This window comes from Tasmannia lanceolata, unplaced genomic scaffold (genome assembly GCF_043159265.1).
Source record: "Tasmannia lanceolata isolate RefF3 unplaced genomic scaffold, GAP_Taslan_0.1 ptg000007l, whole genome shotgun sequence".
NCBI lineage: Eukaryota > Viridiplantae > Streptophyta > Magnoliopsida > Canellales > Winteraceae > Tasmannia > Tasmannia lanceolata.
Window position 1 is genome coordinate 1,881,185 of NW_027518684.1, and position 58,898 is coordinate 1,940,082.

The window sequence follows — 58,898 nt, forward strand, 5'->3', positions numbered from 1 at the left end:
TGGTATTAATCCATTTGTAAAGAAAATTTGTGCTTTCTCTAAATATAGAACAGAACATGGGAATTTGTTTTCAAGGCTTTGTATGTTCTCAGGTATTGGAAAAGTGGCAATTGCTCTTAATGTGGATTTTAGATAAGAGTTCAGAACCGAGCACTTCCTCCCATAGTTTTGGTAAATTGAAACTTCTGAGCTTCAAGTTTTAGAAAGACCTCCAAAACCTATGAAAAGCCTTGTCATATCTTCTTTAAAGATTTGGAAAATTTAAGAGAGTAAATTCAGGCATTTCATTGTGCCCGGGAGTTTATGTGAAGTTTGGAAACAATCCCAGGATTAATACTCCTGTGTTGCCATTTGATGAATTGTGCTAAACTGCCATTGGTCTTCTAGGGTTACTCTAAGAATCCTTACTATTCTAAAAGTGTAAACCAACAGAAGTTCGTCAACCAACTTTTGCATTAATTCCCTGCCCTTGTTTTGTAAATCTTCCTCATATGTCCCGATCTTTGTAGGGCAATTTCACCATTTTTGTTGTTGCTTTGCCTGGGAAGCCACGTGCGAAAACTTGCGGCATGTAAGCCACGTGTTATCATGGTCTGTTGTTTCCCTGTGCTTGCTCTTGGTTTCTCTGTCATCCAATACGTGTCTATAATTTTAATCTATATCTCGCCAACTGTCTAGCATGCGTATTTTAGTCTGCCTTCAATATCATCGTTTCATTTCATTATTTCAAAATGTCATTCCTCTTTACTTTCTCCCTTCTGGGTTTCTCCTATATCATGGGTTCGGCAATTTTCCCACATATTTTTCCAGGTATGCTCTCTCTCTCTCTCTCTGTCTAGGATTTTTTCCTTTTCAATCCCTCCCTCTCGCTCAATCTCTCTCCCTCTCTGTCTCGGTCTCTCTGTCTCTCTTTCTCTCTTGGTCTCTCTCCCTCTCTAGGGTTTTTTTGGTTTCAAAATAGATGCTTTGAAATCCCTTTTGTCTTTCTTCCATCAAAACATGTAATGATGTTTTATTACACCTGAATCTGTTTAACTTGTAGCACAGGATATCATCTATAATTCTTTTTCATTATGTATTTACTTTCTTTTGCTGCATAATATTTATAGCGTTGGTTTTTTTTAGATTTTTTAGAAGTTGGGTAAAAAAAGAAATTGCTTTGGTTTTTGAATTTTCATTCCAGATGTATACGGGTTGGTGGGTTTTTGATATATTTGGCTCCTTTATTTGAGTACTTGAGCTCTGTTCTTTCTTGGATGGAATCAGTAAGGAAAAGATTGGGTTTCTTTCAACAGTTTTAAAATTAAAATTGCAAGGGAAATTACTTTAGTTTTTGAAATTTCAATCCAATATATACAAAGTGGGCATCCAATATATTTTGTTCTTTTAGGAAAATGATATATTCTTTTTTTCCCCTCTTGTTGCAAGAACTTTCTTGAATTTGTTTTAACGGTTGTATAAGGTGAATTGTATAGAAAATTATAGTTCCTCTCTTTTTTTCCTCTGTTTCAGCAATATAAAAGATGATTAGACCCCAGTTCTTCATCTGAGTCAAAAGAATACTCATCAGCAGATGCTACTTTCCTTTCCATCTATGTCTTCTTTCTTCCATGAAACATATGAGATGTAAATTGAAAAGGCTACAATTTGATATTACCACCCTTTATCCTATCATCAAAGCCAATGCAATATGCAACCCCGTTATCTTTTCTATTAATCTTTCTTTTCCATGGGTTTCAACTTTCGACCTTTTTTCCCTTCTAATTATAAGATGTAGATATCGTACGAAATTAGGCATGTTCGGAAGTTTTGTAGCTACACTCAGTTGTGGGATGATATAGGCATTCATGCAATTCTATGATGTGCAACATCTTTGTTTTCGATTCTCATGAGAAACTTTCAACGTGTTTTTGTTCCGACAGTTATCATTCTTTTATTAATGAGGCTTTACAGATGTTAAGCACTCAAGCAAAACAATCATTTTCCTCTTAAGGTTTAATATATTTAGGCGACTTAATGTTTATAGACATGTTGAATGAACCTCTTTCAGATATTAGATTCTCTTCTTATTTAAGGTTAATGTTTAATGAACATCTTTTAGGTTTTGGATTCTCTTATTTCATCTTTTTATTTGTGCGGTTAAGATGATCGGGATCAACTTGGGATTGCATAGATAAAGAATCATGCATATGCAATTCTCCCATATAACTCAAACTTTCAAATCTGATTTATTGATTCTATGTACAGATTTCAATTGATGAAAGAATGTACTGACCAAATGAGTTTTAGGCCTACACATTTTCCTGCACTATGTATCCATATTACTGAGCAGATTTCTTTGTAGGAAAAATCTCTCTGACACTAAAAGTATGTTACCTTACGTACTTAAATATCTACCAAGTGTTATGGTAATTTTGGTTGGATTATTATCACAGGTAATGTGAAAGGTTGCTCGTCGTTGCGGGGCTCCCTTTTCTAACCCTTAACACAGCCCTCTTTCTCCCTCGCCGGTTTGAATGTCCCCATGTATCAACATATTGAAATGGTTTTGGGTGACTGATTTATCATCTAAGAAAATTCAAAATTGGTTTTTACTTTTATATTTTGTGGCATTTGATATCCGAATTTTTGCTTTATTTATTTTGAATTTAGAGATAATATAGCAATAAATCTACTAGGTGATTAATTGATTTTTGTATAATTCGTATCACTCACATAATGGGCTTTAGGTGGGGTTATTATCAACACCAGTTCGCATGTGTTATTCTTTTGTTTCTCAATATATTTTGTGCCACCTTTGATGAGATGAGAACGGTGAGTATTAGATGCTTAGTGCTTCAGTGCTTATATATTACTTTGTCATGTATAAAATTATTGAATTCTAAAACTAAAAATATGACATACTTCAACATTTAGTATTTAGTTCTGAATGTTTCATTTATTTCTGCAGATAACGTGATGCACTGAAGATAATGTGATCCACTGCTACAAAGTTTATTGCTGGATATAGTGAGGTCATGGTAGGTGTTCTTGCTGTATAAGGCGAGAGGTTTGCAACTTTTACTTTACCTTTGTGGTTTATACCGTAGAGAGTCAATTTCTTTTTCAGAATATATGGACTCTTCATAATGTTCTTCCTCTTGAGTAAACTGAAGCATAATACATGCTTTAAAAGGGAGGAGGTACTTGTGTAGAGCTTAAGCAAGACCCAAAGCCAGTCCCATTTCATCTCAATTGATTCTCATACTAGCGATGGGATCATACAAATGAACAGTGATCTTAAAACCATGCATATGGAGCAATGGTAACTGAAAACCTGTTCATGGTCTCTTACCCTATAATTGCAAATGCCATTGATATATTTCAAAGTTACCAAAAAATCATTAATTGATTCTGCATATTTTTCTATTTTTCTATATGTTCATTTTACCTTCCAAAATATGGCATCTGTGGAGAGCCTCTGCAATTTTTGCTTCAAATACTCTTAATTTCCACAACCATTCTTCATCCGCCTGATAACGTATCAATTATCATTTGCCAAATGCAAATGTTCTTGATTTCACCTAATTTCAAGTTTTAGGAACAACTTTGGTTTTTTCCCAGCGAATTACGGTCGGGTAGTTTTAGATTTTCTTTTTTTTTTTTTTAAGAATTTTATATCTTAAATTCAACAACATTAGTTTTTTAGCGTAAGTGTTGCATGATTTTCTTTTCTGGAGATGGAAGCTAATCGCAATCCTTGGTCTTTTCCTCATCTACTTTTAGGGATCCATCTATTACCATTGAAATGTACTTTGTCTTTCAGCCCATCTTTAAAGTCTCATGTTACTCATATCACAATGCAAGTTCATACCATAAGTTTTACTAAATGCAACTAAGGCAAGGCTTAGTTATAGCTCCCATCCTAACTCTGCCTGTTAACGAAGTATGATTCACTATTTATAGTGATGCTTCAAAGAAAGAACTCGGTTGTGTATTGATGCAGAACGAGAAGGTTATAGCCACGCCTCCCGTCAATTGAGGCCGTATGAAGAAAATTATCGAACTCATGATTTGGAGTTAGATAATTTGGCAACTTTGATCACATCTCAGAAAAATATTTTAGAAGATCTGGGAAGAGCAGGAATTGAGATTTGTGGGCAGAGTTTTGGGGTTCAGATTGCTGAACTTCAACTTCAACCCGATTTGGAGTTAGATAATTTGGCAACTTTGATCACGTCTCAGAAAAATATTTTAGAAGATCTGGGAAGAGCAGAAATTGAGATTCGTGGGCAGAGTTTTGGGATCCAGATTGCTGCACTTCAACTTCAATCCACATTGCGAGAGGATTAGAATTGCTCAAGAGTCCATCTTGAGTTGTGTAAGATCAGAATAAACTAGATGAGGGAATGGAATCCGAATTTTGTGTTCACGGAGATTTGGCCCCTACTGTTCCCTGCGCTTTCTAGGTGAAGTTTGAAACCACCAATTGGAAAAGCCACCAGGATGGCCTGATGTGGAAAATACTTTCCATCAAGATGTGTAAAATACTTTCCATCAAGATGTGTTTGGTTACCAAGAAATGTATATGTGGAAAATACTTTCCATCAATCTGTGTTTGGTTACCAAGAAATGTATCTGATCCACTGATTCAGATGCACTATATTTTGTTGGCGAAAGATTGTCAAAGGCGTGCTCATGAAGTGGGTTTTAATGATGAGTAGGGGTTGGCATTGAAGGAAGAGGGAACTTTCAAAAGAAATGGCTCAACCGATTTGACGAAGGCTACATGGGGGCATTTCCATTAGTGTGTTGCCTATTGCATGTGAGAAAGGGAATTTACTAATGATGATGGCATATCACTTTTTTTAATAGCTCTAATGCATCTTTCTATCATTTGCTTCTTTTTCCGTCTTGTGAACAACAAGCTCTGAAGTTAAGAGGGAGAGGTATTCTAACCCCAGAAATGAGTAGGGATTGGCATTGAAGGAAGAGGGAACTTTCAAACGAAATTGCTTACAACCTCTAACTCCTGTGAAGTTAGAGGGAGAGGTGTTCTAAACCCAGAAATGAGTAGGGGTCGGCATTGAAGGAAGAGGGAACCTGCAAAAGAAATGGCTTACAACTTGTAACTGCTCTCTTTTTTGTTGATGTATTTCAACTATTTTATTAATACATTTCAAATGTTGTTGGTTTAAAGAGAAGGTTTTTTTGCTTGTAGTTGATGATACTTGCTTGTACTTGATGAGAGTGTTCATTAAGTGTAACCAATGATCTGCCCCCAACTCTCATGCTTACAGTAATATTCTTCTGTGCACTTTTCAGGCAGTAACTTCAGTGGTTACTCTAATGGTGTGATAGAAATGAAGTTGTACTTCTCTAAGCAGGGTTAGTGTAAAGACACATTTTGTCTCATGAATGGCCGGTAAACGTTGGAAATTTCTTTCTTTTTAACTTTTGATGTTTCTTTTCCTTATTGAATTCCTTACAGCCCATATGTTTTTCACAACTGCTAAGTATTTTTGTGGCGGTATACATCACACCAACACATTATTTTCGTGGGACACAATTATATAGAGGATATTGGTTTCATTTCCTCTATCGGGACCGGTTTAAGAAATGCCATTTTTTGTGAATGACCATCATTGTATTTGTAAAATTAGAATTGATTCTTCCTGGGTCTACAACAAAGGTTTTTTGAGAAAAATTATGTTTTAAAACAAAGCTGTAACATCCCTATAATCAGGTCCTACGAAGAGTGATCCTTGTGAATGGTCATCATATTGAGTTGTCAAAGTTTACACGACATAAAGCTCTTCTATTTTGGTCTGCCTCCAATAAATCTTTTATATTTTCACTTTAATGGAATTGCATTCCTCAGATATCTCCTTCTAGATTGTGTGGAAATAAAGGGTTTTGCAGAATCATTTTCTTTTTATGAGATGAGACTTTTTAAGAGACTTGTGAGACATCATGTTTAGGTTAATTGCATTATATCAGCATGATTGGAGCGATTAAAATTGTGGGCTCTACCATGAAGATGAAATAGCACATAAATAACACTCATCTGATGATCCAGACCAAACTAATCAGGGACATGAAGTGGGCAAAATATCTTTTATTGTATTTGGCTTCCCTCTTAATTATTATGGGCCATTGTCTGAGCCTATGAGGTAACTCAAGCATTACATGCTTGATGCTTGAGAAAGAAAGCCCACGTAGAGCATTGGATTCCAGGCGGATCCTAGTTCTATTAGGAATTTTTTCATTAAGACACACAGAAGTTGAATAGGATGGGTTTTTTTTCCTTCTTCAACATGGCTTTAGTTCGTCATCTTGGTTGGTTGGAATTTGATTTGGATGATGTTTTAATGGTAGCATGACTTCTCATTCATCTTTTGTGGCTTTTCATTTGGGGAAGTTTGCATGTTTTCTGAAAAATGATGAATAGCAGTTTGTCATGTAAAATACCTTAGTCCCACGTGCAACGCACTTTTACTAGTAAGTAATAGAAACAAAAGATTTAATCTTTGCCTCTCTTACCCATTCTTGCATGGGAGGAGAATATTGTATAGAAACAATATCTCTACACGATTGGTAATTCCAATCTATACAAGGAATACTTCACAATATGGGGGAGTCACATATTTGGAAAGATTACATATTTGCATGGGTGGAGAATTTGGTAGGATTTGACAAATTTGATTTCCACTATAAATGGAAATAGCTATAGGGGGAGGTGCTGCCGTCAATCAATTTATCACCTTGACTGACGCCATCCGTTTCCTTAACATGCCCCCGCAAATGAAACAACGGAGAAACCGATGTGAGCTTGTTCCATAGCAATAAGAATTGTTGCATGCTAAGCGGTTTGGTCAGCGTATCATCGAGTTGATCCGAGCTAGAAATGAAACGGGCATCAAGTTCACGTTTGCTGACCTTATCTTGTACAAAGTGAAAGTCAATCTCAACATGTTTGGTACACGCATGGAAGACCGGATTTGCGGAGAGGTGGATGGCACCAATATTGTCACACCATAGGATTGAGAGAGAGAGAGAGAGTATCCAACAAATTTCAACGGCAGTATTGGCAAGGGCTTTATGCTCGGATTGTGTGCTGGAGCGGGCGACCGTTTGTTCCTTGCGAGAGCTCCATGAAATGATACTCAAGCCAAGGTAAACACAATAGCCACAGTAGACTTACGATCATCAAGGCTCCCTCCCTAGTCGGCATCAGATAATGTTGTAAAAGCTAATGAATGGGATGGAAGGAGAAGAATCTCCATGTGAAGAGTGTCCTTGAGGTACAGTAGGTAGGGCGTTGAAGGAATTGGCAAACTTTATTAACAGGGAAGCGGATGTCTGGACGGGTGAGGAGATAATTTATAGGATACAACATGTGTACATTGTGGTCCATAAGATGAGCGGTTTGGATCATCCTATAAATTGGGCCCTACTGTCCTTCCCCAAAAATGTTGGAGCACATAGAATCTCTTTTACCGGGAAGGAAGTAGAGAGTAGGGGTGCAACTCCGGTCGGGTTGGGTCAAGTTGAGGCCAAACCTAACCCAGCCCAAGATAGCATTCCCTCAACCCTAACCTAACTTGAGTCTCAGGTTGAGGATGGTCAACCCTAAATTAACCCGCCTCTAAATCTCTCAACCCAAACCCAAACCCAACTCGTCTAACCTGAAATTGGGTCTAGCTGAGTTCGGGTTCACCTGGGGCAAACAGAAAAATACAATAACTCACAGAAATTCAAGAAAAAATTAGAGGAGAGGGGTCGGGTTGCCCGGGTGTCTCAACCCCAGCCCAACCCAACCTGAGGAAATGCCAACCCAACCCGAGCCAAAATCAGGTTAATGAGAGAGAGAGAGAGTAGAGAAAACTTGCTGAAGAAGTATTTCCAATTCAGGTCTGTAATTCCCATATGATGTGCCTTAAAACCTACGGCCTCTCTCGCTCCTTAAACCCTCCCAAACCGATTCAAAGTGTAGAAAAAGGAGAGAAAATGGCTGCTGTGATCTCCTCCCTCCTTGGCTCCTCTTTCCTCTCTACTCTCTCACCCAGACCACGCCTTTATTCATCCTTATTCTCTTCATCTTCTACTACTCTTTCGACAAAAATCTCCCAAACCCCTTCAAAACCCTCTTCATTGTTTCCGTTATCCTTTGCTAAAAATGTCAAAGCCGGAGCCCGCCTCAATCGTATTGTTGTTAATGCACACAATCTGAAATTAGAGTCCTTCGATATCGATGATAAGGTAAGAAAAACCCATCAAATTCTCTCTCTCTCTCTCTCTCTCTCTCTCTCTCTCTCTCTGTGTTTGCCTTTCCTGTAATTTTTGTGTTTTCCTTCTTCTTATTCCCTGATTATAAGTTTTTTTTCTAGTTTTCTTCTCTCCTTGTACTGCTAGCAAATATCATCTCTCTTTAAATTTTCCATGTTGTGTGTGGGTTTGTGCCATGATTTTTTTTTAGTTAGAGAGTTAATCCCTTGTTTGTTTTGGATTTTATGAACCGATTGTGTGAAAATTAAGATGATGTTCGTTTAAGCTTATGGCAAGCGATTGTGAGTCCAAAATCCAATTATTGGACTCAAAATTAAATGCCAAAAACTGGGTTTGGACGCAGAATCGGATTATAATCTTAACCCTGTTTGTTTTAGATTGTGACAACCGATTGTTGACCCCAACCCGATTATTGGACTCAATTGTGACAATTGCTGACCCTAAACTGATTTTTGGACTCAAAATTATTAATTTTGAGTCCTATAATCGGTTTGGGGCAAACAATCGGTTATCACAATCTAAAACAAAGGAGGGCTACGAGCAGGGACTAATAGATTTCTATTGATCTTGATTGTGAGTACAAAACTGATTATTGGACTAAGTTATGTTTAGTCCCTGTTCGTTTGAGATTGTGACCACCGATTGTGTGGCCCCCAACTGATTATTGGAGTCAGAATTAATGTAATTTTGACTCCAATAATCGGCTGGGGGCTCACAATCGGTTGTCACAATCTGAAACGAACAGGGCCTACTTGTTCCTTTCAAATTGTGACAACCGATTGTGTGTCGACAACCTATTATTGGACTCAAAATTACATTTAAATTTGTGCCTGATAATAGGTTTAGGGCTAACAATCGGTTGTCACAATCTCAAACGAACCGGGTCAATTTAGAGTCTAATAATCAATTTTGGACTTCAATCTATTCTCAAAACCCAAAACAAAACAAACAGGGCTTGTTGGCACCCGGGTGAAACCCACCCTTAAAAGCTAACCGCTAACGGGAAGGTACCAAGAGATAGGGAGATGCGTATCTTCTTAGAAGCGTTCTGTTCGGTCCCTCACCCGAGGGACCTCACTGCACTAACCTTTCCTACATATTAGTTGAGGCCTTATAAGCCTCTCTTTCACTTTTTGAGGGATTTTCTCCATCCTAGAGGCTAAGCTGGAGTTCCCACTTGTTGGGACCTAGGTACTAACTCACCCTTAGAAGTTAGCCATTAAAGAGGCTGGTGTCCAAGCACTTGTAAGCTTATCTGCACCTCTTTCACTTCTTAGATGTGTGATCTTTGTTTTCGCGTGGAACTCTCAATTAGAGCTAACAGAGACTTAACTCGCCTAGAAAACAAAACCCAAGTGTCAAATTTTGATATTCTCTTGTGATTTCTCCTATTTTTCTGTGTAGGACTTGGACTTTGTTTATCCAGGGGAGCTCCCCCCGTTCGAGATCATCGATAATATCAACGAACAGTCAATTGTCACTTTAAAGCGAGAGTTAATGTGTGAGACTATCGAAGTTGAGGTTCTGAAGTATTATCTTTTTGAGAAAGAAGTAAAGGAGAGTTGGAGTCAGCTGAATATTCCTCTGCTTGTAAAATTCACAAGACATCACGGGAGGTCTTTGGAATTCTATTGCGTTGCCTCTTCTACAAATATCACCGTGCATAGAATGCGAGTACTGCCTTCTGATCATGTTATTAGAATAAAAAAGGAGCCTTTTGTTGTGGGCCCCAAATTTTCGTAAGTTTTTCCTTCCTTTTAATTTCAATTGTTTGATTTGCTTGACTTGTGTACAAAAAATGGAAGTGGGAACTTTAGTTTTTTGGAAATAAATATAAAGCAAAACAAACGGGTATTGAGCTGGAAATTTCATTTTATTCAAGAAAACTGGGCATCAATCAACTGAATAGGGGGGGTTTAGAAAATTAATGTGGGCCATTTAAATGGGTTTAGGTTTCAGTGAAGATTTTAACTTTGGAGATATCAATGTCACAGAAAAAAGATTGTGGGTTTTTTTTTGTTGTGTGTTTAAATAAACGACAGGCATTCTCTTTATCATTATAACACACACAAAAAGAATAGTAAGGATGTCCATCTGACAGTGGTGCTTTTTCGTAGGGTTGCAAGTTTGCAACTCCGGGCGAGCTGGTCAGGTTTTCCAAAACCCTACCCTACCTGAGAAATTATTTCGGGTTGGGTAGGGTAGGGTTGAGTGTTTTACGAGAAAACTCAGGATTTATATACCCGACCCTGCCTTAGATAGTTTCTCGGACTGGATTTTTCATGTGCAACTTAGGATAGTGACTAATTTCAAAATTATACAATGCAGTAGAAAATAATTTACAATGTTATTCGAGAGATTACATGCTTCTTTTTTTCTTTCAACCTGACCTGACCCGAGATTGAGTTGGGGTTTTCAACCTGATACCCGTCCCAACTCGAGACCCGCGATTTCTAAACCCGACCCAGGTTATTTTTGGGTCAAGTCAAAGCGGGTCAAAGTTGCAACCTTACTTTTTTGGGTATAAGCTGTAACTTTTTTTATTTATTTTTTGTCTACAGGGAATTGAATGAGATAATACGGAAAGCATTTTACAATTACATCGAAGCAAGAGGTATTGATAGCTCTTTCGCGATTTTCTTGCAAGATTACATGATCAAGAGGGATGGCGCTGAGTACTTGGCATCGCTAAAAAGCACGAGTACATGATTAAGTGAGATGATGCCAAGGACTTCATTATTGAGTGTGGGTTGTATGCTGACTTTGGGAAGATTTCTGATGATTATAGTTTGATGTTTAAAATTAGTTCAGTTTGGTTTTCAGATGGGTTGATTAGGAGATTTCATATGAGTTTTTCCCATCTATTTTCTTTTCAAAGATGTTGCATCTATGAAAGTTTTTCCTGGTTATTTTTAACAGGTAATCTTAATACAGTGTTCAGGGTTGTGAATAGAGGAAGCTTCTTGGTTAGGTTTTGGGAAGCTTTTTTGTTTCTATGTTTAGCATGTCTTTCTGGCAAGAATGACTTATATTTCTGTTTTCAAAAATGGAAATTCTTTAGGTCTGAAAATCAGTAAGGATTTAAAGGTCAGGGTTGTGCCACGTGGGGCAATATGAGATTAATACCTGTGGTTTAAAAATGCGGATGTGACGCGGAATGCGTCCAAGAAAAATCCTTGTTAACTCGGCGTGGACGTGGCCAAAAACGCGGTTTACACGGTCATATAACTCGGGAGAGTCAAAGGAGTTTATTGACTCTGTAGGCGGAATGCAGATGGTCTGTTGCATGTCAGAGCAGCCACACAGGCTCATTTTTCAGCAGATTTTGTCTTCATTCACGAGGTGGCTGGTCTAACATGCAACAGGCCATATGCGAAATGACTTTTGTGATGGACACTAGCAAATCTCTTGTTTTGGTATACATTTGATCGATCATTCATCAGCTAAACTCGAAAGGATCTCATGGCAATGTATCATCTCTCGAGGTGGTGTTTTTTATCTGGTTATCTGGCTTCTCTTTCTTGTTGTTCTTCTCTTCTTTTGGGGTGTTGTCCTTGGGGACAACAAACTCGGGATTAATTTACCCTTGGATAAACTAACTAGCACTGCCACTTGGGCTGGGCTCAACCCAATTTTGGCTCATGTTGGATCCCAACCCAACCCGATTTAATTTTAGGTTGGGCTAGGGTCGAGGCCTTGGGCAACCTGACCTGACTCCATTCCCCTAATTACACCTTGATTTTATCAAGATTTTAGAATCTTTTTGTAATTTCCTTGAAGTCCAATCAAGCTTGAGATTTTTAGTGGAGCCGAGAGCTATATTCAAACTGCAGCCAATGGAGTTTAACATTTCAAAAGTTATTTCTTGACTCGAAGATGTTTGGAAGAAGGCCTTTCCAAGGAAACATGTCATCTATGTTAAGTGAAATTTTAGTTGCTTATTAAAGAAATGAAAGGCATCCTTCCCTATGGAATTGGATGTGTAGTTATACTCTGATGCTCGGCCAATATTTGTCGACGAGCCCAAAACATTTCAGAAACGTATTTGATCAAGTTAGAAGTTATTTCTTATTGCAACTTGGAATGCTAATGCATGTACTTCGATCTACGCATGCAGTCTGAGGATGGAATAGTCCCTGGGCATTTCCTTTACTTAAATCGAGTGGGAATTTACCTACTTAAACTAAGAATTTCCTCCACAACTATCTGAGCTTTCAGTTTTACTTGATTTAAAGATGGGCGGTGGTTGTATCTTTCTGCTATGTTGCTTGTAATTGTTCTAGTGCCAATTATATATCTCTTCTGAAAAGGGATTTTGGATGCTTCACAAATGAGTAAGCATAGGCTCTACTTTGAGACTTCCTAAACTGTCATAAAGTTCAGAATTTAAAGATTATTGCCATCCCTTTTTTTTATTCCACCAATTACCTAATTGATCGAATCCTTCGCCTCTACATTTAATCACCAATTCCCCTTCAAATATAATGCCTCTACATGATGTTAAAAAATTATGAACCAGCCCTCCTTGGCAATAATTCTAGAAACCCAATGAGATTAATGTTTAGGGAAAACCATATAAGGTAGATGACATATCCTTAGGTTTATGGAAAACCATATGAGGTTAATGGTTTTAAACACTTTGATCATGGCCGTTGATCTTAGATCTTGCTAACGCCACTTACGGTTAGGATCATTTCGTAAAATTTTCTTCCATGGAATATTAGTTTACTCAATGGTGAAGAAGCTGGGGGCAGGAAGGACCTAAGAGGGCGTGAACAGTAGTTTACAGTTTACTCAATGGTTTCATTGGAGACTTTATATGGTGCCCGTCCTGGCTTGCTCGTGTAAGGGGCAGAAACCCTTGATATTTGATCCAACACAACCCCCTTTTCATCTTTTTAAGGGGCTGCTGTTGGATCAAATATCAAGGGCGGCTCCCCCTCACATGAGCATGCCGAAGCAGGCACCATATAATTTGTGTGCCGTCTCCCCTCATTCGTTTTCTTTGGAAAAAAAATTAATGGAAAATCTTTTCTTTATACCTCATGTTTCGTTTTGATACGTCGGGGCCCAATATTATATACCTATTACCCAAGTATAGCAAGGGTAGGGGCCACCATTTTACACTTGATCCGGTGGGCCCACCATCTCTACAGAAACTCATGCATATATCACGGGGCCCACTCTTTTACACCTCATTCGATGGTCAGTGGGGCCCACCATCTAACACCTCATTTTATTGATGGGATGAGAGTGATGAGACTACGATCTCTATCCAAACCTATTCATTTGGGCGGATCCCTGATGTTTTGATGGTGTGGGGCCCGGCCCATTATTTCGTATGTAAGGAAATGTTTGCAGTTTTACATGTAACTATGTAAGCATGTAGAGAGCGAGAGAGAGGGAGAGAGAGGGGTAGAAAAACCCTACATAGAGCCTAAACCCCGAATCGATTTGAGTGTAGTAGAAGGAGAGAAAAATGCCTACCGCAATCTCTTCCCTCTTTGGCTCCTCTTTACTCTCTTCCGTTGCATCCAGAAAACCCCATTATTGTTCCTTATCAATCACTTCATCTTATTCTACTGTTGGGTCAAAAATCTCTCAAACCCCTTCAAAACCCTTGTCATTATTTCCCTTCAACGGCTTATCATTTGCTAAAAACCTCAAAGCCCAAGCCCGCCTCAATGTTAAGAAACTCAATTCGAATTTACAGCCCTACGATGCCGATAAGGTTAGTGTAAACAAAAAACCCATCAAATTCTTAGGAGTTTTTTCCTCTAAATTTTCCTGTTTTTCTTATCCGTCTTATTTTCTTCTCCTTGCAAATATCATTTCTCCTAAAACTATATACATATTGTGTGTGTTTTTGGTTTGCCATGTTTTCTTTTTCTATTTTGTTAGACCATTTTTAGATTGCAGGAATTTTCTGGAAGGAAAAATATTTCTAAAATTTCATACTTGTTTTACGAGACGAAAAGGATAAACCCTAACCAATTTCATTTAGAGGGATCTTCAATTTATGATGATATCCCTCTAAATTAACTATACTCTTATCATTTCCCTCTAGCAAAGAAATTCCCCAAGAAAATTTTTCTCATCAGAAATGTATTTCTTGCAATCCAAACAGGGCAGTTAAGAGCTGACTGACAGAGATTTAACTCAGAAAACCAACCCTAGTTGTCGAAATTTATTTTTCTCGTATGATTCCTCCTTTGTAAGAATTTTATTCGGGAATGTGTGTCTTTGTGTACAAAGGATGACTGACCCTTCCTCGAAGTGGGTCAAGAGGCTGATCTTCTCTCTAAGAAGATCAATCACGTTGCGAACCAATTTGGGTGTCGTGAACCAATTTGGATTCGTAGCACGAAACTTGATATTCTCTTTTATTTTCTCCTATAACCAATTTGGGTGTCGTGAACCAATTTGGATTCGTAGCACGAAACTTGATATTCTCTTTTATTTTCTCCTATAACCAATTTGGGTGTCACAAATCAATTTGGATTCGTAACACCAAACTTGATATTCTCTTGTATTTTCTCCTATAACCAATTTGGGTGTCGTGAACCAATTTGGATTCGTAACATGAAACTTGATATTCTCTTGTGATTTCTCCTATTTTTCTGTCTAGTACAATGATTCTCCAGACGAGCTCCCCCCATTCGAGGTCATCGATAATATCAGCGAACATTCAATCATCACTTTAAAGCGAGAGTTCTTGATTGAGACTGTCCAAGTTGAGGTTCTGAATCTTGATATTTTTGAGAAAGAAGTAGAGGACAGTTGGGGTCAGCTGGATATTCCTCTGGTTGTAGCCAATTCTTTGGAATTCATTCCTCTACTTGTAAAATTCACAAGACTTCACAGGGATTCTATGGAATTCTTTTGCATTGCCTCTTCTACAGATATCACCGCGAATAGAATGCGAGTACTGCCGTGTGATCGTGTTAAGTATATAAAACCGTTTCCTATTCATATAGGCCCCAGATTTTCGTAAGTTTTTCCCTCTTTTTAATTTCAATTGTTGCATTTCCTTTACTTGTATACAAAAAATGGAAGTGGGAATTTCAGTTTTTAGACATAAAAATCAAACAAAACCAATTGTTATCGACCAGGAAATTTCATTTTGTAGAAGAAAACTGGGCAGCAGTCAACTGAAAAGTGGGGTTTATAAAATCAATCTGTGCCATTTAAATGGGTGTTTATGTTTCTGTGAACGATTTTAACTTTGAAGATATCAATGTCAAAGAAAAAATGTGTTTTTTTGTGTGCGTGTGTTTCAATCAACAATGGCGTTCTCTTTATCATTATAACACACATAACAAAGAATAGTTAGAATTTCAATCTAACAGTGGTGCTTTTTTGGTAGGGTTGCAACTCAGGTCGAGTGGGAGCGGGTTGGGTTTTCCAAAACCCTACCCTACCCCAGAGATTATCTGGGTCGGGTTGAGTGTTTTATGAGAAAACTTGAGATTAATAAACCTGACCCTACCTGAAGTTGTTTCTCAGACCGGGTTGTTAATGTGTTGCTTAGGATAGTGACTAATTTCAAAGGTGGTAGAAAACAACAAATTTTCACACTAAAAATCTCTAAATTTCAGTTACCGAGTGTGTAAATTTAAGAAGGAAACTACTTTTTCTCATCACATACATATTCTAGCAATGCACTGAAAAAAAAATTTATTATGTTAGTCAAGAGATATGTAAGAAAGTCATAGTATATAAGAGTCGGGTTTTGGGGTACATGTTTTTTTTTCTTTGAGCCAACCTGACTAGAGATTGGGTCAGTTTTTTCAACCTGAAACTGTCCCAACATGAGACCCGTGGTTTCTAAACCCTACTTAGGTTATTTTTGGGTCGGCTCATTGTGGGCCAAAGTTGCAACCTTACATTTGGGTATAAGCTGAATCTGTAACTTCATTTATTTATTTATTGTCTGCAGGGATATGGATGAGAAATTACAGAAAGCTTTTTACAATTACATGGAAGCAAGAGGTATCGATAGCTCTTTCGCGAAAATCTTGCAAGGTTACATGATCAAGAGAGATGGTGCTGAGTACTTGGCATCGCTAAAAGGTGCGAGTACATGATCAAGAGGGATGGACCGAGGGATTTCATTATCGAGTATGGGATGTAGGCTGAGTTTGGGAAAATTTGTGATGATGTTTAATTGATGTTTAAAACTAGTTTAGTTTGGTTTTCAGAAGGGTTGATAAGGAAATTTCATTAGTTTTTCCTCCCTGTTTTCATTTCAAAGATGTTGCTTCTATGAACTTCTTGGTAGGTTTTGGGAATTCATTTTATTTCTATGTTTAAGGTCTTTCTGGAAAGAATGAGTTATATTTCTGTTTTGGAAAATGGAAATTCTTTAGGTCTGAAAATCAGCAAGGATTTAAAGGTCAGGGTAGTGCCACATGGGGCAATCTGAAGATCAAGACATGAACAACATGAAGATAAACAGGAGGTGGAAGTGCTGAGAAAATGCAATTGTGAGGAAAAGACAAACATGTGGAAATGCTGAGAAAATGGGTGGAAATATATCATTCCCCTCGAATAAAATAAATGAATAACACATAACCAAGAGAAAAACCACTTTCTTTTTTAGGAAAGCTAATCACCTATTATAAATAGGAGTCCCTCATTTGTGCAGGTGTGGTGCCCACATCATGGACTGGACCCCACAACATAATATAAGTGTTTAGAGAATGTAAAGGTTTCATAATCTGATTTTTAGTTCATAGATTCTTGTTACTGTAGACAAACTATGCACCATTGTTTTGGTGTGCTTTCGATCGATCATTCATCTCGAAAGGACCCTCTTGGTGTTTCACCATCTCGGGGGGTGTCTATTCTGGTTATCTGGCTTCGCTTTCTCGTTCTTCTTCTTTTCTCTTTTGGGCTTTTCTCCATGGGGATAACAAACCCAGGTTTACTTTACCCTTGGATAAGCTTGCCATCCAGTATTCAAGTCAAGAACTTGGGGGGCCCTTGGGCCTGCTCAACCCGATATCTGCTGAGGTTGGATTAGCATTCCCTTGGATTGGGTTGGGTAAGGGTTGGAAAAGGCCAGCGCGATTTAATTTTGAGTTGGGTTAGTGTTGAATGTAGAGGCTGGTTACGTAGGTTTGTACCTTCTCAACTCGAGGCATGGTTAGGGTCAGGTTAGGGTTGAGGTAATGCTACCTCAGAGTGGGCTTAGGTTGGCCTCAACCTGACCCAATCCGGCACGGGTTGCACTCCTAAGAGAACAAACCCAATTAGATAATCGAGATACAATTATCCAAGCAGAGTAACCAATCCCAGAAACAGCTTATCCAAGGATTTTTATATCCCCCCAAGAACAGCCCCAAACTCTATTCTTTTGTAGCTGCCTTTGCTCTTGTTTCTTATTGTTAGGAAAAATGCTAAGACACTTTTAGTTCGCTGATACCACACGTATGTGATCGAATCTGCTTATCCAACCAAAGACAATAAGTCCAGCTAAATGCGGTTGAGAAAACTTCGATAGGATGATCATATACCCTTGTGATTTATATAGCCTCGTTTAGGGTCCCACCAAAAAAATAATGATATTAGCATACCCAATGGTGAGCGGTGGAGGGATAGATAGGAGATGTAATGAGAGAGGAGTGGGGAAGAAAAGCCTGAAAACACAGGAAACAAAAAACTCTAAAATTTGGATATTTTAGTACTGAAAACTTGATATCCCGGTTTTCAACTTGTAAAAGCCAAGGTTTGTTATAGATGCAAAGATTTCAGCCATCCTTTAGAAAATTGCTCCCTATCTATATCTCATTTTCCCCAGCAACCAAAGAAGGTTTGGAAACCTGTCCAAAGGAGTAAGGAATTTGATCAAGAGAAACGCCTTCATGAAAATCACTCTATTATCATTAGGAGTCCATCTCCCCAACAACAACTCCTCTCAAACCGATTCGATGCTATTGGTGATCATGAAATTTTTTTAGATTATTTCCTTCCCACCAATGACAAAGTCAAGTCAAATCTGCCCAATGCTGATATTGAAGGAGAATGGCAAAGGGTTCAGAGAAAAAAAAAAGGAAAATCCCAATCTCATGTGACAGGCAGGGGCTGCCTCTTAATTTCTCATATTGTACCTTCTCTCTCTCTCTCTCTCTCTCTCTCTCTCTCTCTCTCTCTCTCCTTTTAGTATTGGTACTCATCTGTTTATTTTAAACTCTAATTTTTAAGTACATGCTAAGCTATTTCAATTTCTTACAAACTATCAACATCCAACTACAAAATTGTGTAATAAAATAAGGAGTGGGCCGGTATAAAGGTGTATAGGGAGGCAAATAGGGTTTTTCGTCTCCTCTAGAACCTTCCACTCTCCTCTCTATGGATTAGGGTTTTTCCTTTCTTGCTCACCACATACAATATGACTTCCTCAGAGAAGAAAATGGAAAATGTGGGTGAAAAGGAGTCACAAGAGAAGGTGAACATTTTCCCCACATTTCCCATCCCGGTCCTCTCCCTCATCTGCATCATCTTTCCGAAGGAGCATTCTCAGCTCCAGGTGCAGATGTACCTATTGCGGAGAGTGGTTTCCGAACTTTAGGGCTCATATGGAACATAAGCAGAAACATTTTATAAATAACCCTCAACTAGGCATGCACAAGGAGAACGAAACGGGTGAAGAAAAATGTGCCCCATCTGGCCCACCTGAACAGAAGGTTCTGTCCTTTGTTTGTTTCTTAACTCAATCCATTGTTACATGTTTTGTTCACATGTGTTTCTCAAATTATCAGTATTTTGTGTTTTTTGTCTGATGTTCTTAAATTTATGTTGTTTGTGTTTTTTATTTGTTGCTTTGTTGGTTTTCATATTAAACAAGAAATATATTATTGGCTTCTTGGGAAGCTCACATTAAGAAATATAATACTGTTCATCTTGGGAAGCTCACAATTAGGGGTGCAAATATCTGTAAATATATGCTTTAAACTCCCTACTGACTGTTTATGGTAAGTTTTGCTATGCACCGAGTCTTAACCATATGTTGATTTGGGCTATACAAATAATCTCAACCCCTCCTCAATCTGATAGCTAATATCAACTGATCTGCATTCCTTTTTTCTCCCTTTTTGCACCCTTGTGAGAGTTGATTTTTTTTTTTTTTTTTTTTAAATGAGTAGGTTTGCTTATAGACTTTGCTTGATGAGAGAAATGGCCCTGGTGGTATTGCACTTGCATTTATGGTTTTATCATAATTAACCTGTTACAGACTGTCATGATGATATTTTACTAGGGAAAACAAGTAGATTGAACTACAAGTGCTGATTTTTCTAATTACTAGAGTAAAAGGTTTGATGTTTTTTGGAGCTTCAAAATGTTATTAAGGCCATGTTTGGTAACCTTGATAGTTTTTCTGCAGTTTTTTTTTTCAACTATTCTTCTACATCCAGGGGCGGAGCCAGGAATTTTCACTTGGGGGGCCGTGGCCATTAAACTAGCCAAGCATGCATGTACACTAAAGGGATTTTGCAAGTCATTGGGGGGCCATGGCCCCCTCATGCTATATGTGCCTCCGCCCCTGTCTACATCTACTTTCCTCTGCTTTGATTCGCTCTATTTTTCATACATCTTGTTTATATCTTATATATTTGTTCTGTAGATCTTTACTGCATTAGTTTCTACAACTCTATTTCTATGGACTCTCAGGAGTTTTTTTAATTCCATGAGTAATACTTGTAGCAGTGACAGGAAATACAAAAAAAGATTTAAGGGAAATTATACCCACATTCCTCATTTCAGTAAACAATTTTCTAGTTGGATGTTGATTGTTTGTAAGGAATTGAAAGAGCTTAGCGGATAGTTAGAAAATTACCGTTTAAATTAAACAGATGAGTGCCAATAATAAAAGGAGGGATGACATAGAATAAATGTATATGTAGAAAGCACTTGCTTGTATCAATGCTTCCAAAGTGTTGTGTTTTTTTTGTTTTTTTTTGAAATAGCTCTTCCAAAGTGTTGTTGCTGATACTTCTTTTTGTTTATTCAAATGTTTGATGAAAAATTAGTTGCTTATGATTTTTGATGCACTCTCTTGGATTAATACACGGTCCATTTGCCCATAAAAAACTGTTTGATTTCATACTCACTGTTTTCCTCTTCTTTTCTTTTCTCTTTCACATTGCAGATTCTTGACTGAAAAACCATCTGTCACCGAGGGAATTGACTCAGAGTCATTTAGCTTATGACGATGGGTGGGTGCAGATTCTCATTTCTAGTGAGTGCATGTTCCTAGTTGATATTAGTGGGTGGATTAATACATCATGGATTTGTTTCGTGATATTAGTGGTTAAGATTAGTTTAAATCAAGGGCAGTCAATTAAGTCATGTTTCTAGTTGTGTTTACAAAGGTATTTGTTGGACTCCTATATTAGTATTTCTATGTTGGATGTGTGAGGTTTGTTTCGGTTGGGTTTCTTCATTGTTGTAGCATTATCAGGGTCTTTAGTATTACTATGTTGGATATGTGAGGTTTGTTTCGGTTGGGTTTCTTCATTTTAGTAGCATTATCAGGGTCTTTGTTTCTACTTTGAGTGGATTATAAAGGGATTGTTGATCGCATTTCCTTTTAGTTCACTTTTTTCTGAATGCCAAATCCTTGTTAGAAAAAAGAAAAAACATTGCCATATCCTCTTACCAGTTGAGCATTTCTCCTGGATGATTTCATACCCGATTTTATAGGTATTGGATTTGGTTGATTTTCCCTTAAGCTCTGTTCACTTCTTTTCCTTGGTGCTGTTATCCCTGGAAAACTGCCTTTTTTTTTCCTGACAAGACAGAATTTCTGTGTTCACTTCTTTTCCAGGAAAAACTATTATCAGATGTGGAATTTCTTATTTAAAGGCTAAAAATGACGTGGAAATTGCCTTTTTCCCTGTTACTGGAGATTTGCTTTCCGATTAAATATATCGGAAAGAGGCTTTCTATGGAAAACGAAGCCTTTTCCTCTTCATTCCTTTCCATTCTGCCATGTCACCTGGAAAGGAAAGGAAAATGAAATCCTTTCCTGTCCTTTCCGGGGAAAAGAAGTGAACAGAGCCTTAGGGAGAATTGAATCCATTGCCTGATGTTAGGATTGTCTTGAACATTCTAGCTCATACCTTTTTGTTTTTCACCTGCAAGTAAGCAGTTATATCGATGCACGTAGTTGAGACTATAAGCTTTTTTTTTTTCTTTTTTTGATCAAAGGCCATGTTCGGATTGTAAATTTTTAGGGAATAGTTTGAAAATGAAAGGCCTCTCCAGAATTTCCTGATCTTCCATTGTTTAATTAAACTTCAAAATATATGACTTGAACTAGGGCAGTTAAATTTTATATAGAGGGAGCTTCAATTCATGATGATATCCCTTTGAATAAGCCGCAATCATGTCATTTCCCTCTTCTTATTTTTATTTTTATTTTTTTTGCTTGGCCTTGAAGTATACGTTTTGTATGATTTTGTGCCCATGTGTTTCTGAAATTATTAGTATTTTGGATTTTTTGTCTGAAAATTTTGATGATAATTTGAGCAATGGGCAATTTGGATTGTTATTCATGTATTGCATTTTTCAAAGGTGGGGGTGGCTTGGACCACAGCTTTTGGGGGAAGTGTTTATTGCTTCTAATCTTTTTGTTTTTTTGTTTTTGGTAAAATTACTCTCCATGCGTATAGGAAAATTTGTTTTGCACTTATGTCCGTGCATAAGTGCTAATTTTTCTAATTACTATAGTAAACGGTCTAATGTTTTTTGGTATTTCAAATAATCACTAACGGCATGTTTGGGAGCCATGAATGTTTTTTCCATGGAATTTTACCTTATCGAGTGGTGGGAGAGGGAGATAGATTTGAAAGGGTATGAGGGAGGGCAGGGTGAGATTGAGAAGTAGCTGAAGAAACAGGGAAAAGAAATACTCAACCAAAAATAGATTTTTTTTTTCCTTATTTTTCAGGGAATTTGCGCCACCTCTTTATTGTGGGATCATTCTGCGGAATTTTAGTGTACCTGAAAAATACAAAATCTAGCTTTTTCTTGAAGCATTCTTTTTATATAAATCCTCTTCTTCCTTGGAGACCATAGAACTCTGTCTGTATGGACTTTCTAAGAAAGATTGGGGGAAATTCCACCCACATTACTCATTTTATTTACAGTTTTCTAGTTGGTAGTTTGTAAGAATTTGAAAGTGCTTAGCAGCTAGTTAGAAAATTACGGTCGAGAAGAACAGATGAGTGCCAATGCTAAAAGGAGGGAGCACAAATATTCGATGTCACCAATCTTCCACCCTCTATTTCTAAATGGATCCCAAAGTCTCATATTAGATTTTCTTTTTTGGCCATGTTTGACAACCATGAAAGTTTTTTTCATGGATTGTTTGTTTATCAAGTGGTGGGAGAGGGCAAGGAAGGCTTTAGAGGTAGAGTGAGGACAGGGTGATAAGTAGGGCTGCAACTCGAGCCGGGTTTTACTCGACCCGCATCGACCCGACCCGAGTTACATAAGTTATAGTATGTACATTTATTTCTATTGTTAGGTAAAAGTTAAAAGTGAAAACCCACGCACCCACTGTTATTGTATGTGAGTGTAATTTCTGCTTCTATGAGTTGAGTTGATTCAAGTGTTTGATTCAACATTGTTTGATTGTAATTACAACATTGTTTGATTACAGCATTGTTTGATTCAAGTGTAATGTGAGTGTAATTACATCATTGTTTGATTCAAGTGTAATGTGAGTGTAATTACATCATTGTTTGATTCAAGTGTAATGTGAGTGTAATTTCTGCTTCTATGAGTTGGATTGCCTTGCCAAACAAGAATTTTCTTTAAAAAATTGCGTCAACGTGAAAAAACCCGACCCGACCCGAGATTTATCATGGGTAGGGCCGGGTTTGGGAATTGTGGGTTTTCCCAAAAAAAACCCAACCCGACCCGACCCGAGATATTTCTCGGGTAGGGTTGGGTTCTCCAAAACCCAACCCGCCCGACCCGAGTTGCAGCCCTAGTGATAAGTGACTTAAAAACAGGTAAAAGAAACACTAGTCAAAATAGAGTTATTGTTTTCCTTATTTTCCATTCACTTCACTCGTCCCCTTTCAATTCTCTCCCTCTGCCTATTAAAGTCTCAACACTTGGTAAATCTAATATTTCAAGAAATAAAATTTCATGGTTGCCAAACAAAATCAAAGGTTTAACTTTTCTTGGCGAAACCCGGGTTCATAAATTGTTAAATTTTGGAGAGAAGATTTCACTAATCTTGAATTTCTTGGATTACTTTACAAAGAGAATCAATGGTGCTTATATAGAGCACTTACATGATGAAGATAAAAAGAAGATCGTGGCAAACATGGAAAGAGATAATACTAGAATATTCTAACTTAATTAAGCGACCTAATCTAGCTACATTTCCTATTCAACCCACTTGCCTAATCCCATTCAACTCACTTGCCTAATTTACACCAAGATAATCCAACAGTCTGATATGACAAATTTTAACACGCCCCCTCAAACGTATATTGATTGAAAATTAATAAACGTTTGCTTACAATAAAATGTCCCCAACACACTTAGCGGTGCAATGCACACCAAGCTGATGAAGAAGGTCTTGATTGATGCTTCTTGCCAAATGTACGCCAAAGCCGGTTGCCGAAAGGAAGCCGCAATGGACTAGATAAGAAGCAAGGCCCCTATGGACGAGTCTACATGAAATGGGTCACTATGGACCGTACCAATGCCAAAATTGGCGAAATTCCTCCATGGGCAAGAAACCCTCTCAGGCACGCACTCCAAGGGTCTGAGAATATACCTCAATGGACTGAAGCACCTCAATTGAGTAGAGTAGCTACTATTTCAGGCACGTACCCCAAGGGTCCGAGGCATATACCTCATTGTACTAAAGCACCTCAACTGAAATAGTTTGGAGAATGAAGAATTAGAAGAAGAAAAAAGGAGGTAAAAAGGAACGGCAACTAAGCGGTTTAAGGAAACAATTATTGGCAAACATCAAAGTCATATGAAGAAATTGGACTATGTGTAGAAAGAGGAGTGTAAATATCAAAATGAATAAAAAGGCAAGGTGTGCTATTATCAACACAAGAGGTGGGCTTTCAGAGGATAAAACCAGGGATGTAGGTTTAGAATAGATGATCTATTCCAAAGAAAATGGAATAGAAAGCGGACGTAGAGATCTAGATAGGATCCTATTTTGATTAAAAACAGAGGAAGGCTTACTTGCAAGATAGTGGCTTAAATAAATGCAAGGGAAATAAGAGAAAAGATTCGGTGTGCACGCATCAAAATAGAAGGTTGCACTTTCAGCCTTTTCTTTCCTCATTAAACGACGCAGTACCATAGCAAAAGCAGTTTTATGGTTCCAAGAATTCCCGCACCTGCAACTGTAAGCACGTCTCTTTCCAAAGCAAAGCTGCACGTCTCTGCAAGGAGTCGGGCACACTCCGGCTCAGCGGATCGGGATTACTTTGAACAGCAAAGGAAACAGCGGCTAGGAATGGAGATGAAGAGGCTGAAAGTCCAATAGAAGTGGAAGAGCACAGAAAGAGATGGGTGCCAAATGCCCACAAGCTGTTTGTGAGTAGGTCAAAGAGAGATACTGAAACATGAGTTGGATTTGGAGCAGAGGGAATGGATGGTTACCTGGCGGATGGCTAGATCAACCATCCGCCGGAGAACGGAAGCACTTGTTAAGGTCAGGCCAGAATCGGCCTCTCATACCAGGACAATGTGAAGCTCCACTCAATATAGCTTTGAAGATATCCGACGAATTGGCAGGTGGTGGCAGCAATGTTGAGGTGGAGCCCGTATCCCAGGAGTTGGAGAGAGCGATCTAGCCAAACCCATCTAGAAAAGAAGAACTCTCCAATAACAAGAAGAGATGAAAAAAAACACATGTGGTTGTAGAGCCTGTGTGGGTAGTTGAAGAGCAGCAAGCCAAACAAAGATTATTTTGATAAAATAAAGCAAGGAAGAAGTGGAGATTTACACGCCATCTGCCGGAAAATGAATTTCACAGGTTGTAATCAAGCCAAGGTAGGACCTGGGTGCTCGGATACCATGTTAAATTTTGGAGAGAAGATTTCACTAATCTTGAATTTCTTGGATTGCTTTACAAAGAGAATCAATGGTGCTTATATAGAGCACTTACATGATGAAGATAGAAAGAAGATTGGGGTAAACATGGAAAGAGATAATACTAGAATATTCTAATTTAATTAAGCGACCTAATCTAGCTACCTTTCCTATTCAACCCACTTGCCTAATCCCATTCAACCCACTTGCCTAATTTAAACCAAGATAATCCAACAGTCTGATCTGACAAATCTTAACATAAATCAAGGCTCTATAATCATCCGATAGAGGTTTTCTCAACGTTTTATCAAATGCATGCAGGGATAGAAATCCTTGGATAAGCTGTTCCTCGGATTGGCTACTCTGCTTGGATATATAATTTTATCTTGAATAAACTCCTAGGATTGGCTATCAAGCTTGTATTGGGGCTGTTCTCTATAGTGGTGCAATTCGGATTAGGTCATTTTGTGACCAACCTAAGCCCACACCGAGGCAGCGTACCTTAATCCTAACTTGACCCAAACTGAGCCTCAGGTCGAGAAGGATCAAGCCTACGTGGCCCGCCTCTAATTCTCAACCCTAACACAACCCCACTCAAATTTTCAAATCAGGCCGGAGTGGGTTTGGGTTGGCCTGGTGCCAGAAAAAACCATAGCCTTAAGATTTTGATAATCGAGATAAAAATCACATTATAATTAGGGGAATGGAGTCAGGTTTGGGTCGGGTCCTGTTGCCCAAGGCCTCAATCCTAACACAATCGAAAATTAAATCGGGCCGGCTTTTCCGAACCCAATCCGAGGGAATGCCAATCCAACCTTATCCAAAATCTGGTTGAGCCCTGCCCAAGTAGCACAAGGGATTGAGCCTCTAGTTCAATGGTCAAGGCTTTGTTCTTCAACCTAGAGGTTGGAGGTTCAACCCCAGCTTACCTACCAAAAAAAGAAGAAGTGGCACCCCTAATTCTCGACATTAATTGAGGATAACAACCTTATCCAAGGATAAATGATGACACGTGGGATCTTTTTGAGATTGGGTGATGAATGATCGATCAAAACATAATTTATGAACTGAACATCAAATTATGAAATCTTTAGATTCTTGAAACAAATATATTATACGAAACACATAAGTTTTAGATAGCACTAATTGATTCTGAAAAAGGCAACACTAGACAGAAATGCACCCTTTCCAAGCAGGGAGGTAATAGATACACTCTCGCTTACTTTGGTAGGTGCACCCCTTTTCATTATCTTTATCTGTGAAAAATAGAATCCAATGAAAATTTTGAAACGGAAGGGGGTGCACATACCAAAACGGTGTTTCCTAACTAGAGTCATGCAATGAAATATGGAAGGTTATAGGCAGTTATTTATGTATTTATTTTATTAAAGGGAAGTGATTATTTTCCACCCATTTTCTCAGCATTTCCACCTCCTTTTGTTTTTCTTTTCCTAAAAATGAAGATGAAGACAAACAAAAGGTGGTAGAAATGCAGCCATTTTTAGGAAAAAAGGCAAACAAGAGGGGTGGAAATTCTGGAAGGGGAGTGGGCGTGGGATATCATTTTTTTTATTCAATGATTTTTTATATTTTTAAGTGGTGTAATCTGTTTCCCATGGTGAAGGGATTGAAGAGACAACAGTGGACTCAGAATCCAAAACGCCAGGCCTAAGAGACAAAAATTCACCCCATTTGGATCGAGTGTGTTACCGAGTGTAGTGATGGGCTTCCATTAAAGAAGCCTTTGATTAGTAGGGACGGAACAAGTTGCCTTCAGCTCTCGACGTTCAAGGGATTAACCTTACCGTCTTTCTTTCCGGAAACTCTCTCTCCATGTTTGCTTTCTATTTCCAAAGGGTAGTTCCTTCTATTTCCGAAGGGGAGTTAAGGTCTGGAAAGCGGAAAAGCAAGTCAAGTGGAGCGAAGGTTGAAATTCAAGAGACTCTTTGTTGTTTTCTTTTTCTTCTTGCGGAATAACTGAGATAAATAAATTTTCTACCATAAAAAATAATAATTCTTCTCTCTTTTTTTTTTAAGGGAAACAATAAAGGACCCATTTAAAATTGAGTCCAATAATCAGTTTCGGGCTAAAAATCCAAAAAAGCAAGCCTAAGGGACAAAAATTCATGTAATTTATATCATAATTAATAAAGAAAGGGAACACATAAAGGACCCATTTAAAGGAAATGTGCTTCCTTACACAAAAAAGTACTACTTGAAAGCTCTATAGTCATCTCCTTTTGGGGTTATAATCAAAGTTAAAGCCTTGTATATAACTATATATCTCAGCTTATTCTTCTAACATAGTATCAGAGCGCAATTTTGCTACAGCCAGATAGCGCCCGCTTCTTTGAGCTTCGGAATGAGATGGCCACTAAGGTGGAGAGACATAACGTTGTCAGTAGAGCCAATAAGCTTACCGCCTATGAACACGGCCGGCACGGAGGGGCCACGGCCCAGGAGACTAATGAGAGCCGTCTCCATTTCCCTTCCTTTGCTATCCTCATCAAGCTCATAGATGGCCGGGTTCACCCCGAGCTCGCAAAAGAGCCTCTTGATGGCATGGCACATGCAACAAGAGCTTGTGCTGAAAATCACCGCCGCCTTTTGGGAGCCCAATCTCAACACCCTCTCCATCCTAAAAATCAGAGGTACGATCTTCTCTTCGATTTTAACGACAATAGAAGGTCCCAATTTTGGTGGAGGAGTGAAAAAGGGCCCTTTCCTTTTCCTTTCCCACTAAAATATTGCAACTGAACTGAGTCTTACAAGATATCAGACTCGAATATAAGGAAATTTCTTGGAAAAAATAGATGGATTTATATAGAATATGTTGAATTAGACCTTCTTTTTTTTTGGAAAATTGATTTGGCAAAGCAAATGGAAATGAAAAACCAACAAGAGTTCTACAGTGAAAGAAGAGATTGGATTGGAAAAGAGAGGAAAACAAAAATCCTAAAATGGGTGGTGGATAGATTCAAGTAAAAGCTTGATACCGATTGAAAATGAGCGGAATTAATCAACAACGAGAAAAACTGAATTGCCGGAGATTGGATTGGAAAAGACAGGAAGATTGTTTGAAGGCTTTGGTGTGTATGAATATTTGAGGGGGAAGGGGGAGTTATTTATACGTACTTACGGGGATGGTGGATTGCAATTTTTTTAACGGGGGAAATGGAAAGGGAATGTTCTTTTGATATTTCGGGGGTGCATGCACAAAATAAAAACCTTATCATTTCTTGATAGAGACCCACATGGAAATGGAATAAAAATAAATGTTGCAATACTTTAAGGCACTAGATACTGAAATAGACCCTGGTTTTTTATTTACAAAGTGACAAGAAACCCCTTGTCATTTCCTTCCCCAATCCCATTAGCTTGCCCTAATTTTAAAAGCATGAGATTTTTTTATTTTTCGCATGTTCATGTCCTACAATTTTAAATATTGGGAAGTTATTCACCCCATATGATATAATTGGGACAGCCTCCTCTAGGGTATTCTCGACTACTCTTTTACGCTAGAGGGGGCTGTTCCAAGTAAAAATAAGTGGCAAATATATCATTTTTCAATATTATTTTTATTGAATTTATTTTTTTTAATTAACCTACATTATATTTATCCGAGGAGCATCTGCTGAGGTGGAGAAAGGAGATGGGATTTATCCAATGGAAACACCTTTTTACGTAGTAAGATTCTGGTGGGCCCCACCATAGATCAAAAGATCAGACGATCCTAGCCGTCTGATTAGTGGGTTGCAGATGGTTGGTCATGGATAAATGAGCAATAATTCACATTCAATGCACTGATCAAATGATCCTAACCATCCGATCATTAAACATTTTCTTGGACAATTGATCGTAACATTAGGGGGGTCAATGAATCTACTTCGTATCCGATCCACCTAAGTCTTAGTCACAATTCGTCCGGATAAGCTATCATATATCCGTGTTTTTCAGAATCTACATTTAGTTTGGGTCATGATCCATTTCAAATCTGACCGTCCATTACTTACAATTGTGCAAAATTAAGGCTAGGGGAACAAGTGGGCCACGATTCCTAAATAACTTTGGACTTTAGGATATGGATCCAATGGACCCAGTTCGGATCCAGTTGCTGCGCCCATCGGACCACATAACATTAATGCATTTCTGGTATATACATCAAGTTATGGTGTATATTTTAAAGATGCGTACGGAAATCGTTTTAAAGGGTAGGTTGTGAAAATGAGGTGATTTTTTTCTTCATTTGGGTCGGTGGATAGTGGATACACCGAATAATATGGAATGGTTTCTAACTTTCCATACAATAAACTAACATGATATTCTCTTCTTGTCAACTTTGCATCCAAACAAAAAAATTGTACCAAAAGTAAAACTAAAGGCGTTTTTAAATACTATTTTACATTTTTCTTCATGTCTTTGAATCTCTCTTTCTAATGCCATTTTTTAATTACTTTCTGATGCCACTTGTTATTTAAATTACTCTGACCTCATATATTTTGATTTTTTATTGATACTTTCAGCTATCTCTACAAAAATCTTGAAGGTTACTATCTCTCTTTTCGTGGGTCCTTTTTGTAAAGGATCGAACCTTGGGGAATCAATGCATTTTCTTTCATTTAATTGCAAAACGAATTTATGATAAAATGGAATTTAGAGCATGAAAAGTTCCCACTTACCCCAGCTCACTTGTCATTCGTTTTCTTTTCCGCTCCGTTTGTTTTGACGTAAAAATGGGCGTAAATTTTGTTTTATGTTGTAAAAATGAACATAAAATTTACATTCATTTTTACATCGAAAGAAACGGAGCCTTCATGGAAAATTTTAGTTGTAAAACATTTTCCATTAAAAAACTTACTAGAATTTTTCTAGGGAAATGATATATGCGCCAAGTTGTTTCGATAAACAAGCGCTCCACTTGTTTGTCGTGTAGTATTTATAGGGATTTCAGAGGATATTACGGTTCTCTGAAAAAGCTCTTTAAACCCTATAAATACTACACAACAAACAAGTGGAGCGCTTGTTTATAGAAACACCTTGGCGCAGATATCATTTCCCTTTTTCTATAGTCAATTTTTTTTACACCCAATGCATACCACGGTAGGGCGTCTCATTTTACAACACATGTTTCGATAAGATAAGGCCCATCATTTTACACCCACGCGCATCATTTTACAACACATGTTTTGATAAGCTAAGGCCCATCATGTTACACCCACGCTCCCATGCACAGCAAGGGTGGGCTTGCCATTTACTCCTCATCCTCATGTTTTAATACAGTAATGCCCACCATCTCTACCCAAACCCATTCATATCCATGTTTTGAATCCTCACCTTATCAAAACATGGGTAGTAAAATGATGTGCCCTATTCATGATATGCATGAGGTGTGACACAAATTCACCATAGAAATATTTTAATAAAAGTTTTTCCGAAGATTGGAAAAAAATTTCATGAAAAGAAAATTAATGACAACGGAAAGAAACAAGCATAGTGTTTGGGTAGAACACACAAGGAGCGTTAACTAATTAAATGGATTTGCGATCTGATTAGATCATATCAACTAACTATTTAGAGTTCTGTTTGAGTGCTTTGACTATCTACCTCCTTGAATTATTGTACTGCTATCTTTGTATTATCTTTGTTCCTTCAGGACCACCTCGGTTCTGTTTTTACATATATATATATATATATATATATATATATATATATATATATATATATATATATATATATATATTCTGTTGCCCTTTTCAAAAAAAAAAACTATTGCACTTTTGTAAATGTGTAGGATTAATATATGCCTCCATCTACTTATCATCAGGAGATCAACTAGAGAGGAATGATGATCTAGAGAGGCTGTAGAAGATCCAACACCAGATCGATGAACCAAATGGTCGGTCATGGAAATGCGAGGTCAACTTTTGATTAGATAGAGATGAAGAGGAATACTAGGTGGGGTCGTAGCATCACACAGATTAGGTCGTACCTTAAAAAAGCTGACCCTGATTTCCCCCTCCTATTAGCTTTTTCAGAGACGCGACAAGAGGGATCTAATAAACATTTGGGCCGACTTATATTTGCTGTTCGATCACATACACGATGAATAAGTGGGGTCCAATAATCATCCAATAAACATATTCTACTACTGTGGGGACTGCTAAACCGGGTTTATTAATATGAAAGGACAACTTATTCTAGGTTCCCAAAACCATTTTCTACCTTTCTAAGTTCAGCCTATGCGATACCTCAGAAACCTTACCCCCTATTAAAATTCATCATTTCCAACCAAAAATGTGGAAATAAAAAAATCTAAGAAAAACTTTTTATCGAGAAATATTTTTTCCGGAATCTAAACGGAGCCTAAATAAGGTTTGCTGGGTTACCAATGAAGGTGGAGAGGGGCGGCGGTGGATTTTTGGTGAGGGTTGGAGGCACCAAGGAATGTTGGAGATGGTGTCTCAGCCTCCTCCTTTCTCTTCTCTCTTGCTTCTCCTTACAAACCTCAGAAGTCCCCTCTTTTAATTGCATTTTGGGTTTTTATATAACTCTAAGTTGGAAAAAAATGATCTGAGCCATCCATTTACCATCAATGACATAGATAGCCTTTTTGCTTTAGAATTCTCTAGAAGCTATGACATCTTCTTTCAATCACCATCATCCATTTGTCTCTTTCATCCTACAGCACACATTTGTTGCTTCATAAAGAAGCCATGTCATACTCCAAGAATGCCCTTAAAATGATAGATTACTTCATTTCCTACCCAACACACTTTTTGTTTTTGTTTTTTTTTTTCTAAAAAGAAAATTCACTTTTGTTTTAGAAACAATAAATAAATATTAATGATATTATTAATAATAAATAGAAAGGATTTACTTCTCGGATTCGGATGTTAAATGGATCGGATATACCATTTACCAGATTCGCATCCCCTAAGAGCTGGATATCTCATAAACGGATTCGGATAATATCCGCTTGAAACGGATTCGGATAATATCCACTTTAAACGGATTCGGACGCTGACGGTAATCGAATTTTCGAATATCCATTTACACCCCTGCCCACAAGCCTAAAATGCAAATCCCTACAATAACTACCTTACAACTCCTCCCATACACCATAACATATACGTATCATATTACTTATTTATTGTTGGAAATAAATACAAGAGATTTTATATGTTGTGAGGTTATTTACTAGGTACCACCTATTTACTATGGCCCAACAAATGAAAGGTTTGGATCATCCTATGAAGTAGGCCCCACGGCACCTTTTGAAAAATATGGGGCTTCACGCAAACAACATATAAAACCTCAAAATTTAGAGAAATTATATGGTGGCCGACCAAGGTGGCACATCAAACGTACCACCCTTAGCTGTTGGATCAAATATCAAGGGTGGTACCGTTTTGACGGTACTTGACGGTCGGGCACCCTATAAAAACTCCTAAATTTCAATCTCTTACTGAGGTCCTATTCGGATTGCAGGATTTCTTGGAAAAGTTTAGAAAATATTTTTTTTGTAGGACTTTTTTTGGAAAAGTTTAGAAAATAATATTTTTTTTTTCAAAATTTCATGCTTTTCCATAGTTTTATCACACATGAAAAAAAAAAAAAAAAAACTTTTCCACAGTTTTATTTTCATGGACCTTTATTTTAAAATGATATCCCTCTAAATTGTGGAAATAAAAAATATCCTAAGAAAAATCCTCAAGAAATGTTTTTCTTGCAATCCAAACAGTGTCTTAAGGTAGAGAAAGGTTCAAGAAGCATGGAAGATCCCACGTATAACAACCATTGTTTGCCCTCTCTAGCACAAATTCCAGGCTCCGCCCCCGGCTAGCATCGATCGCAAAAGGCTTTTCGCAGCTGGTCTCATGCGCACATCAGACCAGCCACCTCGGTAATGAAGACAACATCTTTTGTCTCCTTTCACAAGGTGGCTGGTCTGACATGCAAGAGACCAGCCGCAAAAAGCCTTTTGCGATAGAGCTTCGCAATTCCCGTAAATAAAATATAATTGTAGGTTCCTTCATGTAACACGACCCAATACAGATTCCCAACAAACGAATGGTATGGATCGTCCTTTGAAGCGGGCCCTAGTGTACTTTTCGGGAAAAAAAATACTGGACTTCACGCTCGGCCAGCCTTTTGCCTTGTGGTGATAATAATTAGTACTGAACCTCAGTGTAGTGATCAATTATTAAAAAATGGAGATGATTTTTTCAACCCCGAATGGGATTATGCGCCCCCCTTATAAAGTCAAATGACTCAAATCATGTTACAAGGGGGAGCGCATAATCCTACAGGGGCGGTGAAAAAATCATCTATCTTATGAAAATCTCTATTAATTATGCAACGTTCCATCCACATTGAAGACAGACAACTAGACGAACGGTCAAGATCATATCCGGCGCATCAAAAAGAGGCCACTCGTTTTCCACTGTTTGGTAACAAATTTTCCGTAGAAAGACAAAAAAAACAAAGAAAAGAGCGATGCGGGCGGGCCCCACCTTCTAAACAAAAAGAAAAAGGCAAAGGAACACTCTCAAGTCACGTTGGAAGTGGCAGGTGTCCCTTTTTCTCTTGTGAGCCCTACAAAACAAAAATGAGTAATGTGGGCCCCACCTTTTAAACAAAGGCGCTCCCTTCTTCTCTAGTGGGGTGTAGGTCATATTATCTGAGCAATGCTTACCCTCTTAACACCTCCGCCTTCAAAGGAAAAAAAGGATTGTGTGGGCGTTAATCGTGAGAATATCACTAATTTCTTGTGGGTTTTGATTCGGATTCCGATTGGGTTGGATATCTTGATTCCCCATGCTCCTGCTGAGTCTTTTATCTCGCGTCTAACTGATGAAAATACGGACAAGTGTTGGCATCTTCGGTGGGGGGAGGTTGGTGTTTTCTATTCCTCTCCTTCAACATCTTAAAGTAGATGTTGATGTTGTAATATCCCAATCTCCGCATTCGGGCCGAAATGGTTTTAGCTAATATCATGCAGGTTATAAAATCCGAATTTTGGCCTGTAATGTCCATGATTTTATAGTCCGGGATTACAAAATCCTTTTATCCAGACGACCTTATAAGAGACAAAAATTCATTCGTTTAGATCATAATTAATAAAGAAAGAATAAAGAAAGGGAACACATAAAGGACCCATTTAACGGAAATGTGCTTCAATTCCTTACCAAAAAAAAAGTACTGCTTGAAAGCTCCATAGTCATCTCCTTATGGAGTGTATTATAAAAGTTAACAGGCTTATATATATCTCAGTTTATTCTTCTAACATGGTATCAGAGCGCAATTTTACTACAGCCAGATAGTGCCCGCTTCTTTGAGCTTCGGAATGAGATGGCCACTAAGGTTGAGAGACATAACGTTGTCAGTAGAGCCGATAAGCTTACCGCCTATGAACACGACCGGCACAGAGGGGCCACGGCCCAATAGACAATTGAGAGCCTTCTCCATTTCCCTTCCTTTGCTATCCTCATCAAGCTCATAGATGGTCGGGTTCACCCCGAGCTTGCAAAAGACCCTCTTGATGGCATGGCACATGCAACAAGAGCTCGTGCTGAAAATCACCGCCGCCTTTTGGGAGGCCAATCTCAACACCATCTCCATCCTAAAATTCAGAGGTACTCTTCTCTTCGAATTTAACGGCAATAGAACGTCGGAATTTTGGTGGAGTGAAAATGGGCCTCTATCTTTTCTTTTCTCACACTGAACAGAGTCTTAGAACAAATTAGACTCAAATGTAAGGAAATTTCTTAGAAATATAGACGGATTTGGTTAGAATATGTTGAATTGAACCTTCTTTTTTTTTCGGAAAATTGATTTAGCAATGCAAATGGAAATGAGCAACTAACAAGAGTTCTACAATGAAAGAAGGGCTAAAGAAGAGGAGAATAAGAAGAAAAACAAAAATTCTAAAATGGGTGGTGATAAATTCAAGTAAAAGCTTGATACCGATTGAATATGAGCGGTATTAATCAACAATGAGAAAAACTGAATTGCTGTGTAGGGGAGTCAATGGATCCCTATGACACTCCTACTTAGTTGAGATACGAAGGATTGAGATGCCTAACATTGGGAAGTGAAATATTTACCTATTTTTTAGGGAAATGATATATCCACCCCTTTTTATCACCAGGAACACCCCTGGCAGTGTATCAATGACTAAAGAGGGGCTGTTGTACTTATGTCAGAAAAATTCAATGCCCCTGATTGCCACAAACACTGATAGGGGGTGTTCCTGGTGATCAAAAGAGGCGGATATATCACTTCCAATTTTTTTAAACCTGGGACAGCTCCGGGTAAAAAAAAAGGGTGAATATATCGTTTTCCCTTTAATGGGGGAAATGGACAAAATAAGTCTTATCAACCCACTTGGAAATGGAATAAATTGTTGCAATAATAATAATAAGGTACTAGATACTTACTTAAAAAAGACCCTGGTTCCTTTTTATTTACCCCTGACTATTACAAAATGACAAGAAAGCCCTTGTGTTTTCCTCTGGTACTTTCCTATCGGGCTAACTTCTCATAAGTGTAGGGTAGTCAATGGATCCCTATGACACACCTACTTAGTTGAGATAGCATGGATTGAGATGCGTAATATTGGGAAGTGAAATATTTACCTTTTTTTAGGTAAATGATATATCCACCCATTTTGATCACCAGGAACACCCCTGGCAGTGTATCAATGACTAAAGAGGGGCTGTTGTACTCATGTCAGAAGAATTCAATGCCCCTGATTGCCACAAACACTGATAGGGGGTGTTCCTGGTGATCAAAAGGGGCAGATATATCACTTCTAATTTTTTTAAACCTGGGACGGCTCCGGGTAAAAAAAAAAGGGTGAATATATTGTTTTCCCTTTAATATTTTTATTGAATTTATTTTTTACGTTATATCTATCCGAGGAGCATCTGCTGAGGTGGAGACACCTTTTTACGTATTAAGATTCTCATCCACCTCATGAAAACGAAAAGCCAAAAAGTAGTGAAAAAAAATGTAAAATATAAATAAAAAAGAAGAAAATAAAAACCACAATTCAAGAAAATAGAATATAATTATCTGAAATGAAGCGATATGCAGCGGGCCGGAGACGATGCTTGTAGTATATTGGTTACTTTATCCAATATATTCCTAAGAATTATTATTAATATGATTTAGTATGGGTTTCAACCTTATTCAATCTGGACAGTTCATCTAAGCATGATCCAACGCATGGTGTGAAAATTACTCTGGTTAGGATTCCGATCAAGAGCGCGCCGACAAATGAGGCGAAAAAAGAAAATGTACACAATCTGCTTCTATCGGTTAAAAAATACCTATCGAAGGGTTAGGATCATTCGATCAAAACTATCTAAGATAGGGCCCAGTAGAGACACTGATCCAGATTAAAAAATTAACCAGCATGATAAATCTTGTTATATTATATTATGATGCATAGAACTAGTTCATCGGGTTGATAAAATTGGTAGTGGGGTACAGTTCTCAAGTATAAATGTGCCGTTTGCATTGAGATCGACAGCAGTTATCTGACGGGAAATCCAAAAACCAGATGATCCTACCCATCTGATTAGTGGGTTGCAATTGGATGCTCACTTGTTATTTAAATTACTCTGACCTCGCATCTATATAAGCTATCTTATGTTTTGTTTTTGGGAGCTGATATTTACGCCCCTTTTAATTCTGTGGACACCCGATATCAAACCTTTTCACCGGGTAAAGAAAGTAGCCAGTTTCACATAGCCAGTCTTTTTGAAAATGACCAAAATACCCATAAAAGCATCTAAATCGCTTACTCTCCTTTCCATCTCTCCCACGCTTCTCGCCCAAATCCAGAGTCCAAGCTGGGCTGTAAATGGCTGCCTGATTACATGCCATGGTCCCATGGTCCCCGCTGGAATGGGAAAAGAGATAAGTTTTGTTTCCTTCTTTTTTACTCGGATTATGAGTGCATTCCCTGTTTCAGCTACTATATAAAAATAAAAAAAAATAGGCCTTTTTTCTTTCTATTTTCCTCGGAAAACCTAAAATCACACAATCGGCTTGGTAAGTGAAGAAAACGTAGGGTGAGTTTGACAATGTTTCAAGTTAAACATTTGGGATCTAATTTCTTCCAATCTATTTATATTTTGCCTCTCAGACAAAATTATATGAAATATATAGCGCCATTATTATGGTGTGGAATTTTGATGTTAAGTTGGATTTTCATCAGTAGATGTTGATTTGCAATGGAATTTATGGGAAGTCAATAAATAATTGCAAATCTTCAAATACGATCTTGATTTGCCTATGCTATTGTAAGCCAATCGTTCATATAGAGAGCTTCTTGATACCAGGATGCATTTTCAGCAAATTTTTGGAACTTACCTCTCGACATTATGAATTGGGTAGATTATTGTATTGTATTTACAGTGTTGTTTAGAGAATGCTTTATACACTGTTGTTTGTGTCAAGGGCTCAGATTAGATGCTTATTTACTTTTGTGTTGTATGGCAGAGCTTGTGGGAGCTATTACAGGATTTGTGTTTCTAAAGTACTTGGGAATAAAACCTGGGAGAGAGAGAGAGTACTACTTTTAACATTTTGAGAGAGAGAGAGAGAGAGAGATTCTAAGCTGGATTTGGGAGATGGAAGCTCAATTTTGGCGAGATGGGGCTGGTTTGGGTGAGACGCTGCTGGTTTAGGGCGAGAGACAGACGTGTGGGAGAGAGAGGAAGAGGGTTTATGGGTTTGGAGAGAGAGATGGGATTTGAATACTGTCATGGGTATTTTGGTCATTTCAAAAAGTGCTTTTGTGGTATAAATGGCTACCTTCTTTAGCCCGTTTTGTGGGGTGAAAATGGGTGTCCGCAGAATTAAAAGGGGCGTAAATATCAGCTCCCTTTGTTTTTATATCAATACTCTGAGCTATCTCTAGAAAAATCTTGAAGGTTACTGTCTATCTTTTGCTGGGTCTGGGTTCTTTTTGTAAAGGATCGAACCTTGGGGCTTGGGGAATCAATGCATTTCTTTCCTTTTCTCCTTTTGATAATAACGTCAAAATTGCAAAACGAATTTATGATAATTTAGAGCATGAAAAGTTGCGACGTAGGCCCCGAAGGCAAATAGTAAAGCTGGGGAAATAAAGTGAAATAAAATAGAATCTAGAGCATGAACAGGCCGTTAAGTGTATTCTTCGCTTTATTATAATATTTTAAAGGGGATTTGCTAGGGACCAACCCTAACCCTAACCCTAACCCTTTTTTTTTCCAAATTGGGCGATAAAATTAGAGGACGTGTCGGGTTGCCCAAGGCCTCAACCCTGATCCAAACCGAAATTAAATCGAGTTGGCTTTTCCCAACCCTAACCCTAACCCAAACGAAATTAAAACTGATTTGGTTGCATGATGTAGATCCAGTGGGGCGACCATGGAGGTGGGTTTTTGCAAAGGTGCCCTTTAGTTTAGCAGTCTGGCCTCTATTTAGTAAGTAGGAAGATATTAAGCTGGCTTAAAGAAGATGGGCCCAACAAAGCATGAAAAACAAAAGCCCATCAAGGCCTTGGGCCTTACTTATTTATTGGAAATAAAAGTGGAAGTGGCCTCAAATTCATTATTATAATATTTTAAAGGGGATTTACTAGGGACCATCGCTGAAGGCATTTTGCAGGCGGGCTGTTGCATGAGAGAGCAGCCACACAGGTTCAGAAATGGGCTGAGCCACATATAGCGTGGAGCCGAACGAACCACACCGGACACACACACACACACCCCCTCTCAATGGGACTTGCAAGACTAATGCCCGGCCCCCCAAGTGTAAATTCCTGGCTCCGCCCCTGGGTTCAGATGTTGTCTTGTTCATTAAAATCATCTGAGGTGGCTGCTCTCTCATGCAACTGCGAAATGCCTTCTGTGTTGGTCCCTAGCGAATCCCATTTTAAAGAAGACCGCGGCTACTTAGAAAGTCACTGTTATATCAATAGTAACGTACGATTTTGAGGACCAACAGGGGGCTTTTAAGTGAAATCAAGACCACCGATGTCGTAGAACGTCATGAGCCGACCCACATGATCTTTACCTCTTCCCATATGGACATACCATGCAAATTAATGGCTTATCTTTGGGCTTAGAGAGAGTAGTGGAATGATATTATAATTGGGACACCCTCCTCTGGGGTATTCTCGACTACTCTTTTACACTAGAGGGGGCTGTACCTTTTTACGTACGTAGTAAGATTCTAATCCACCTCATGAAAATGAAAAGCCAAATCGATCTAGATCATTTCGAATATTACAAATTGAAGGAAAATTACTCTGGTTAGGATTCTGATCAAAAGCCGACGGATGAGGTAAAAAATAAAATGTTGGCCACAATTCTCATCTGTCCAAGGGTTAGGATCATTTGACCAATACAATCTAAGATAGGACCCACTAGAGTTACTGATCTAGATAAAAAATATTGAATCACCATGATAAATCTTGTTGCATTATTGGGGTTAGCAAAGGTGGTAGCAAGTGGGGTTCCTTTTTTGGTATACTTGTGCAATTTGCATTGTGATTGACAATAGTAATCTGGTGGGCCCCACCATAGATCAAAAGATCAGATGATCCTAGCCGTCCGATTAGTGGGTTGCAGATGGTTGGTCATGGATAAATGAGCAATAATTCACATTCAATGCACTGATCAAATGATCCTAACCATCCGATCATTAAACATTTTCTTGGACAATTGATCGTAACATTAGGGGGGTCAATGAATCTACTTCGTATCCGATCCACCTAAGTCTTAGTCACAATTCGTCCGGATAAGATTATCCATCCGATCCTTTTTGGAATGTTTTTCGGAATCTACATTTAGTTTGGGTCAGATCCATTTCAAATCTGACCGTCCATTACTTACAATTGTGCAAAATTAAGGCTAGGGGTAGGGGAAGGAAGAGGAAAGGCTAGAGAGTGTACTTACAAAAATTGTATAAATGGCTGAAAATATGAAGGTTATTTTTTTGCATTGCAGCCCTCCATTCGGATCCAGTAGGCTCAATCAGATTTTGTGACGAACAAGTGGGCCACGATTCCTAAATAACTTTGGACTTTAGGATATGGATCCAATGGACCCAGTTCGGATCCAGTTGCTGTGCCCATCGGACCACATAACATTAATGCATTTCTGGTATATTTTATGCGCATTACTGTAGAGCATATTTAAGATGCGTACGGAAATCATTTTAAAGGGTAAGTTGTCAAAATGAGGTGATTTTTTTCTTCATTTGGGTCGGTGGATAGTGGATACACCGAATAATATGGAATGGTTTCTAACTTTCCGTACAATAAACTGACATGACATTCTCTTCTTCTCAACTTTGCATCCAAACAAAAAAATTGTATCAAAAGTAAATAGTGTTTTACATTTTTCCTCATGTCTTTGAATCTCTCTTTCTAATGGCATTTTTTAATTACTGGACGAAAATTCCTACCCACTTGTTATTTAAATTACTCTGGCCTCATATATTTTGATTTTTTATTGGTACTTTCAGCTATCTCTACAAAAATCTTGAAGGTTACTATCTATCTTTTGGTGGGTCTTTTTTGGGTTCTGTTCACTTCTTTTCCAGGTTTTTCATGTTTTCCCTGGAAAATAACCTTTTTTTTTCCCTGGCAAGAACTTGACAAGACAGAATTTCTGTGTTCATTTCTTTTCCAGGGAAAAATATTATCAGATGTGGAATTTCTTATTTAAAAGCTGAAAATGATGTGGAAATTGATTTTTTCCCTGTTACTCGAGATTAGGTTTCCTATTAAATATATCGGAAAGAGGCCTTCTAAGAAAACGAAACATTTTCCTTGACACTTTCCCTGGATTCCTTTTCCTTCTGCCATGTCACCTGGAAAGGAAAGGAAAACAAAATCCTTTCCTTTCCTTTCCTTTCCTGAGGGAATCAATGCATTTCCTTTCATTTAATTGCAAAACGAATTTATGATAAAATGGAATTTAGAGCATGAAAAGTTGCCACATAGCCCAAAGGCAAAAAGAGAAGCTGGGGAATGAAGTGGGTGGACCCATTTCATGTAGGATATCGGATGCAAAAAGGCCTTTTGATAAGTGGGTGGAAATCCCAGGTTTCATCCCTTTTTTGCAAGACGGCGCCCTTCACTTTAGAACTCTCAGTCCTCATCGAGCGTTGGATCCACGCCATCAACCTGTATTGAATAATATATCCAGGTTGATGACATGGATCCAGTTGGGCACCCTTAAGTTTAGCATTCCTCTGGTGATATATTAATACTGAGTGTATTTCTTTTGTGGATCGATTTGCTAATGACCATCGCAGGAAATGCGTTTCGCGGCTGGCTGTTGCATGTGAGAGCACCCAGCTCACTTGTCATTCGTTTTCTTTTCCGCTACGTTTCTTTTGACGAAACAATGGGCGTAAATTTTGTTTTATGTTGTAAAAATGAACATAAAATTTACATCCATTTTTACCTCGAAAGAAACGGAGCCTTCATGGAAAATTTTAGTTGGAAAACAAAAAATTTACTAGAATTTTTCTAGGGAAATGATATCTGCGCCAAGTTGTTTCGATAAACATGCGCTCCACTTATTTGTCGTGTAGTATTTAAAGGGATTTCAGAGGATATTACGGTTCTGAAAAAGCTCTTTAAACCCTTTAAATACTACACAACAAACAAGTGGAGCGCTTGTTTATCGAAACACCTTGGCGCAGATATCATTTCCCTTTTTCTATAGTCAATTTTGTTTACACCCAATGCATACCACGTTAGGGCGCATCATTTTACAACACATGTTTTGATAAGATAAGGCCCATCATTTTACACCCACGCTCCCATGCACAGCAAGGGTGGGCTTGCCATTTACACCTCATCCTCAAGTTTTAATATAGTAATGCCCCCCCATCTCTACCCAAACCCATTCATATCCATGTTTTGAAAAAGTCAGTCCTGACCTTATCAAAACATGTGTTGTAAAATGATGTGCCCTATTCATGATATGCATGAGGTGTAAAACAAATTCATTATAGAAAAATTTTAATAAAAGTTTTTCCGAAGATAAATTTTTCCAATAAAAGTTTTTCATGAAAAGAAAATGAATGACAATGGAAAGAAACAAGCATATTGTTTGGGTAGAACACACAAGGAGCGATAACTAATTAAATTGATTTGCGATCTGATTAGATCATATCAATTAACTATTTAGAGTTCTGTTATGTGTAGAACACTAACTATTGCATTTTTGCAAATATATAGGATTAATATATGCCCTTATCCTCACTTTTCCAATTCTACTAGTGTGGGGACTACTAAACCGGGTTTAGTAATGTGAAAGGACAACTTATTCTAGGTTCCCAAAACCATTTTCTACCTTTCTAAGTTCTAACGATCTTTTAAAATTCTCCAAATCCATTCACTTGTTTGTGTGTGATTTTGGATGAGACTCTACTAGATATTGATTCCATCATTTTCCTTGCAAACGGCCACGTGGTCTTCTGTTCATAAAGCCCTTCGCACACTCGCTCATATGCATCCAGGCACATGGGCATCATTTACCTGGCCTAGCTCATTGGGCTTACCCATGGGGTTTCGGCAACCGAATAAAGTTTATTTACAAGGACATTTAATTTAGGGCGATGATATTTTCACATTTTCACCCCTGTAGTATGCATTCGCCCCCTTGTTAACGTGATTTGACGTCAAAAAGTGGTAAAGTTGCCCACTGTTCACGTTTTAGGGTGAAAATATCATCGCCCTTAATTTATAATGATATTATTAAAATAGGGAAAAGGTTTCTGAGGTATCGCACAGCTTAAGTAGCCTTCTAAATACGGCATCTCCCATGTTTTTTGACTCATCCAATCCATTCATTCTATAGAACCTGCCATAGGTAGGGTGTCCCTAAGAAATCATCTCCATAGGATCATTGTAGATGTTGATTTGTTGAGTTTTAGAATGGATGGCTAGAAAGTGGGCTTCGATAGATCCAATGGTTAGGATGATGGTATGGAGATGGTTTGTTAGGAACACCCTATCTATGTGAGGTTCTATGGAATGAATAGGTAGGATGAGTCAAACAACATGGAGAAGGTGTGTTTATAGTGGCTTGCTCAGCCTATGCAATACCTCAGAAACCTCGCCCCCTATTAAAATTCATCATTTCCCTCCAAAAATGCGGAAATAAAAAAAAAAAACTCATAAGAAAAACTTTTTATCGGGAAATATTTTTTCCGGAATCCAAACCGGGCCTAGATAAGGTTTGATGGGTTACCATTGAAGTTGTTCTCAAAAGCATTTGGGCGGACTTATATTTGCTGTTCGATCACATACACGATGAATAAGTGGGGTCCAATAAACACATTCCACCGTCATCCACCGTCCGTCAGCACATTCCATCCAATTGCGATACTCAAGCACCAATTGAGTCCAAGTCAAAAGAAGAAATTCCCTTTCCTGATTTTGCATTACATCTTTTGCTCCTTGCAAGCAAAATATTCGACCATACAACTTCACGTGCTAATTTTAAGCAATCATCATGAATAAATTATAAGGTGTATTTTGGGAATACAGAGCAAACTCAACTATCTGTGGAACATTCTCTTTTTTCACTCTCTATCCCCACAGACATGTATAAATAAGGCATTGTAGAACCTCAATTTCAAGTTTCAACACACCCATCTCTTCACTGCATTCAAAACAGCTTCTTTTCTTGCAATTTGAACAGTTTCTTTCACTTGGGATTCTTCAACTTTTCCATACACAAGTAGAGAAGAAACCTTCTTCAATCCCCTAAGGATGGATAGGGTTTTGAAATTGGCCGAGCAAAATGCCGTGGTGATTTTCAGCATGAGCTCATGTTGCTTGTGTCATACCATCAAGAGGTTTTTCTATGACTTGGGAGTGAATCCAGCAATTTACGAGCTGGACGAGGTTCCGAGAGGGAGAGAAATGGCAGGGGCACTCGTAAATCTGATGGGTCGTAGTTCGCCCATGCCTGTTGTCTACATAGGCAATCAACTTATAGGCTCTAATAAAGAGGTCTTCTCTCTTCATATGGAAGGTACCTTAATCAATTTGTTGTTAGCCGCCAAAGCTATCTGGATCCCACCTCCGTCCCACCGCCAGGTGTGAGGCAGAATCAGAAATTGCGCGCTCTGATACCATGTTTGAAGAATAAGCTTATGTGCATAGAGGTTTTGGGCTTACCCTCTTACTCCATATATGATGATTACAATAAAAAGAAACAAGGAAGTAGTTTCTGTTTACATTAAGAACATGTTTTCTCTTTTGTCTTCTTTTTGTTAAAGAGAAAGTGGAGTTTTAGCTTTCTATAACTAGACTTTTTTCTCTGATTTCTTATACCAATGCTTGTTTTGGGCCATATATTGGACAAAAATTAGTAATATGATGCATTTTACCTAAGAAACTAATGAGAAGCGCTTCATGGAAGGAATGTGAAATGAAATATTCGCCCCTTTTCTTCGTCGGCCCACCCTGTTGCAGTGTAAATGACAAGATCTAAATACAATAGAGATCCGTGGCCGGGGAAGAAAAGGGGGAATATATTACTTCTCCATCGATTTCATGTGGGTCCTATCAAGTCACCATTGAGATATATTGTGATTTTCTCTCTATCGAACTGCATCTCATAGAATCATTTTCCTTCCATGCAAAAAAGATTACCACTAATTATATTCAAAGAACGAAGGATACACTAATTGGAGGGGGCCGTTGGGCATAATTAGGAGCAAGGAAGATGATAAATGAGCCCCAATTTTTATACTTCGCACCCCTCTTTAAGTGGTTTATGAGTCTATGATGATGAAAATAAAACCACTTCAAGAGGGGGAGTTGATGGTTGAAAATTGAGCATACTTATCATTGGGGAATGATATATTCGCCCCTTTTTCTTTCCCTACCCATCTGCCTTTAGTGTAAAAAAGTAGTCATAAATATACTAGATTGGTGTGACCCAGGGAACAAAAGGGGGCAAATATATGACTTTCCTTATCATTTTCCAATTAGAGCTGCTGGACATAGATGTAAGAGTTTCACCTGTTTGTGGGCGAACATTGATGGTGGGCCCAATGCTTTATTTTAATTATAAAAAGTCAGTTAGTTTTAGGTGCACTTTGGTGTGTGGGCCGGTTGTTGAATGCTATTAGGAGTGTGACCTATATTATTAGGGTTTTATTAAAAATAAGAGTCAAGTCCCCACTCCTCTCAACAATCATGCCTAAGGCATATAGACCTGGCAAACGGGTGGGTCAGGCCGGGTAACCCGTGGGTGATGAGGGTGCGGGCCACACGGGTCGGGTAAGGAGATGACCCGCATTTTTGCGGGTCAAAATTTTGGTGACCCGCGCGGCCAGCGGGTGGGCCAGGTCAACCCGCGGGTCACCCGCAAATTCAAACAGTAGTTTATTTTGAAAAATATTATCACTGGATTTTGATGAGGGGGTTATGGCCGGCACTGTGGGATGATCCAAACCGTCCATTAGATGGCCCACAACCTAAATAGGTTGTGCCCCAAAAATCATTTCAATAGGTTGATCCTAACCCTCCGATCTATAGAGGGTTAGGATCAAGTGATCAACCCTCTAACATTTAAATCGGAGGGTTGGGATCAACCTATGGTGCTAGCCACAACCTATTTATATTCTATGGTGCCAGCCATAACCTATTTAGGCATCAAACCCTTAAAAAATAGATTAGCATGACAAAATCACCATCCTTTGCATTAGAAAAAAAAGCCATCTAACTAGATTAGCATAACAAAATCACCACCCTTTAAAAAGCCAAGTGACTTGCGGGTGCCTGCGGATTGACCCGACCCGACCCGTGTATTTGCGGGTTGGGTCACCCGCGGGTTAGTTTTGACGGGTCACTAAAACTCAGACCTGTGCCCGCAAATTTGCGGGTGGGTTGGGTTGACCTGCAGGCACGGGTCGCTTGTGCCAGGTCTAAAGGCATATGAGTACCTCAGCACACACTGAGAGTTGTGTAATAGATTGACAGAGGAGAGGAAGAAAAGCGAATTTTAGAGAACGATCACATAACTTGGTGTTTCAAAGAAGAACGATCACACCCAATTCATTTAAACATGGGAAGAAGTTAAAGGACATGGCTGCCCTTTTAGCAAAAGATTTTCCTTGGATTAAATTTCCCCTTTTTGGACATTTTATTGTTCTTTTATTTTTTGGTAGGTAAGCTGTGATTGAACCCCCTGCCTCTGGGTCAAATAAGAAAGCCTTGAGGCAGAGGCTCAGTTCCTTTTTATTGTTCTTCTTATAGGTTGAGATACAAGATCCGGAGTCCAAGGCCCAGCCCATGCATGGGCCTGAGTCCAAGGCCCAACCCATGTCCCATACATCGGATCGAGCCCATTTGGTGGGATTTTGTGTAATTTAATATATTATTTCAAGGACCTACATATAGCATTAAATAGGGAAAACTACTAGACCCCCCACCCCCCCCCCCCCCCCCCAAAAAAAAAATTTCTTAATTACCAATCACACAATAAATATCTTTTAATTTTGCCTATAACCAATTTTACCCTTTCTTAAATCACATGACAAATCCCTAGAATCACTCCATCCGGACCATCCATTAATCTCTCTCTCTCTCAATTAAGAGATCTCCGCTCTCTTAATTGAGAAATTTTAGCCGTGCATGCAAACCCAAAAATACAGTGGGCCCACATTACTTGGTTGATCCAAGCCATTCATTTGTTGGTCCCTGACGTGGATAGGAAGTGCCCAAAAAATCTCATCTGTAGGATGATCCTAACCCTCCGTTCCCCATTTCTATTATTCTCCTTCAACATCTTAAAGTAGATGTTAAAGTAGATGTTGATATTGTCCCATTTCTTACTGCATGCATATCTGAGCATTCCTATTGTATCCCAATCTCCACATGCATTCAATCATCTTCCGCTTTCTCCACGTGTTGATCTGTATTGGTCGCTGATGAAGGAGCTGTGGTGTTATGAAGAGCTTCTTCTACTTCACTCCAAAAACTCTTGCTTTCGCTCCTCTTTCCTTCTCTTTATAGTGTTTTGGAGAAACTAAGGTTTTCTTTCTTTTTTCTCCCTCATCTGTTTTTATATTTGCAATTAACCCTAGTACCTTTACTTTATCCAATGTACCCTTAAAGTTTTGGACTATTCTTCTTTACTCAAAATATCTTTCATTTTTGTAACTGATTGATCGATGAGGAGGGCATGCATGTGAAATCATGACCGTTGATCTCATAGTCTTCGAATCATCCGGTCAAGGTGTTCGCTACAGCCCTGATTTTATAATCCAAGATTGTAAAATCCTGAATTTTGCCAAACTAAAGCCTGGATTTTACGTATTAAGATTCTCATCCACCTCATGAAAACGAAAAGCCAAAAAGTAGTGAAAAAAAAGGCAAAAAAAATGTAAAATATAAATAAAAAAGAAGAAAACAAAAGCCACTGATAGGGTCCGGACTCAGCACTGAGGGAATCCGGACTCAGCAATCCGGACTCAGCACTGAGGGGTTCGAACTCAGCATCCAATTAGCTTCTGGCACGTGGCTCTCACAAGGACCGTTGGAAGGCCAACACCTGTCTCCACTAGGTGTGACACCTGGACCAATCAGGGACCTCCACCTGCCCTCCTTAGGTATAAAACCTGGTCCATACAGAGGCCACCACCTGGCTCACAACTACCACCTGTCCTAGACAGGTGGCTCAGAATCACTATAAATAGCCTTCACTTGTGCTAAGGTGAGGGTCCTGAAAAACTGAGAACCAAAACTCTAAGCTTTTTGCTCTGACATTGCTCTACACTCCTGCTCATACTGACTTGAGTGTCGAAGCGCCCGTCCGGAGTATCACTCCGGGTTGGTCCTCTGACCCTTTTCTCTCTTGTCTGTACTCTGTGCAGCGCAGGACTCAACCAGCCATTCAGCCGTGGCTCGTTAGCCCGGACCACCCAGCCCTACCATAACCTGTTACCGATTTTAGGCCTAACAGCCACAATTCAAGAAAATAGAATATAATTATCTAAAATGAAGCGATATGCGGCGGGCAGGAGATGATGCTTGTAGTATATCGGTTACTTTATCCAATATATTCCTAAGAATCTTAATCAATCTGGACAGTTCATCTAAGCATGTATAGCGTTGGATTACGCATGGTGTGAAAATTACTCTGGTTTGGATTCTAATCAAGAGCCGACAAATGAGGCGAAAAATAAAATGTTCATAATCAGCTTCTATCGGTTAAAAAATACTTATCGAAGGGTTAGGATCATTCGATCAAAACTATCTAAGATAGGGCCCACTAGAGACACTGATATAGATAAAAAAAAATTAACCACCATGATAAATCTTGTTATATTATATTATGGAGGAATTCTAGACTGAAGGGAGCCCTTGCAAAGAAGAGGTGAAAGGGCTCCCCCATTGGCTGCACATCCCTATGGATATGATGGTGATGTGCAGCCAATGGGGGAGCCCTTTCACCTCTTCTTTGCAAGGGCTCCCTTCAGTTTAGACTTCCTCTATATTATGATGCATAGAACTAGTTCATCGCGTGGATAAATTGGTAGTGGGGTCCAGTTCTCCAGTATAAATGTGCCATTTGCATTGAGATGGGCAGCAGTTATCTGGTGGGCCCTACAGGAAATCCGAAAATCAGATGATCCTAGCCATCTGATTAGTGGGTTGCAATTGGATGCTCACTGATCAAATGCTCCTGATCATCTGTTCAATAAACATTTTCATGGACAATTGATCGTAACATTAGGGGGGTCTACTAATCTACTTCGGATCGGATCCACCTATGTCCTAGTCACAATCTGTAAGCATAAGAATATGGATCCGATCCTCTTTGGAGTTTTTTTTGGATTGTACATTGAGTTTGGGTCATGATAAATTTCAAATTGGACCGTCCATTACTTACTATTGTTCGCAATTAAGGCTAGGGGTAGGGGAAGGAAGTAAAGAATAGTGGGATTACAAAAATACCCCTCATGAATTGATATAAATGACTGTATATATGAAGGGTATTTTTGTACACTGCAGCCCTCTATTCGGTTCCATACACTCAATTAGATTTTGTGGTCACGACCCTAAAAAACTTTGGACTTTAGGATATGGATCCAATGGACACATTTTGGATCCAGTTGCTTTGTCCATCGGTAAGGGTGTCAATTTTGGGTCAATTTTGGCTCTGGCACGGAAGCTCGCTCGAGCTCGGCTCGAATCCTTAACGAGCCGAGCCGAGCCCGATTTAGGCCAGGCTCGGCTTGGCTCGGCTCGTTAAGGCTCATTAAGAATTTAATATATTTAAATATATATATATATATATATATATACACACACTAAAAGGGTTGTCCAGGGAGTGAAAGGGGGAGGCAAAATATGTCACTTCATTTTAGAAACCCCATTTGTTACTTGGACCACCCCCCATAGTGTAAAAAAGTAGTCAAATTACACTATATAGGGCTGTCCAGGGAAGATGAGGGGTGTGAACTTAGTATAACCCAAGCTCGGTAAGGCTCGCGAGCCTGGCCGAGCCGAGCCGAGCCCGAGCCGAGCTTTTGAGCTTAATGAGCCGAGCCGAGCCTGGCCAAGCTCGGCTCGGCTCGGCTCGTTTACACCCCTAGGCCATCGGCCTACGTAACATTTTCTTATTGTTGGCATTTCTGGTACATACACCAAGTTATAGTTTATATTTTATACTCATTGCTGTAGAGCATATATAAGATACGTACGGAAATCTTTTTAAAGGGTAAGTTGCCAAAATGAGGTGATTTTTTTTCTTTATTTGGTATGGATCAGCTAGGAGGGCGTCGGTGGATACACCGAATAATATGGAATGGTTTAATTTCTATACGACTATACAAAGAACATGACATTCTCTTCTTGTCAACTTTGCATCCAAAAAATTGTATCAAAGGTAAAACTTAACTAAGGGCCCATTTGGATACCTCACATTTTGAATTTGGATTTGGAATTGAATTTTGAATACAAAATGAATAGATCCGGCAGCTCATGTTGAGGGAGATAGAGAGGTTGAAGAGCCAAGAGGACGAAGAAAACTGCCAGATTTGTAGATTTCTAATTACTTATTTCCACAGCTTATTTGGAAATATGATTTTTTTCACTGTCAGTGGCTAATTTGGAAATTCAAGGATTTGATCCGATCTAAATCAGAACACAAAAAGGACTGCAAATGTGAGAAATCCAAATCAAATTCTTCTCGGCATCCAAACGGGCCCTAAAGGCGTTTTTAAATACTATTTTACATTTTTCTCTTCATGTCTTTGAATCTCTCTTTCCAATGCCATTTTTAAATTACTGTATGAAAATTCCTAACCACTTGTTATTTAAATTACTCTGACCTCACCTATTCTAATGACGATATGTTTTGTTTTTGTCTCAATATATACTTTCAGCTCTCTTTAGAAAAATCTTGAAGGTTACTATCTATCTTTTGGCGGGTCTGAATGTCGCACAACAACATGGTGCTGCCACGTGGCACTCCTCTATACACACAACTTCTGTGTATAGTCCCTTTTAAGATGAAAAAAGATATACACTCAACTTCTGTGTATATCAACTTCATTTTTTTTTTGATGGGTAAGCTGGGGTTAGGCGGACCCCCACCTGATATATTAATAAAGATAAAAAGATACATCAGGAAGAACCAAGCAATCCCTAACGTAGAGAAACAAAAGACAACCAAAGGGGAGCTCTAGAGGAGAGGGACCTCTATACACACTCAACTTCTGTGTATATCAACTTCATTGCACGCTTACTTTCCTATGCGACTAATCTCACCATAAATCTCGCTCTTCTGTGTGTATCAACTTCACTGCACGCTTCCAAAAATATTATAAAAATTGAAAAAACCTTTTTTATAACATTAAAAAAATAGAAAGATAAGCATGCAGAAACTAATTGTTCCTAAAACTTTGGGTTTCCCTATTATTTTTGGTCATTCGCCCCGTGCATGATAGGGTAAAGGAGAATGTTCTTTTTTTATTTTTATGGAAACCCACTCTTCTTGAAGGCAAGCAGGTCACGTGGGATCTCTTTAAGTGGGAAAAGCAGCTCACATTTGGACTCTCTTTCTTTATTCTTGGGACTCTCTCTCTCTCTCTCTCTCTCTCTCTCTCTCACGTTTTAGTTTTGACGACACCTCTCTCATCTAAAAAATCTCACATTTTTTTTTAACGACAAAATAAGAAGAGATTGTCAATGCCTAAAAGTTTTTGAAATTTTGTTGCAGGCAAGTTCTTTTGAAAGCTGTTATAAGGCTAGTACGTGCCTAGATGGGTCCCATTTAGAATGGAATAAATAACTTTGTTATTTTAGAGAAGATTTTACTATATATGATATATTTAGTAGCTTGATATATTAGAATACTAATTTAGATTAGTATAATCTTTATTTAGTTAATTTTATATTCATCATAAGATCTTTCTAGATCTTTCTATGTTTATGTTGGAGTGCTTTATATAAGCACATGCTACTGTAATGGAAATGAATGAATGAAGAAACTAGTATGAGAAATTGCGTCTTGTGCATAAAGGATGACTGATCCTTCTCTCGAAGTAGATCAGGAGGCTGATCTTCCCTCTAAGAAGATCAATTGCGTTACGAACCGATTCGGGTTAGTAACAATTCGTATCAGAGGTTTCTTATGATGAATATAAAATTAACTAAATAAAGATTATACTAATCTAAATTAGTATTCTAATATATCAAGCTACTAAATATATCATATATAGTAAAATCTTCTCTAAAGGGAGCTGATATTTACGCCCCTTTTAATTCTGTGGACACCCGATATCAAACCTTTTCACCGGGTAAAGAAAGTAGCCAGTTTCACATAGCCAGTCTTTTTGAAAATGACCAAAATACCCATAAAAGCATCTAAATCGCTTACTCTCCTTTCCATCTCTCCCACGCTTCTCGCCCAAATCCAGAGTCCAAGCTGGGCTGTAAATGGCTGCCTGATTACATGCCATGGTCCCATGGTCCCCGCTGGAATGGGAAAAGAGATAAGTTTTGTTTCCTTCTTTTTTACTCGGATTATGAGTGCATTCCCTGTTTCAGCTACTATATAAAAATAAAAAAAAATAGGCCTTTTTTCTTTCTATTTTCCTCGGAAAACCTAAAATCACACAATCGGCTTGGTAAGTGAAGAAAACGTAGGGTGAGTTTGACAATGTTTCAAGTTAAACATTTGGGATCTAATTTCTTCCAATCTATTTATATTTTGCCTCTCAGACAAAATTATATGAAATATATAGCGCCATTATTATGGTGTGGAATTTTGATGTTAAGTTGGATTTTCATCAGTAGATGTTGATTTGCAATGGAATTTATGGGAAGTCAATAAATAATTGCAAATCTTCAAATACGATCTTGATTTGCCTATGCTATTGTAAGCCAATCGTTCATATAGAGAGCTTCTTGATACCAGGATGCATTTTCAGCAAATTTTTGGAACTTACCTCTCGACATTATGAATTGGGTAGATTATTGTATTGTATTTACAGTGTTGTTTAGAGAATGCTTTATACACTGTTGTTTGTGTCAAGGGCTCAGATTAGATGCTTATTTACTTTTGTGTTGTATGGCAGAGCTTGTGGGAGCTATTACAGGATTTGTGTTTCTAAAGTACTTGGGAATAAAACCTGGGAGAGAGAGAGAGTACTACTTTTAACATTTTGAGAGAGAGAGAGAGAGAGATTCTAAGCTGGATTTGGGAGATGGAAGCTCAATTTTGGCGAGATGGGGCTGGTTTGGGTGAGACGCTGCTGGTTTAGGGCGAGAGACAGACGTGTGGGAGAGAGAGGAAGAGGGTTTATGGGTTTGGAGAGAGAGATGGGATTTGAATACTGTCATGGGTATTTTGGTCATTTCAAAAAGTGCTTTTGTGGTATAAATGGCTACCTTCTTTAGCCCGTTTTGTGGGGTGAAAATGGGTGTCCGCAGAATTAAAAGGGGCGTAAATATCAGCTCCCTTTAGAGAAGATTTTACTATATATGATATATTTAGTAGCTTGATATATTAGAATACTAATTTAGATTAGTATAATCTTTATTTAGTTAATTTTATATTCATCATAAGATCTTTCTAGATCTTTCTATGTTTATGTTGGAGTGCTTTATATAAGCACATGCTACTGTAATGGAAATGAATGAATGAAGAAACTAGTATGAGAAATTGCGTCTTGTGCATAAAGGATGACTGATCCTTCTCTCGAAGTAGATCAGGAGGCTGATCTTCCCTCTAAGAAGATCAATTGCGTTACGAACCGATTCGGGTTAGTAACAATTCGTATCAGAGCAGTCGATCATGCGCCATGGCTACTTCTTCAGAGATTTTGGATTCGATGCGTGAAGATTTTCAGAAAATCAAAACACTTGTTTTGGAATTGAAGGAATGGCAACGACAATTTGTGGAAGGCTTGAACAAAATCGACATGGTGATCGATAAGTCTTGCACGATGAAAAAAAAAAGACAAAAAACAAAAAGAGGGGAAAAGAACGAAGAAAGAAAGAAGATATAAGAAAAACCAAAGAAACCACAAAAGAAAACCATCGTTGATTTTCAGCGTCGTCGAGTTTGTCGCCGAAAAATCCGTCAATCTTCTCTACCCAAACCTATACATACGCATGTTTTGATATAGTAAAGCCTCACCTTATCAAAACATGTGTTGTAAAATGATGTTCCATGTTCATTCTATGCCATGCAAGAGGTGTAAAAAGAATTCCTCTGAGAAAATTTTCAATCAAATTTTTCCATGGAAAAAGATTTCCAATAAAAAAATTTCATGAGAAGAAAATGAATGACAATGAAAAGAACAAGCTTAGTGTTAGGGTATAACACATAGAGGATATAACTAGCTAATTAAATTGATTTGCGATCTGATTAGATCATATCAATTAACTGCTTAGAGCACTTTTATGGGTAGCACACCAATTACTGCATTTCTATAAATATATGGGATTAAGTGAAATTATATACGATGGAAATACCACCCTTGGTATTTGATCCAACAACAGCCTCTTAAAAAGTGGGCTGTTGTACTTGACGGTAGAACACTAATTGCGTGCGCGTGGAGTCCAATATTTTTCCAAAAGTATTGTGAGAATGCGTAGGTTAGCATATTGGACTAAACATCATAAATCTAATGTTTGATAATGAAGATTAAGATCATCTTGATCATCTCCCTACGATGATCCTAACCCTCCATCCGTAGAGGGATTGCACATTATAGAAACCTCTATAGATCAGAGGGTTAAGATCATCTTGATCACATGCTTAAGATCATCTCAATCTTAACCCTATGATCTATAGAGGTTTCTATAATATGCAATCCCTGTATGGATAGGAGGGTTAGGAACTTAGGATCATCCTATAGAGATGATCTACAGGGTATGACCAATTTACGGTGTGGCCAAACAAATGAACAGTTTAGATCATCCTCTGAAGTGGAACCCACTTTACTTTCTGAAAAATACCGGACGTCATTCACAGGGACCATATAAATGTGTGTGTGTGTGAGAGAGAGAGAGAGAGAGAGAGAGAGAGAGAGAAGAAAAGGAATGCAAGGTCGGGTCGTAGCGGAATATCAACTTTTAATTAGATAGAGATGAAAAGGAATGCGAGGTCGGGTCATAGCATCACACAGATTAGGTGAGGTGGTGTGATCTACTTTTCTTTCTACAAATTGGTTTCTCCCCACTTATTTTTATTCCTTCTACCTTAAGAAAAGCTGACCCTGATTTCCCCTCCTTTAGCTTTTTCAGATACTCTACAAGAGGAAGAGAAAAGGAAAAATTGCCAATGGGGAACTCCAAAATATAAGAATTTGAACGGGGGACACAGTGTTGAAAAATTGTTAGAGAGGAACGAAATTGAGGTTATCAACCCTCTAAATGGGGTTATCAAACTCTCAAAAGGGCGTTATCAACCCTCTGTAAAAATTGTGTCTCCTGTTCACAATTCTTGTATTTTGGTGTCACCCGTTGGCAAATTTTCCAAGAGAAAAAAGGACAAAGAATTCCAATCTCTTAAATTATATATATATCTCTACGATATGATAAGGACTTCCAAAGTTGGGAGTTTGCCCTTATCCTCACTTCTGGGGTTTGGGCTACCAATTCTAGTAGTGTGGGGACTACTAAACCGGGTTTATTAATCCACGTTAATAGAATGTGAAAGAAAAAAAACTATTCTAGATTCCCAAAACCATTTTCGACCTTTCTAAGTTCTAACGATCTTTTAAAATTCTCCAAATCCATGTCACTTTTTTATATATGATTTTGGATAAGATTCCAAGAGATTTTGATTCCATCTTTGTTGTACGGATCCACGTGTCGGGCATCCACTTCCGTCATTTTCTTCACGGTCCACATCCATGCACACGCTATCTAACAACCTCAGTTTGTATTGGGCCTATAGTTGGTAATGGTATGGGTATCTCCAATTGGGCCTACCCATTGGGCTTCATAGAGGCAACTTATGTTGACTCGAGATTGGGTTAAGTTACCGGCCTCCTCGGCTAGGCCTAAATGGGTTCGCAAGATGACAGCACCTGCTGACCACGGTCCACTATCTATAGTTGGGGTGCGACGTGAGAGGGATTTGGTCCAGTTGGGACCAACCCTACTCCAACCTGAGTTAGTACTCCGTTAACCCTATCTCGATCCAAGCCGGGCCTCAGGTCAATGAGGGTCAACCTTAACCCAACCCTAACCCTAACATGTTTTTCTCCAAATCGGGCGAAAAAATTAGACGGGTCGGGTTTCAGATTTGGTTGCATGGTGTAGATCCAGTGGGGCGACCATGGAGCTGGGCTTTTGCAAAGGTACCCTTTAGTTTAGCAGTCCTCTATTAAGTAACTGGGATTGTGAAAAGAGTAGGAATATATTAAGCTGGCTAAAAGAAGACGGGTCCAACGAATCATGAAAAAACAAAGCCCATAAAGGCCTTGGGCCTTACCTATTTATTGGAAATAAAAGTGGCAGAGGACTCAAATTCATTATTATAATATTTTAAAGGGGATTTGCTAGGGACCATCGCAGAAGGCATTTTGCAGCGGGCTGTTGCATGAGAGAGCAGCCACATATATAGGTTCAGATTTTGTCTTGTTCATAAAAATCATCTGAGGTGGCTGCTCTCTCATGCAACAACGAACCTGTGAAATGCCTTCAGCGATGGTCCCTAGCAAATCCCATTTTAAAGAAGACCGCGACTGCTTAGAAAGTCACTGTTAGTGTCAATGGTAACATACGATTTTTAGGTCCAACAAGGGGCTTTTAAGTGAAATCAAGACCGCCAATCTCGTAGAACGTCATGAGCCGACCCACATGATCTTTACCCCCTTCCCATATGGACATACCATGCAAATTAATGACGACAAGCATTGGATTTGTCTAGAATTACCTCTCGCAGAATAGCGGAGTGGTATTAGGTTGCGTGGCATAGACTCGGAGAGCTGTAGAAAAAGTACATGTGTCATTACCAATATAGAGAGTAAAGAGAGGGGGAGAGAGAAAGGGAGAAAAAAAAAGCACAATTTCCAATAGGAAAATATTATCAACAATATTGTATTTTGATAAGGGCACTCCTCACTTTATTAAAAGTACGGTATGTCTTGAACGATAGGATGATCCAAACCGTCCATTAGATGGGCCACAGCCTAAATAGTCTCGTGGCATTTGATGCATTGAAAAGATATACACAATGTAAATAGTGTATTTGCACTATGGAATACATTTGGAATACCAAAATGGTTAAGTATTACCATAAAGGTTATGTTGGGATTATAGAAAAATATGGATGGAGCTTTTATCCTATTAGATGGAAGGAAATACGTTTATTTAATTAAAAAAATTAAATAAACAATTGTAAGTTTTGACAACCATTGCATAAATAAAAAACATACATAGCAAACTAAACCATGACATCCATCACATGCAAAGCAAACAAGCAAATCATGGAAATAAACATACACCATCCATGAAACTCAATTTGGCATCTTGGATCATAGGGATTCTTCTACTAATCTTATTTGAATAAGAAACTCTCTACAACACCATCTTGCCAAATTGATGATGAATTATGGGCAACTTTGTGCAACGGCACAAGGAGAACTTCGCTAGCCTCAAAGCGAATTCCCAAAGGAATGAACTGTGGCCCATATAATAGACGGTTTGGATCATCCTATGGTGCGGGACATAGGATGATCCAATTTTGTAGCTAGTAATCTGTATGGTTAGATCAGTTATATATGCATAACTCTAATGTTTGATCATCAAGATTAATAAAAGATCGATGTACTTTATTCTAAATATTATATATTGGATGTTTGGTGTTAGATTTACATCTACATGTAGTTAAAATGCATTGGTTAGCATTAAGAGATTCACAAGATTTTATATGTTGCGTGCGCGTGGAGTCCAATATTTTTCCAAAAGTATTGTGAGAGTGCGTAGGTTAGAATATTGGACTAAACATCATAAATCTAATGTTTGATCATGAAGATTAAGATCATCTTGATCATCTTCCTACGATGATCCTAACCCTCCATCCGTAGAGGGATTGCACATTACAGAAACCTCATTAGATCAGAGGGTTAAGATCATCTTGATCAGAGGCTTAAGATCATCTCAATCTTAACCCTATGATCTATAGAGGTTTCTATAATATGCAATCCCTGTATGGATAGGAGGGTTAGGAACTTAGGATCATCCTATAGAGATTATCTACAGGGTATGACCAATTTACGGTGTGGCCCAACAAATGAACGGTTTAGATCATCCTGTGAAGTGGAGCCCACTTTACTTTCTGAAAAATACCGGACTTCACTCACAGGGACCATATAAATGTGTGTGTGTGTGTGTGTGTGTGTGTGTGAGAGAGAGAGAGAGAGAGAGAGAGAGGAATATCAGCGACTATATAAATGTGTGTGTGTGTGTGTGTGTGTGTGAGAGAGAGAGAGAGAGAGAGAGGAAAAGGAATGCAAGGTCGGGTCGTAGCGGAATATCAACTTTTGAGTTTTGATTTGATAGAGATGAAAAGGAATGCGAGATCGGGTCGTAGCAACACACAGATTAGGTTCTACAAATTGGTATCTCCCCACTTTTTTTTATTCCTTCTACCTTAAGAAAAGCTGACCCTGATTTCTCCTCCTTCAGCTTTTTCAGATACGCTACAAGAGGAAGAGAACAGGAAAAAATTGCCAATGGGGGACTCCAAAATACAAGAATTGTGAACGGGGGACACAGTTTTGAAAAATTGTTAGAGAGGGACGAAATTGGGGTTATCGAGTCTTTAAAAGGGGGTTATCAACTCTCAAAAGGGGGTTATCAAACTCTCAAAAGGGGGTTATCAACCCTCTGTAACAATTTTTCAAAATTGTGTCCCCTGTTCACAATTCTTGTATTTTGGTGTCACCCATTGCCAAATTTTCCAAGAGAAAAAAGGACAAAGAATTCCAATCTCTTAAATTATATATATCTCTACGATATGATATCTATTGCCCTTGTAAGG

The 58,898-nt window shown here is 38.4% G+C and overlaps 4 protein-coding genes and 2 long non-coding RNA genes across 6 annotated transcripts; 4 read left to right on the forward strand and 2 right to left on the reverse strand.

Annotated features, from left to right (window-relative positions):
• Positions 1–670: 670 nt before the first annotated feature.
• On the forward strand, positions 671–5,183 carry LOC143881378 (uncharacterized). Its single transcript, XR_013251930.1, has 3 exons — positions 671–810; positions 2,951–3,020; positions 3,156–5,183. It is a non-coding gene; the product is annotated as an uncharacterized LOC143881378 (long non-coding RNA).
• Positions 5,184–7,734: 2,551 nt separating this feature from the next.
• LOC143880779 (uncharacterized protein At2g39795, mitochondrial-like) lies at positions 7,735–11,262 on the forward strand. The gene is made up of 3 exons (XM_077383755.1): positions 7,735–8,241; positions 9,673–10,007; positions 10,830–11,262. Exons 1-3 carry the CDS (start codon positions 7,909–7,911, stop codon positions 10,975–10,977), a joined length of 816 nt encoding a protein of 271 aa, XP_077239870.1. The 5' UTR covers positions 7,735–7,908; the 3' UTR covers positions 10,978–11,262.
• Positions 11,263–13,619: 2,357 nt separating this feature from the next.
• Positions 13,620–16,581, forward strand: LOC143880780 (uncharacterized protein At2g39795, mitochondrial-like). Its single transcript, XM_077383756.1, has 3 exons — positions 13,620–13,999; positions 14,897–15,258; positions 16,208–16,581. The coding sequence occupies exons 1-3, from the start codon at positions 13,748–13,750 to the stop codon at positions 16,353–16,355; spliced, it is 762 nt and encodes a 253-aa protein (XP_077239871.1). The 5' UTR covers positions 13,620–13,747; the 3' UTR covers positions 16,356–16,581.
• Positions 16,582–18,527: 1,946 nt separating this feature from the next.
• Positions 18,528–20,853, forward strand: LOC143880781 (uncharacterized). Its single transcript, XR_013251787.1, has 2 exons — positions 18,528–18,956; positions 20,420–20,853. It is a non-coding gene; the product is annotated as an uncharacterized LOC143880781 (long non-coding RNA).
• Positions 20,854–27,526: 6,673 nt separating this feature from the next.
• LOC143880782 (glutaredoxin-C1-like) lies at positions 27,527–28,469 on the reverse strand. Its single transcript, XM_077383758.1, has one exon. The coding sequence runs from the start codon at positions 27,985–27,987 to the stop codon at positions 27,676–27,678; it is 312 nt and encodes a 103-aa protein (XP_077239873.1). The 5' UTR covers positions 27,988–28,469; the 3' UTR covers positions 27,527–27,675.
• Positions 28,470–34,531: 6,062 nt separating this feature from the next.
• On the reverse strand, positions 34,532–35,189 carry LOC143880783 (glutaredoxin-C1-like). The gene has a single exon (XM_077383759.1). It carries the CDS (start codon positions 34,969–34,971, stop codon positions 34,660–34,662), a length of 312 nt encoding a protein of 103 aa, XP_077239874.1. The 5' UTR covers positions 34,972–35,189; the 3' UTR covers positions 34,532–34,659.
• Positions 35,190–58,898: the final 23,709 nt, after the last annotated feature.

Excerpts from the sequence above, each read along its gene's own strand:
- LOC143880779 (XM_077383755.1), top strand. The coding sequence starts at position 7,909 with ATGATGTGCCTTAAAACCTACGGCCTCTCTCGCTCCTTAAACCCTCCC. Across the intron at positions 8,242-9,672 it reads CCTTCGATATCGATGATAAG|GACTTGGACTTTGTTTATCC; the intron begins GTAAGAAAAACC and ends TTTTCTGTGTAG. Across the intron at positions 10,008-10,829 it reads GTTGTGGGCCCCAAATTTTC|GGAATTGAATGAGATAATAC; the intron begins GTAAGTTTTTCC and ends TTTTGTCTACAG.
- LOC143880780 (XM_077383756.1), top strand. The coding sequence starts at position 13,748 with ATGCCTACCGCAATCTCTTCCCTCTTTGGCTCCTCTTTACTCTCTTCC. Across the intron at positions 14,000-14,896 it reads AGCCCTACGATGCCGATAAG|TACAATGATTCTCCAGACGA; the intron begins GTTAGTGTAAAC and ends TTTTCTGTCTAG. Across the intron at positions 15,259-16,207 it reads CATATAGGCCCCAGATTTTC|GGATATGGATGAGAAATTAC; the intron begins GTAAGTTTTTCC and ends TATTGTCTGCAG.
- LOC143880782 (XM_077383758.1), bottom strand. The coding sequence starts at position 27,987 with ATGGAGAGGGTGTTGAGATTGGGCTCCCAAAAGGCGGCGGTGATTTTC.
- LOC143880783 (XM_077383759.1), bottom strand. The coding sequence starts at position 34,971 with ATGGAGATGGTGTTGAGATTGGCCTCCCAAAAGGCGGCGGTGATTTTC.